A 72,089-nucleotide genomic window follows, 5' to 3' on the forward strand; every position below is an offset into this window, starting at 1 on the left:
TATATATATATATATATATATATATATATATATATATATGTATGTATTGTATTTCAACGCGTTGGAGTGGGTTACCAGCATCTCTTGCTGAACAGATATATTTGGCTTTCAGGCACAGAAGAGTAAGTCACCGGAGCGCGCTAGAACTTGGAGCGTAGAAGTAGATAGTTTCCCTTTCGGCCTGCGTGCCATGTTTATGCGGTTACATTATTGAGGATATTAGTTAGTTAGCCTGTGCACCTGAGTTCTCTAGCTCAGGTGTGGCATAGCACCCCGTACTCTTGTATTATGTTTTGGGATTTCACCTTTATTTTATAAAGTTTTAAAATGTTATGAAATTTCGTGGTGTTACAATCGGGGGTAGCCATAAGGTTGGAACCGGGTATAAGGAAGGCATATAAATTCGTGATGGGTGATGTCATGAAGGCTAGTGTAGCCGTTGTTGTATATTTCTCTATTTGTGACATGTGTTGTCACAAAGGCAAGTGTTGTCATTGCTTGTGTCTTTATTCTCTTGTGTTATGTATGTCGAGTGTTAATCTACTGTGTGATGGTAGATTATACCTTGAGCCGTCCTTGTGAGTCGTTATTGTTTCTTGGTGTCTTGGGATGTGTTCCCTTATCGTTATTGTGAGTCATAGAGCCTTGTGTTGATCTCTATCTCGGCTTTTGAAATTGATATATACTATATCACATTTCGCAAATGATTTTGTATATATATAAACTATCTACATAAGATACTTCACATGTATTGGTGGGTTACAGCATCATTCGCTGACCGGGCGTCAATGTTGAAAAAATCGCTAGGCGCCCTCTAGGCGTCGGGGGACCGCCTAGAGCGCCTAGGCGGGCGCCTAGAACGCCTAGGCGGGCGCCTAGAGCGCCTAGGCGGGCGCCTAGAGCGCGATTTTTGCAACAGTGCCGGGCGTCGTCCCATATTTTATGTGTTCCTTACAGGTGCTGAGTAGACGAGAGCGCGGTCTAGAGACTGTTAGATTAGACCCCTTGAACTTTGTTATGTTTTGGCCTGTGCGCCGATGTTAGACTTTAGTCCTTTCGTCCTTGACTTTATTTTGGATAGTGGATTTTGTGCAGTTGTTTACGCCTGTGCGTTCACTGTTGAGTGAGCATGGCATAACACTCTACGTTTTCCATATATTTCATATTTAGTCTTCCGCTGTGTATGTTTTTATAGCTAGTAATCTGCATGATTAAGCTTTAATTTAGTATGGAAATCGGGGATGTTACACCCCCCCCCCCTTACAAGAAGCTTCCTCCCCGAAGCTTAGAAATTATTTTGGGTAAAGAGCCCGAATTAGTATAATGGTACATAAGGAAAGTATTATACGGGAGATATACACATATGCACATATAAATTTACTGGGTTTAAGCCTAACTATTGTGCTAGCAAAATGCACCAAATAACAAGGTTATGAATATGCAACTCACATTATGTTAATTTTACGGATGACTAATAACATAACATAGACGACATGCTTCATTGCTTAATTATTTCATAATGATTTAGCATATAGGATCACAAGTTGCACCGAACATATAATTATTTATGTACCTAAATGAGAGGAAAATACCATGCGGGTGCAGATTCGGATAGCCACATAATTATTATAAAGCACATATGCACATATATCAACACAGGCGAACCTCATTTACGAATGGATGCAAATATTTAATATGTAGTGTAGCATGTCAGGAGCCAAAATGCCATATATGTAGGATCTATGCCTAATCATTGTGCTAAGCAGACTATACCAAATACTCACAGTTACAAAATAACAAGCCTAACACGTATGATAATTAACTATTATGTTATATGCGGAACCTGCAAGTTGTCATGCCTATATGTATATAGTCGTAATCATGCTAAATATGCAATTTCTTAGGTCTATAGGCATAGAGTATGAGATCATGTGAACCTATTTCGAGTCTTGAATAATAACTAGTCCTATGGGATCATAAAGTACATATACATACTATTCAACGTGTTAAATTAGTGCATGATTAACAATTTCACGTACTCAACATCGTCGTATAACCAAATATTTGTCATATAAATTTAGGAAGGTCATAAATCATACAACAATTATTCAAATAGCGAAAATCAGATTTTGAGGAAAAGATTGTAAGTAATTAGGAGGAAGGTTCTTGCTTCTTATGGGGTAAATAGATTCTGGGGAGACAATAGAATTAGGATCTTTATTTTGCATATCATGGATAATGGTGGGTGATCACATAACAAGTATTCGCACTTATATGCAGGTTGCTTGTAATTAATAATATTGTATATATGCATAGTGGAATGCCTTATAACATACAGTTTTGTCTATCATGCTTTGTATATATACATGAATACTGTAAGTGTGTGTTTTGACATAAACATGCCAGCTATGTGCATTACATATGAAAATATAAATTTCCACCTATAATTAGAAAATTCAATTCGCATACAAATATTCTTTAATAATTACGAGTAAAATAGCATAGGTGCTCAAATACTAAAAGGTTTATCTTGAGAAATCTTGACAGAGTTTGATCACACAAGTACTTAGGAAAATTAGTTTTATCTCGGTGGTAAATAAATTTTAGGTAGGCATAAATCTTACCTCTAGAAGCCCAGAATACCTAAACAATTTAGAATTGAAGACCCATGATTGCTAATTCTTAAATCAATTGGTGACCTGATGATGAGGCTAAAGTTTTTAATTGCTTAGGGAAGGTAGGGGTGGTAACAGGGAGGTCATGCGAGGGGGAAATGTAGAATTAGGGCTATCTCAGGATATGTGTATATAAGAGTGATGTAATTTGTACGGAGTGATATTTCAGGGTTAGGACATGCTAAGTGCAAACTCATAGATGCATATAAGATTATCATAGCTAGGGTACATGTGTATGGTTTGGGGCTAGGGATATTATTGTATATAATATGACTGTGACAATTTATATGAATACGTATGAATAAGGGAGGATGTTCTATAGGCTCACAAGTTTTATATATATGAATCAACTAGATTTAGGTTTAGGCAAGGTGATTAGGGTTCGAGTGTAATAATAATAATAATAAAATTAATAATAATAATAATAATAATAATAATTTGCGTGTAAGTGTAGCATACAAATGTAATTGGGATTTACTACATACTTTAGGAACGTATGTATATATATATATATATATATATATATATATATATATATATATATATATATATATATGTTCGAGTGTAATAATAATAATAATAAAATTAATAATAATAATAATAATAATAATTTGCGTGTAAGTGTAGCATACAAATGTAATTGGGATTTACTGCATACTTTAGGAACGTATGTATATATATATATATATATATATATATATATATATATATATATATATATATATATATAATATATATATATATATATATATTATATATATATATATATATATATATAGGGTTGAGTTCAAATGAGGACAACAATATATAGAGGACTGTGAGGACAAATAATGGGCACACAATAAATTTATACCAGACAAACAACTTAATACATAATGGCACACAAGAATAAATGTAAACATCAGTTTTCGAAACCAGACTCTATAAATTAACAAATCTAGCGCGCGACATACAAACTGTGGCACACGACTACATTCGGTCATGCACACGACATACCTGCTAATGGCACACACTAAATCTGTCCTCACAGTCCTCTATAATATACTTGTCCTCATTTGAATACACACACACACACACACACACACACACACACACACACACACACACACACACACACACACACACACACACACACACACATATATATATATATATATATATATATATATATATATATATATATATATATATATATATATATATATATATATAATAGAAGTTTAGGGGAATATATTCAGAATAGTAGTGATATACCTATTTATGTATAAATGTCTGTTTAGGAGGTCCTTATCTTAGTGGTCGAGGGTTCTAAACAAGGCATTGGAGGCTTGTGGTCTATTATGCAACATGGACCAAAGTCTAGAGGGATAGTTTTAAGATAGTTTGGGGGCGTAATATATTTTTCCAAGGATAATTTCTAGATGACCACTTGGTTTAGGTTCCTCGAATTTCTTCCGGTCTCAATCAGGTTGCCTTTCGGGTCAAAACTTAATACGCAATGTACCCGAGGATTTAGATTTCTAGAAAGAGAATTAGTCCCTATAATTTCTATGTAACTTATAAACAAATCAATTAGGAAGATAATTCGTCTTTCATGTTCAAGCATTAGATTGTTATTTACATGTTAAACACATAAGAAGTATCAAGGAAGACACAAATGCACAATGGATCAATAAAACGAGAAGTCAAGAAAACATACCGTACCAGTGGGCGCGAGGTGGGCGGTCGACCGCCTGTCAGGTCCCCACTGGAACGTGGCAGTGGGCACGTGGTGGGTGGTCGACCTCCTGCCAAGGCCCCACTGGAACGTGACGGTGAAGAAGGAATCACTTCGGGAAAGTCCCGAGAATGCACAGATTTAAGTCCAAACAATTCCATACTCATATGAACAATAAAAGGGACTTAAATGCATGGGAAATTTTAAGAAATCACATTATTATGACACTAACAAGGAATACGGGAGACATTCAATGAGATATCATAAGGATCACACACCCCATTCTCCCCCTTCTTAACTAAAGCTACGTTCCCACAATTTTCCTCCATGTAAACTTATGTAAGTACTTATCGAGCTATTAGCAAGTTAATTATCAAAGTAATTGGTCAATTATGATTAGGAAAAGTGAGCTATTATATGCCGAATAAAATCACCAATTACAAGTTCCAAAATACTTTATCAAATAACAGATACCCAAATGACGCACGTTTGATCAAATAGTTAAGCAACAATATGCAATTCCTGACTCGGTCTATAAACAAATCAATTAGGAACATAATCTAACTTTCATGTTCAAGCAAATAAACAAGTATGGTATTTAAACAAAAATCGATAGTTTATCAAGTTTTAGTATGTCAAAGTAAATTGTTAGTAATCAAAGAGTGATATGCGACAAGGCAGGTAATAGTATGCAAGGATGTCACAACTTTTAGGGCAAGCATAAGGAATGAAGAACAAGTATGTGAGAAAAAGCGAAAAACTCACAATCTCACAGCGCGTCCTAAGATCCCAATATCCTAAGTTCCTAAACACCTGAAGTTTAAGCTTAACATTCTAAAGTTCAAGCCTAATGTCTTAAAGTCTTATCCTAAAGGCATTGTCTTAGGGTCGAACTTAGGCTCTGATACCAACTGTAACACCCCAGATTTTCGAAACTTTTAAAATTTATATAATAAAGGTAATCTCTTATTAATTCCCAAACAGAGCACGAACTAAACATAATTGTCGGGGTGCTATGCCACATCTGAGTTGGAGAACTCAGATGCACAGGCTAAACTATCTAAACATAAGAAATCCTCAATTAGTATCTAGTACAACCTCAAGGCACGCAGGCCGATAATAGAACTAATCTAACTAGGTCCACGGGTCCGACTAGCGCGCTCCGGAGCTACTCATCTGTGTCTGAAAGCCAAATATATCTGTTCAGCGAATAATGCTAGTAACCCACTCCAACGCGTTAAAATACAATATAGGTATATATATATATATATATATATATATATATATATATCTAAAAACATAATAAGTCTCAATCAAAGTTATACCCCTCATTTATGTCCATGTTTTTAATGCTAACCATTTTGTACATTGTGCTTTTAGAGTTGTACTATACAATTTTTTAGACAAAAATACCCTTACCCCGTTATAACTTCCGTTATCTTTTCCATTACTTTTACCATGCACATGCATCTACCATATCTTTTCTTATATTCTTTAATTATAACAATATTTGTAAAACATTATATATTCATTATATATTAGATTAATATAATAAATAAATTTTATTTCACTTAGATTTTAATTAGTAAAAATTTGTTAGCTATTTTTAAAAATATAAATATTGGGCATATGTTTTTGCGCATCGCGCATAGAAAAAACTAGTATATATATATATATATATATATATATATATATATATATATATATATATATATATATATATATATATATATATATATATATATCACTACAAAAAAACACGAAAATAGCGACGGACCATTTCCGTCGCTAAATAGGTGAAATCCGTCGCTAAAGTGTTTTGCGACGGATTAGTGATGGATTTCGTCCGTCGCTAAAATGAGCGTCGCTAGAATTTAGCGACGCAGTTTATTTCCATCGTTAACGTTAGCGACGGACATTTCCGTCGCGACACAAAAATAATCCGTCGCTATATTCCTCTCGGCGATAATTTTGACGTCGAAATTTGCGAGGGAATAACGACGGACATTTCTGTCACTAAATCTAGCGATGGAATATTCGTCACTAAACCAACAAAATATCCATCGCTAGATTCCTACCACGACGATTTGGTGACGAACTTTACAAGAGAGTAGCGACGGATTATTCCGTCGCTTCTTCTAGTGTCGGAAATTTCCGTCGCTTCATGTAGCGACGAAAATTGGCGTCGCTAATTTATTTTTATTATTTGAATTTGATGCCATTTAGCTACAGTTTAGAGATAAATATTTCTGTCACTATTATTTCGTTGTCATTCTTTATTATTAAAAGGTATTCTGCCGACTAATTAATATCGCATACCTGTATTAAAACTATAATATAATATTTCAATAATATAATTGCAAATATAGTATATTAAAAAAAAGTCAAACTTAATAACAAAAAGTGTTACATTGTTAGAAACAGTATCAAATATAATAATACACATAACCTAATCGTCTCCTAGGTTTTCAGCATTCGAATTAACAGCAAACTATAATTGGATGCCGTGCCATAGAAGTAGGTAGAATGCCGCAACTTGTCAATCGAACTTGTAATTTGAGCTTGCATTTGGCCTATCCCTTTTTTTGATAACCGTAGCATCAACAAATATTTTTTTCCCATCCTTTTCTGCCACCGTCACATATAAATCTGCAATTTTCTTGTTCCAACTTAAATAAACAAATTCTTTTTTTTTTTTATAATTTGTTGTCTCCCCAGATTTGTACTGCATGATGAGAGAGGGTTAACACATTTAACAATTGAAAGAAGATGAAAATTCAATGCAATAACAGACAAAATAACTAATACATTTGTAGTAAGGAGGCTTTGATATCAACATAACCTGTTCTTGTTGGCAGTAGAGCCAAGAAGTCACGACCATCCATATAATGTAAACGGGGAAATCAATTTAGAAGCAGCAACTGCAATATAAAATCTCAATCTGAACATAATCTACCAGTCTACCACCAATGTATGAATGAATCCTTCGTCATCTGTGGGGTCTAGTGTGCAACTTACTATTACCAAACAAAAGGAATAGCCCCCTGCTCGACTAACTATGATTGGGAGAGTGTGCCGTAAAACCAGAAAAATCATAACTGCAAACAATGAAATGGTAAATGTACTTGCTGCAGTTAGGTAAAAATCGAATCAATAAAATTTGTGTTGGTTTTTGCATGAAAGAGAGAATTACTATAATGGCAGCTGACCGGCAACATGTTATGTTTCTTGATGCAGAGACTGCATAATCAGCATAGGTAGAATTGAAGAAATTGTAATTACTTGGTGCCATTGCAAGTAGGTCAGTTCCCAATACTTAGTATTCAACATGTTAGCACTTGTCACCATAAATTTTAAGACGCAAATAATTAGAAAGGAAGACATAATCCTACTAACACCATGCGAAAAATGGACATTCTTTGTTATCCATGATCAAAATAATAAATAAATAGAAATAAGACATTATGCTGCTTAATATATTCTCACTAACAAACATCTTCAACCAAGAAAAATCTTTGTAGTACAGTTATTAGAATATGTGGCTTTCTAATAAAGTCTAGATGTTGATAGGTTGTCGCTATTTCGTCGCTAATTTAGCAACGAAATATGTCCATCGCTAAATCCGTCGCAATATAAGCATTTTTTTGTAGTGGGGATGTGTATATATATATATATATATACATATATATATATATATATATACATATATATATATATATATATACATATATATATATATATACATATATATATATATATATATATATATATATATATATATATATATATATATATATATATATATATATATATATATATGAAAACCATTTTGAAGCAGGAAGATATAACTTAGGAGACTCTAGCTTTAAAACCAGGAATATACTCGACAAATAGGGATAAGCACATTCAACAGTTATAAACAAGCATATAATGACATTATCATGTATCTTAAGGTCACAGGTTCATTTCACATCATTCATGTCATCTTTCAATCAACCATCTTTATCATATAAGCACACTTTGGTGGCACCACAGGACCAATCGCATGCCCATACACGAGGGTTAGCGCATATAGCGCTAACACGGCCCCGCAACACCCTGCCTCATACCGCAGCATGAAGGGGTTGACCGCAGCCAATCGATGAACCGTAGCTCATCAAACCGTTGACGAGCTCAACGGTGGACCACAACCCTACACACCGTTGGCAAGCCAAATCGGTGGGTGGTGGCCCAAAAAGAGTGTCACTGACCGCAGCTCATGTAAAACCGTTGACGAGCTCAACGGTGGACCGTAGCCCTACACACCGTTGGCGAGCCCAATCGGTGGACCACGACCCCTTTGGTGGACTGCAGCCCTACACACCGTTGGCGAGCCCAATAGGTGGACCGCAGCTCGTGTAAGACCAATTTGACCGCAGCTAATATTGGGGAGTCATGCACATATAACACATAGCAAGCACATGCAACCCACATTAACACATTGGGAAAGGGGAGAAAACGTATAATGAAACCTATGCGTGGTCATCCACATACTAGGAATAATCCTAAGGGGTTCATGCATCTTTCACCTAGGTCAACGGGGCACCAATTCAACTAGCATATAATACACAAGACTCTTTTATCTTACGAACGGTACCCGAAACAACAAACTAGACTTAGGCACGATAAACGAATTCCGTTGGGACACCATGAGGGTCGGGGAAACATCAAACGGGGAAGCCAATGTCCCAAGATGGGAAAAAACCAGCGGGTGGTCCCGCCAGCGGGTGCTGACTGCCCGCTGCCGGTGACGCCAAAATGGGCAGCGGGTAGGTGGCGGGTTCCCCTACCCCCACCTACCCCCCACTGATTCCTTTTCAATATTTGGGTCCCGGGATCTTTTGTGGAACCCGAAACCATGCTTAGACACTTTTAAACACGAACGATGACACCATGTAGTCAAATAATGGATCAAAACCAAGAATTATATTGAACATATCGTAACATGACTTTTAAACATAATCAACACCCGAACATGTGAAATCCCACCCGAATATATCAAGAACATCACAATACGAAATTCACAATTTAACCTAGGGCTCTAATCATATAAAATCATACTTTATCTTTAAAATCAAGAACATCAATATTCATCAAGAACAACACACAATTATCAAGAATCTCTTAAAATCATCAAGATTATTAAGATCAACACATAAGATCATCTCATCAATATCAAGATCATATCATAATCATCATAAACGATTTATCAAGACACAAGCATAGAGAAGGAGCCAAAGAAGGAGATTATAGCAAGGAAAATAGGTTTTGTTGAGACATGGGTTACCTCTTAGCCTTAATCAGAATCCTTGGATACTAAGGTTCTTCTCTAAGATTTCCATCAGATTGATCTCCCTAGGCTTGGTGGTGGGGGAATCTTCCGGGAGTATTTTAGTGTAATATAACTATGGGTGGTGTGGGTTCTAAATGCTTTGTAATCCTCTATTTATAGAATCAGGAATCCTAATCATAATCTGAATAGTAAAGGCCTACTTTCTTTATTCCCAATTAGATATATAGGTCTAGGATTCCTAATTAGAATCTGACTAGTAAAAGGTTTACTTTCTTTATTCCTAGACTCTAGTTCAGGCAGGGGTCCACGATCCATGGTGGACCACATTAATTAATTAAAGGGAATCCTAACCAAATTAAGTCCTTTTTAATTATTATTAACGGAGTTAATTAAATAAATAATTCGGGATTAAAAGCCGTAACACGGGGTGTTACAAAAACTCCTCATCTTCTAGGGTATTCGGCCCTATGGTTGTAGCAAGGTTATTGTGATCACTAAATCTCCAATTCCTCCAACTTTTTACTCTGTTGAACTCCTCAGTCAACTCACTATTAATACCATCAGTCGACATATCCTCAACACTACCAACATCATCCCTATCAATCGGCAAAAGGTGCGGTTGCGGGGTTTGAGGAATTTCGGATATGTACGGTTTGGATGGCTAATGGTTGACTGCAATCCTCATCACTATTCCTTCCAAGTGTATTAGAACCTTCATTACTTGGTTCTCTAATGATGGGTCTTTTGGGTAGGGGTGGCTTGGGTGGGTTTGAAATTTTTCTTTTTCTGGAGCTCTTTTTGGTAGGTTCGGGTGGGTTGGAATTTTTGGTTTCGGTGGAGGTAAGGGTTCTAAAGAGGTAGTTATGGTTTTGAATGGGTTTTGGTTTGGATAGGTTTAGGTTTTTGTTTTTTAAGATCCCTCCAATGGCTAGACCATATCCAACATCAGCTTTAAAACAATCATCCACCAAAGGCTTAGCATTGACCACCTGAGCACACATATTTTTGAACACAAATGCTCCCCAATCCACAACAATATCATTCACAGCAATATTCATCAACTTCAAATTTTCAGAAGAAAAATAATCTCTACTTGCATACTTAGATTCCACACATTTATGCAATATGTCATGTAGCATTCCATACTCATGTTTGAGTTAGATTTTTCAGCCGTGTCCTTTGGTAGTCTCCGGGCCATTGGGATGACGAATTTCTCTCCAAAAATCATATAATAAAAATTCGTGATCCTCAACTCTCAAATTATTCTCAACTAGATTGAATGTTCTCCTAACATCATTGACATCAATCCTCACTTCAACACCTCCCACATTGGAGTTTATTGCACCATTCTCAACTACAACATTCTTGAAAAATTCTACAACTTCTTTTTTATAAAAGCTGTCATATTTGTAGGTGCAAAAATTTAACAAACCGCAAGTTTCAAGGGAATTTTGAATTTTTACCCCCAATTCACGAGGTTGAACTTGAGTGTTGTAGTCGGCTATGTCCAAGATCACTCCAAGCACTCTTGTTGACTTCCCTGAACTTTCCGTGGTTGTCTCTCGGGTTGTGTTGGATCTTCCACCATTGACAAATTTTAGAAATTTTTGAGCTTTAATTCCGGTGGGGAATTTGGCAATTTCGAAGGTTGAGGTTTGTGGGTGTTTTTAAGGCTAAAAATTGGGATGAGTTAGGGGTATTTATAGAGAGATTGAGTTTGTGTAGAAGATTTAGGACGGGTAGGATTGTAGAATGAAGATTATAGGATTTATCTTGTCTCTATGTGTAACACCCCACTTTTCTAACTCTTAATCACAAATCTAAACCACAATTATCATAAACTAAGCAGCAGAATTAAAAGCTAAAAAGATAACTAGTGGGAATATCACCGCCACAACCACCACTCCGTGGTGATTGCACAGGCTGGGGGGGGGGGGGGGGTAGAACTAGAAATAAAATAAAAATCTAAAATCCATACTAATTACTGAAAGTCATAAGGGGGAAAAAGTCACCCCAAAAGTCTACATCATCAATGTCAACAAAACATCACAAGTCTAACATCCGATGGATAACGACAAAAATAAGTCAATAAGAGTTTAGACATCTCAATCTAAAAGACTAGTCTAACTCGATCACTTCTCACTGCTAGGCCCACCTGAAAGGGGTTTTACAAGCAATACATAGACAAATAGGAAAACACCCGTTAGCACGAAGCTAAGTATAACCACACTCAACCCTGTACAGTACTATAGAATATACTTTGAAAACATTTGATTTCACTCGTATACAACAAACTCATCTCATAGACAGCTTTAGTCATATCACATAACTTTCTAGATGCTTGCAACCTATAATATCAACAGGCATGCTTCGATATATAAGACTTAACAACTTAGATACTTCAACATGTAAACTTCACAATAAACTTAACAAGCAACTCATGCTTACAAGTAGTATCATGCTAATAAACCATACAACAGGTATTCTCATGCTCTCAAATTCTCATCACATAAACTGGAGATACAAGGCTTCAAATGTAACTAAACTATCATGCTCGATAAACAATCTTACATCGACATTCTCATTGTACAATCTCATACGATACTCTACTCAAGTGCAATCTTATGGAATATTATACTCATATGCAATCACATGCAATATTATACTCATGTGCAATACTATACTTGTATGCAGTCACGTGTAATACTATAAACACACCCATATGCAATCATGTGCAATACTATACTCGTATGCAATCTCGTGCAATACTATAAATATACTCATACGCTCATTGTAAAATAGAGTACTTTCTGTGGAGGTCTCATTGAGTCATAAATGACTTGCTTTCTTTCTTTCTTTCTTTAGAGTCACAATGACTCACTTCTTTCTTTCTTAGAGTCGCAATGATTCATTCTTTTTCTTTTAGAGTCTCAAGACTCATACTTTCTCTTTAAATGGACGAGGTAGGAACTTCATCATAGTGTGAATGAACCTATCTGGGCACGGCGTCTTGGCGACATAATACTCTGCTCGTCCACCGAACCACTCTCTTGGTTCTATGCTCTAACTTTGTGGAATCAGGTATCGAACTTTTAGTGTGCACACCCCCTGACCAAGATTCCAAGCCTGGCGGGTAGTTTCCAACCTCGTAAAGTGGGAATATGCCGCGTTACATATAATGGGACCGCAATGTCCATAAAATCATCCGAGAGGACATATTCCAAACGGGATCCTCCAAATACCTCACCGATATAGATAATACATAAATATATCTCTCATGCATCAGTCTCATGCATGCAACAACTCTACTAGTTCTCAATGCATCAAAGAATGATATATCACATGCTTATGACTTTTTGAAAGTAATACTTGGGTTTACGTTGACCCCTTATGCATTTTTGAAATATGAAATATGTGAGATGCAAAATACTCTATAACATGCTTCTAAACCATGTAAAAATCCATAGAAATTCTCAAGGATATCATATTATACTCAGTTTGCAACATAGCAATTTCTATACATTTCTATCAACAAAACATGCTTCAATTCTCTTTGGTCAAATATCACATTTTAGTCATGCTTTCATAATAAGTCATATTCTCAAATTCTCATGCTTCTCTACTCAATACAAAAACAACATCAGATCACTTAGCCAAGCATTTCTCATACACAGTGAACTCAACATATATATACTGCATAGCAATCCATTCAATAAATTCATCATAACATTCTCATTTTTTATCAAAATTCTACGAAATCAAAGCCAAAACGTGCGTCGAGACGATCCCGAGGTACCGAGCCAAAAGAGCCCGTGACACCTGGCCCGAAACGACACGTAGCTGAGCCACAAGGGCCCAACCACTGCAAAAAAACTTCTCAAATAAATACTCAGGGACCTGGGGCGGGACTCCTCATGAGCCGCCCCATGAGTCCCGTTACATTGTCGGGCCTAGGCAACAACCCTCTCCTAGGGCCGTGCCCTAGGCCCGGGTAACCCGGCGGCCCTCCTGATGGGCCGCGGCTAGGGCCGCTGGTCTGATCTGGTGCACACTATGTGTGCACCAGATGGGCATTTCATCTGCAAAATTAATCCAAACATGTCCAAAACATTCTCAACAACTCAATGGCAAATACTACATCACTTCCAAGCATAAACACAACAAAATCTCATAATTTCTACTCATTTCTACTCAATATCAAAGGCTTCACAAAGCCAAAATCAAAGAGGGAGTCCATGGGGTTATACCGCTTGAAGCTTCTTCTTCTTGTATGGATCTCTACCTCCTCTCTACTCAAACACCACCTCCTTCACCACCTAAACATCTCAAACACAAGCCAAGACTAAGAAACCTCAGAGATTGAAGGCTAAGAGAAGAGAAAACCTTAAGATGGATGGAAAATGAATGGAGGAAACTTACTGCAATGTTTTCTTGCTTCTATCAGACAAAAACTTGGGAGAGGCAAGAAGGGACAGAGAGACATGTCACTTGCAGGGGGTCCAAGCAATTGGGGGCCTTGGTGGCTCCCCCCCCCCCTCCCCCCCCCCCCCTCCCACCTAAAAAAATTATTATTATTAGTGTGAAAGTCAATTGTGGCCCCTCACTAGTCACCAAAACATTTTCCCTCCTCAAACAAGCTTCTTGTGTAAGTTTTCACTCAAATTAACCCATTCTAAACCAAACCAGATACTGCAACCCGCATACGCAAATCACGAATCAAAGCAATACATACAAGCTATTTCTCTTCCATTTTCAAGCAGCAAATGTATAGGTAATTTTACATTTCTTTTTTATTATTTAAATCTTTGAATTTTTTTTTATGAATTATTATTTATTGGAGATAAATTCATCATTCTTCACTACAATAAAAAGTCTAGATATTGTAGTTAAATGGTAGCTAAATGCCTAAATTCTCTCTTTCGTTTCTTCAGTTGACGACGACAACCGCGGTGAACTCGGGCTACTGGCTACGAGTAGTGCAGGCTGGATCCTGTTTGGAGTGTCGGCGTTCTCCTTTTGTTGGTGTATGTTTATACTTTTAAGAGTTCTATAAGATTTGCTAGAATATAAATACCAGTGCATAATGAAATGGGTCATTTGATGAGTTTTGAAAATGACAGTATTAGTTGAGGAATATATGTCATTATTGTGGATTTGAGATGATGTTATAATTATAGAAAGGGTTAGTGTTATATATGATGATATTAGCTAGGAGAAAGAGATCGGAAGCTAGCATATTCAATTCATGCAGACAAAAAATTAGATTATTAGAATGCCAAATCAAGTTAAATTAATATTTAGTTAAGAAGAAGTTAGAACCATTGATGTTACTACTCTATATTTTCATAAACAACATAATATATAATTTATATAGTATATGTAGTTTATGCATGAGGAGTAGTTAGGAAGTCATCCCTGTCCATCAGTTTTTCACTAAGTTAAACTCCACTATTAATGTTGTTGGGGCTTCATGTAAGCGCAATGACCAGTTAAAAGCTGCTCATGCCTCAAATATTTCTCATTTGCTTAGTATTGATGAGCTAGAAAGTGGGAGGGGTCTTAACCAAATTGGTTCTTTACAAAGGCCAGGTGATACTCGCTGGAGTTCTCATTTGAAATCTATATCAAGTTTGATGAGAATGTTTAGTGCAACATGTGAAGTTTTACATAATATTATTGAAGATGGAACTACACATGCTCACCGTGGAGATGCCGATGCAGCTTATGAGGTACTCACTTCTTTTGAATTTGTATTCATTATGCATCTCATGAAAAAAGTTTTGGAGATTTCTAATATGCTTTGCCAAGCTTTGCAACTTCAATCTCAAGATATATTGAATGCAATGCATCTTGTATCATCTACTAAACTGCTTATTCAAACCTTAAGAGATAGTGGATGGGATGAATTAGTTGCAAGTGTGAAGTATTTTTGTGAAACTGTCAATATAACTGTGCCGGATTTTGATGCTTAATATATTGCAAGAAGAGGAAGGGCTAGACATCAACAAGATGAATTAACAATTGGGCATCATTACAAAGTTGATATTTTTCATGCGGTGATTGATTCTCAGTTGCAAGAGTTGAGCAATAGGTTTGCTCATAAAGCAATAGAGTTAATTGTTCTCAATTCATCGTTAGATCTAAAAGAGATGCATATATCATTCAGAATTGATGATGTTTGCAAGTTGGTAGAGAAGTTTTACCCACAAGACTTTGAAGATTATGAGACTTTGCAATTGAGAGTGCAACTTGAACATTTTGAACATGTGCAACAACTTCCTGATTTTAGAACACTAGAAAGTATTTCTAATCTATGCCAATGGTTGGTAAAAACTAGAAAATCGAATATTTATCCTCTTGTGTTCAGAGTAGTAACTCTCATTCTCACACTTCCAGTATCTACAGCTACTACAGAACGATCTTTTTTCTGCCATGAATATAGTCAATACTACACTTCGTAACAAGATGGAAGATGAATTTCTTAGTGATTGTTTGTTAGTATACATTGAAAAGCAAATTGCAAAACAATTTAGTATAGATTCAATTATAGATGATTTTCGTGACATGCAAGAGAGACGGTCTAAATTTTAGTAGATTTGTAATATAATGATGTATTTTGGAACATGTTAAATGAATATTATTATATTTCATTATTCTCTCTTAAATCGTGATTGACCCCCCCCCCCCCCCCCCTCTTTGCATTGGTTAATCCTGGCTCCGCCCCTGGAGGCAAGGTTGGAGATCAAGGAATAACAAATGGATATTGTTGTTTATATAGGGTGCAAAACCCTATGTAGAAAGCAAATGATTGGGTGAGGGCAAAATGGTAAAAGCTTGGCTAAAATGAGTTCTCAGGCAATGCTTCTTGGAGTGGTGTGGTTCACCTAGCATCATGAACCAAGGGCTAGAAATGCTATTTTAAATACTTTGGGGTTGAAAATGAATTTTCTCAAAAAATTTTCTAGATGAACCCTTGTTTAAAGTCTTTTTGAACTCTCCCGGTTTCATTCAGATTGATTTCTCGATTTAAAACTTGGTACGGGAAGTACCCAAAAATTTAGGATTTTGGAATAAAATAAGTTTTGGTGTCGAATTAATTTAAAATGCGACGAAAATACTTTCTTCCAACACCAATTGATTGCAAAAATTTTTAATGGAGTGAAAATGACTATTTTGGAATTTCTTAATATTGGATTTATAAAATAAAATTTTGGGTTGTTACACTATGTGTTCGGCCGGCGGTGGGAATGGAGGAGAGGAAGAAGATGACTCCTTTTGGGTATTCCTTTTGCTTCTACCCGTTAGAAAGGGTATTAAATGTCCTTGGAAATTACTCTTTTGCCCCTTAGTGGGTGGAAAGAGAATTTGTATCACTTGAGGATAATTTCAAACTTTCCATGATTTAAATTTTCCAGATCACAATTGAACACTCCATTTGTAGATATATGGCGCCAAAAATTAAGCTTCAAATAACCGCCACATGTAGAAGACTAAGGGTCCGTTTGGAAAGCAGGAAAATGACTTCTGGAAAATGTTTTGTGGAAAATGGAGTTATTTTCCGGAAAACATTTTACTTTCTCGTGTTTGGCTACAAAACGGAAAACTGTCTTTTGTGTGTTTGGTTCATTTTCTAGAAAATGAGATAGAATTATATAATTAAACAGTTTATATAATTAATTATTTTGTTTAAAATATAAAAAAAAAATTATGTTTTTGAAATTAAATAATATTATTATTATTAAAAAGTTATAAAAAAATTTTTTTAAACAAAAGAAGAAAGAGATGGCGGAAACCAGAGAGTAATACTCTCTGGTTTCCGACCGTATTCTCTGGTTTCCAGTCGGAAACCAGAGAGTAGGTGCTCTCTGGTTTCGGCCGGAAACCAGAGAGAATCTCTCTCTGGTTTCCGGCTGGAAACCAGAGAGCATTGCTCTCTGGTTTCCGGCCGAAACTAGAGAGCACCTGCTCTCTGGGTTCCGACCGGAAACCAGAGAGCACGCTCTCCGGTCAGACACCAGTGCTTGCCGAAAAATGTACGGTTACAAATCCGAGAACTAAATCCGAAGAGGAGAGAATTGTGCACAATAAGTGTTGGTGAAGTTGTGGAAATTTTCTGGCCAAAAGATGAGAGAACAAAGAATGGAAAATGACTTCCCCAAAAAAAAGGGGAAGTCATTTTCCGGAAAAATTGCATCATTTTCCATTGACTATGTGACATTTTCCTTTGACTTCCATTTTCCTTGCACAACCAAACACTAAAAACCCGGAAAATGATTTCCAAAAATCATTTTCCGGGTTTCCAAACACACCCTAAAGCAAAAACTTCTACAATAAGTAACAGTTAGTGCGAAAAATAAATTCTAACTGTAAATTTATTTCGAACTCAAGTTACGATAAAACTGAAAATTCCATCTGTCAGATAATCATTCCGATTGTCATTAATGAACACAACTTTTTATTTTTCTAACAAAGAATTCACAATTTCCAAATAAATGTCAAAAGAAAATTTTGACTTAAACAGGTAAAAATTAAATTCTAACTAGGCATAATGATCACACTATTTACTTTATATCTAATCAATTAAGCAATTTGGTAGGGAATACCCCGACCGACATGCCTTCGTCCTTTTATTCTTATTTGTGCAGGTTGCAGGTCGGATTTCTTAGAAGAACCCTGTCGATTCCCGACCGGCGTCGTCGACCACCGAGCGGTAGCCCTTAGGCGAGAAAGCTGAGAAGAGACACGTGGCAACGCTATGTGCTGACAGGCAGGGCAACCGGGAGGACGACACGTGGTTTCTACGTGGGCGACATGCCGGACGGCCGGACTTGTGTCTCCGGCCTCGCGGCTATAAATACCCGCGGTGGCAACAGTGTGGGGGACTTTTGGACGATCTATAGGTTGTTATCAGAGCATCCCAACCGCAGTCAGTCGGTACTCGGAACAGCCATTTAGATTGTACTTAGGGCCTTCACCTTGATCAATAAAAGACATTTATTTACTTTAATTGGTCTTGTGTTAATTTATTTTCCGCTTACGTGGCAATTAACACTATCATTTTGGCGCCGTCTGTGGGGACCCGTGCACGAAAGTTAACGTCTTGACGAGTACCCGTCCTTTCTATCACAATGTATCCCTTCGCATACAACCTGTTCGGTGACGATCAAGCGGATGCGGCGAGCTCATCCGATCATCAGCCGACCCAGTATCAAGGTCAGACAATCGACCTTAATCTCAACCTCTCACCACCCTATCGAGCAGGTCAGTATCCGGCCGCCCAACAGCCGGTCAACTACATTCAGCCGGGATATCCAACACCCGGTCAGCAGCCCCAGTTCCCCGGGCAGTATCCATACCCGGTCCCACCACCTCCATACGGGTACTAGCCTAGTCAGCCGATGTTCTACACACCACCGGCCGGTTATCCCCCTTACACGGCTGCGTACACGGCTCCAGCCACCGCCCCTCCGATTTACCAGACTGCTCAAGTAGAGCCGGAGCATCAGCCCACTTCCCGGGCTCGACGCTCGGCTCGTTCGCGGTTGGGGTCGGTGGGTGCTGAAGCGATGGAGGTACCACGGCAGGCTCCACAAGTACAACCGGAGGTTCAGGCCCAAGCGGAGGACCCCGAAGAAATCAACCGGGCTACGACTTTTCAGCGCCTCCGACCGGCGATGCGACAACGGTTGGGACCACAGGACCCGAGCCGGCGCTCGGGAGATGTACAGATGCAGGAGGCCAGCCAGGAGGCTTCATCCGGGCACAGTGGGTCGAGATCTCACCGTCGACGACGCGCTCGGGAAACAACCCAGGCCCAGGCGGCTGAGCTCAACGAGACCCGAGGACTGCTCCACAATCTCCAGGCGGAATTCGCTCGATTCCAGAACGATCATGCAGTGAGGCCTCCAGTCGACCAGTCGTCCTTATTGAGGACGCCCTTTACAGCGGAGATAATGGCCCAGCCATACCCGCTCGACCTGCAGGTCCCGAGAAACAAAGGTTACGATGGCCGAATGGACCCTAAGGTCCATGTCAATGACTATTACGGCAATATGATGATGATGGGCGTGTCAGACGCCGTGATGTGTAGGGCTTTCTACTCCACGCTTTCTGGTCGGGCGGCGGAGTGGTTCCGAACGTTGCAGCCGGCTTCTATTTCTGATTTTCCCACCTTGGCTATGAAGTTTGTGCGGAAGTTTATCACTTCCAAGACGGTGAGGAAGCCCTACAAGTACTTGGAAAAAGCCAAGCAGCTTGAAGGGGAGAGCTTGATCGATTTCCTTGTTAAGTGGAAGGCCGTGGTTGGGGAAGTTGAGCGAATGGATGATGCCACCGCTACCCACATGCTTCACATTTCTCTCCGGGCGGGTTATCTTTATCAAGATTTCATCCTCCATCCCCCGGCCACATACGAAGAGGCCCTTCGAAGGGTCACAAATTATGCTAACGCCGGCGAGGCAAATGCCGTGAAACGCTCGCAGGAGGTCGGGTCTTCATCCCGTAAACCGGCCGGCCGGGCGGAACACCGATCGGGTGATGACCATCCCCGATCTCGCACCAGGCCTGGTGAGTTTACAGCCTTGAACCGATCCGCAGCGGAGGCCATGCAGTACGCACAGTCCTGCAATCTCATCAAACTCCCCCATCCCGGACAAGACGGACTGGACAAGAGTAAGCACTGCGCTTACCATCGATGTGCCGGGCATGACACTGAAGAGTGTACCCACTTACGCCAGCTATTAGAAGATTTGCTCAGTATTGGAAAGCTGGACAAGTGCGTGGGGAAGAGAGAAGAAACGAAAAAGAATACCGATCGGAGAGATCATTGACGTTCATATCACCGCTCTGATCGCTCCGATCGTGATGAACGTTCAGACCGGTCGGGTCGTGACCGCAGGGATGATCGCAGGGACGACCGCCGAGATGATCGCCAGGACCCTGACCCTCCATCAAGCAGCCGACCGGCTGGTAAGCCGACCATCCACGTAATATTTTGTGGATTGGATGATGCTTCCCGACCGAGGGAGAACTGCCCGGTCGCCATCGTAGATTCCTAGGACACCGGGAAAAGACAAAAAATGGAGCCATAACCTTCTCTCTTGAAGATCAACCTAGCAGCGGTGACCATGGCATGGAAGCTCTCGTGGTCACTATCGACGTCAACGGGACAGACGTCCAGAGGGTTATGGTAGACACTGGGAGCAGTGTCAACGTCCTTTATTTGGACGTGTTTGAGAAACTTGGACACGACAAGAGAGAGCTGATTCCGGTCGGTGTACCATTGTCGGGATTTACCGGGGCTCTTATCCGCCCCGAAGGAAAAATTGTGCTCCCAGTTGACGGCACCCGCCGAAGTCGATCAAAACCGAGATGGAATTTGTTGTGGTCAACCTACACTGCGTCCACAACATCATCTTGGGCCAACCTGCGATTATGAAGATCGGTGGGATTATTTCAATGCCCCACCGGTGCATGAGATTCCCCACCCCCAATGGGGTCGGTGTGGTCCGCGGTGATGTCCAATCCGCCCGGAAGTGTTACACCCGAGCAGTTAACAGACGTGATTCTGGTACGTCTTCTCGGCTGAACACGATCGCCAAGGAGGTTTCCAACGACCGGAAGGAGCAACCTGAGCCTTCCGAGGAAATCGAAGAAGTTCCCCTGTCCGAGGAGCCCTCACCCCCGATCTCCGAGCAGAAATTCTGGCAGTCCTCCGGGAGTTTGCCGATATCTTCGCATGGGGGCCCGAAGACATGCCCGGGATCGACCGAACGGTCATTTGTCATAAGCTGGCCGTTGATCCCACAGCTAAGCCGGTCGTGCAGAAGACCCGGCACCTTTCATCCGATCGCCGCGAGTTCGTTAGGGAGGAGGTCAAGAAAATGGCGGCGATCGAGCACATCCGACCGGTAATCTATCCCGAGTGGGTGGCCAATATTGTCCTTGTTCCTAAGCCCCCAGCTTGGAGGATGTGCATTGATTTCACCGACCTCAACAAGGCCTGCCCGCTCGACCCGTATCCGCTACCGAACATCCACCAGATGGTCGACGAGACGGCCGCGGCCGAGTTGATGAGCTTCATGGATGCATTCAAGGGATATCATCAGATCATGATGCACCATGAAGATGAGAGCAAAACAGCTTTTGTCACCCCGGACGGGTTGTATTGCTACCGAGTGTGTTAATAAATGTTATAGTATATAGTTTTATATTTCTTTATTTGTGTGGTTTCGATTTAATTGACCTGAGCTCTCTATTAGATAGGAGAGTTTCACGTTAAGTTATCGTTTATCTCTGATGTATTCTCGTTCAGTTGTAACTGTTCAGATAATTCAATTCTCATTTGGTATCAGATAGGATTACGATCCTTTTCTCTCTCCACCCCACAAACACCACCGTTCGATCACCATGTCATCGCACTCCTCCGAGCGTATAGTGACCGCCGGTGGCTCCCCATCGCCGGCGACCGGCGTCTCCCTCTCCGGCACACACCACCACGTCTCCATGAAGCTCAACAGCCGCAATTTCCTCTTCTGGCGAACTCAGGTCATCCCCTTCCTTCGGGGGCAGGATCTACTGGGATACGTAGACGGCTCGACGTCGTATCCTCCACCGACGATCGCCGCTGCCTCCTCCGGCGAGTCGGGCTCCGATGCGACGACGATCACGGCTGTCGTTCACAACCCCGCATACAAGGCCTGGGTCTTGCAGGACCAGTCCATCTTATCCATGTTGATCTCCTCCATGTCCGATGAAGTGCTGCACCTAGCAGTCGGACGGGAGACAGCTGCGGCGGTTTGGCAGTCGATCACCTCCTCGCTTGGATCCTCCACCGAAGCTTGCTGTCTCAGCCTCTTAGGCCAATTTCAGACGTTGAGACAAGGAAATCAGACGACGGCCGAGTACCTGGGACGTGCCGGGGTTCTCGTGGAAGAATTGGCGCCAGCCGGACGGCCTCTATCATCCACCCAGCAGAACCTATATGTCCTGCGGGGTTAAATGTTATAGTATATAGTTTTATATTTCTTTATTTGTGTGGTTTAGATTTAATTGACCTGAGCTCTCTATTAGATAGGAGAGTTTCACGTTAAGTTATCTTTTATCTCTGATGTATTCTCGTTCAGTTGTAACTGTTCAGATAATTCAATTCTCATTGAGTGATGCAGTTCGGCCTACGCAACGCAGGGGCCACTTATCAGCGGATGGTCAACATGCTATTTGCTAATCTTTTAGCCCGAACGATGGAGGCGTATATTGATGACATGCTGGTCAAGAGTCGGGACCGATCCGACCACACTCGGGACCTCCGGGAATGCTTTCAGATCATGAGGAGGTACGAGCTGCGTTTGAACCCGACCAAGTGTACATTTGCGGTTCAGACTGGGAAGTTCCTCGGCTACATGATGACTAAAAGAGGAATCGAGCCCAACCCGGCCAAGGTTAAGGCAATTCTGGACATGCAACCGTTCGGGAAGTCCAGCAATTGACCGGTCGGTTAGACGCACTCAGCCGGTTCCTCTCCAAATTAGCCGAGCGCGCTCTACCATTCTTCAAGGTATTGTGTAAAGTCAATGGTTTCATCTAGGACGACGAGTGCCGAGCGGCCTTCGACGAGCTAAAAGAGTATCTCATGTCACCAATTGTGCTCTCGAAGCCCGAGCTCGGGGAAGAGCTAGACGTGTACCTCGCCGTATCCGATCGAGCAGTAAGCGCAGTATTGTGCCGAACTGATCCGGAAGGGGTCCAGCGACTGGTATACTATGTAAGCCACGTGCTACATGGTCCCGAGCTCCGGTACTCCCGGCTTGAGAAGGTCGTATATGCTTTATACATTGCCGCGAAGAAGTTGGCTCCCTATTTCCATGGTCGAGTAATTCGCGTGTTGACTGATCAGCCGATCGGGCCAGTCCTCCGCACTACTTCATCATCCGGTCCCCTAGTCAAGTGGGCGTTAATGCTGACCCAATACGCGATCGAATACCGACCAAGACCAGCCATCAAAGGTCAAGCCCTTGCAGATTTCTTGGTCGGGTGCACCGCTCGGGACACCCGACCTCCGAAGGTCGCCGACCCCGAGGCCGAGTAGTGGTCGCTGGCTACTGATGGGTCTAGCAGCAAGAAAGGGGCAGGAGGAGGAGTGGTAGTTACGAGCCCGGAGGGATTCAAAGTCTATTTCGCTCTCATGTACCAGTTCCATCCGACCAACAATGAAGCCGAGTACGAAGCCTTTGTCAACGACTTGCAATGTGCTCGGGACTTGGGGGCTGAGTATATCCGGGCTCAAACAGATTCTGCGCTCGTGGTTGGGCAGGTCCTCGGCGACTACGAAGTGAACGGTGAATGATTACAATCGTACCGGGACCTTGCAATGGAGAAGCTTGCCCTGTTCCAGGGGTACACCGTCCGGCACGTACCCCGATTGGATAATGCCGATGCGGACATCTTGTCCAAATTGGCCCAAGACGCCCCGGAACATATGTCAAAGATCGCTCGGATTTTGGTGATCCCAAGACACAACATCCACCGATTGCCGGTTGCACCTATCCAACCGGTAGAAGATAACTGGACCACCGATCTAATGGAATTCCTTGAGCACGGTCGGCTCCCAGACGACCTCCAGTGTGCTCAGAAGGCCAAGCTTAGGGCACCCAGGTTTCAGATTCAAGACGGTCGTCTATATAGGCGGTCGTCTAGTGATGAAGGAATTGCATTCGGGCATCTGCTCGTCACATCAAGGAGGCCGATCGTTAGCTCGTCGTATCATGTTGATCGGATATTATTGGTCGTCCCTCCAGTTTGATTGTGAAAAGCTCGCTCGGGATTGTGAGACGTGCCAATTATTTGCCCGAATGCCCGGACGACTGTAACACCCCGTGTTACGATCCCTCAACCCGGAATTAATTATGAAATTAATTCCGCCAAAAACAATTAAAAAGGGATTTAATCCCCATTAGTTGATTGATATGACCCACGGTGGATCATGGACCCTTGTCCAAATCCAAAGCCAAATATATATACCCTATAGGTCCAATAAGTATAGTGTAGCCCAAGCCCAAACATACTTAACCTTGACCCACCTAAACCAAGAAACCTAATCCTAATAATAATAATAATAATAATAATAATAATAATAATAATAATAATAATAATAATAATATATATTATTATTATTATTATTATTATTATTATTATTATTATTATACAAAGATGAAGTAGGATACGTATATACGTATGAGAATATGTATATATATATATATATATATATATATATATATATATATATATATATATATATATATATATATATATACAGTACATACATATACACCCAATCCTATACGAACAAACATACGTATATGTATACAATTATATATATATATATATATATATATATATATATATATATATATATATATATATATATATATATATATATATATATATATATATATATACGTACGTAACCCCCCCTCCCTTCGCATCTCTCTCTCTCTCTCTCTCTCGACGTAAGAAGAAACAAACCATACAACCACAATCCAGATCCCTTGTCCCTCTCTCCCTCCCGGCGGCGAACTTCTCCGACCAAAGCTACGGCGATCCCGGGGAGCACTCCGAACACCCTTTGTCCTGGCAAAGTAGTAAAGCAACGAAGGCGGACATCGACGGCGGGATTGGCAGAAGAAAACGACGAGAGGAGGGCAGGCGATGCACTTCCCAGAAACCACCCGCTGTCGCCTTTGTCAGGAAGCAAAGGCAAACGTCGCTCCTTCGACGGTAGCAACGGCAATCCATGATGATGGAGGTAAGGTGTCGATACTGCCATAATAGTGGATATCTGGGATGGGGAGCGTAAGGCGTGCGTAGCGACCATCACGTACTGTAATGGTGATGAGAACGGATGAAGATGATGGCGTGGCGGCACACTAAAAGAATAATAAATCTGGCCTTAGTATTAAGAAGTTACGGTGGTGAGATGGTAGGGGCGTTAGTAGCGTGAGAGGAATGTCTAGCGTTTGAACCCTACCCTTAGCATGTTAATTATATAATCTTTTGGTAAGCCATGAACGTTGTCACTGTAATTGGTGATAATAATGGGATAATACGGCCACGGATTTCCAATATGGGTTACTTGAAATAGATTAGGTTAGAATTAAGTAATAATGCCATTGGTTAACAAAAGGGGTTTAGCCTAGATGGATAGGATACCTTTAGCGTTGGGAGAATATTAGGGTTTGAATCCCCTAGGGTTTAATTATTCTATTAGTTTGATTATTTAGTGAAAGTCTGATTTGATTTACAGGTTTTGCTAACGGTATTTTTGGGATTGATAAGCGAATGAGGTAACCCATGTCTCAACAAAACCTATTTTCATAGCTATGATTTCCCCTTAGGGTTTCCCCCATATTATTGTGAATGGCGAAATTATGGTGATTATTATTGATGTTGATTTGACGATTCCATGGGGAATCTTGATAATCTTGATAATTGGGAGTTTCTTGATAATGATGATATTCTTGATGATTAATTCGGGATCCTTGATGATTATGTGTTGTTCTTGATGATTATGATGTTCTTGATGATTAATTGGCATCCTTGATGTTTATGTGTTATTCTTACCGAATCTTGCAATTAGAAGGTGAATCGTATTCTTGTTGATATAAAAGTAATTAGAACCCTAGGTTGTATCGTATGTTATTATTCTTGGGTTATCGGGTGGGGAAATCGCATGTTTGGGTGTTGATTACGTTTAGAAAAGCATGATAGGTTAGGTGCCGTTCGTTTCTCGTATTTGATCCGTTAATTGTCTACGTGTTGTCGTTAATTGCGTTGTAAAGTGTCTAAGCATGGTTTCGGGTTCCACAACGGTTCCCGAGGTGAAAAGTGATGAAAAGAGTCAGTGGGGGGTAGGTGGGGGTAGGGGACCCGCCACCTACCCGTGGCAACTTCGGGCAGTTCCGGCAGCGGGCAGCCGGCGGGCGGGCAGCTGCCCGCCGGGCACCCGCTGCCCGAAACAGTGTTGGCCGGCGGGCAGCCGGCGGGTGGACCCCCCACCCACCGGCTACCCGCTGGAATTTTCCCCCCCTCGGGACCCCGGCTTCCCCGTTTGATGTTTCCCCGATCCCCGTGGTGTCCCAACGGACCCCGTTTGTCGTGCCTATGTTTAGTTTGATGTTTCGGGTACCGTTCGTAGGTTTATGAGTCTATTATATTGTATGCTAGTTGAATTGGTATCCCGTTGACCTAGGTGAAAGAAATATGAACCCCTTAGGACTATCCTTAGTATGTGATGGATCACGCATAGGTTTGTTATACGCTTTATCCCCCTTCCCAATGTGTAATGTGGGTTGCATGTGCTTGCTATGTGTTATGTGTGCGTGTTGCCCCAATTCGGTTGCGATCGGATTGGTTATCCTGAGCTGCGGTTCAGAAGCCGGCTACAGTCAGATGGGAATTCCTGGCTGCAGTCGGATGACGGTATCCTGGGCTGCGGTCCAGAAGCTGGTTGTAGTCAGATGGGAATTCCTGGCTGCAATCAGATGACATTTTCCTGAGCTGCGGTTCAGAGGCTGGCTGTAGTCAGATGGGAATTCCTGGCTACAGTCAGATGACACACTCTCTTGGGCTGCGGTCCACTGTTTGGTTGCGATCAAACATTATGGTGAGCTGCGGTTCATCGGTCGGTTGCGATCGACCTCCCCGTCTTGCGATACGGGGCATGGTGCTGCGGGGCTGTGTCAGAGCTATATGCGCTGACCCTCATGTATGGGCATGCGATCGGTCCCGTGGCGCCAACAATGTGCGTTATGTGTGTGATATGGACGAATTGTGACTATGAGCGCCTTGGGGGATGTGACTATGGGATTTATATTGGGAATTGTTTATGATGGGTTGTGATTATTGTTTATGCTTTGCCTTATCTGCCTTATCTATTGTGAACTGCATATACTCATCATAACTATTGCTTGTGTCTGACCTTATCTGTCGAGTCATTCCCGGTTTTAAAGCTAGAGTTCGTAGGATATATCTTCATGCTCAAAACGGTTTTCATATATCTATATATATCTCTATATGTATTGTATTTCAACGCGTTGGAGTGGGTTACCAGCATCTCTCGCTGAACAGATATATTTGGCTTTCAGGCACAGAGGACTAGAGCACTGGAGCGCGCTAGAATTGGAGCGTAGAAATAGATTAGTTTCTCTTTCGGCCTGCGTGCCATATTATGCATTGTGTTTCAATGGATATTAGTTAGACAGCCTGTGCACCTGGGTTCTCTAGCCCAGGTGTGGCATAGCACCCCGTACACTTATGATACACTTTGGGATGTAATGAGATATTACCTTTATTATATAAGCTTAAAATGTCTTGAAAATCTAGGGTGTTACAACGACCGGCCACCTTTTATCAGCCGGTACCAACTGCAATTCCTTTCGCAAGGTGGGGGTGGACATTTTGAGACCATTTCCTCAACTTGCCAGTCGAAGAAAGTTTGTCATTGTCGCCATCCATTACTTCTCCAAGTGGATCGAGGCCGAGCCGTTAGCCACGATCACCTCTCAACAATGTGCTCGGTTCTTTTGGCGCAATGTGATTTCCCGCTTTGGTGTGCCCATGCAGCTCATCAGCGACAACGGCCGCCAATTCATAAGCCAATATTTTCAGAATTTTTTGGCTACGATCGGGACGACCCATGTCCGGTCGTCGGTGGCTTACCCGCAGGGAAATGGAAAAGTGGAGAATGCCAATCGGACAATCCTAGAAGGTCTGAGAAAGAAGCTACACTCGGCTGGTCGTAGTTGGGCTGATGAGTTGCCCTATGTTTTGTGGACTTATCGGACGACCTCGAGAGAAGTGACTTTAGAGACGCCGTTTGCCCTTGTTTACGGAGCTGAAGCCTGACTCCCGATCGAGGCATGGATCCCGACCGCTCGAGAACGGACTTACAACGCGGAGGAGAATGAACATTCGATGGTCGTGGATCTCGACGGGGTCGAGGAGAAGAGAGAGCTAGCGGCTTGGCGAATGCCTGGGTATCAGAGGAGAGTTAAGAGTTCAAAGGATGTCCGGGTCAACCCTCGGTATTTTCAAGTTGGAGATTACGTCCTACGCCGACGGGAAGCCAATCAACCTTTAGAAGGCGGAAAGCTAGCTCAAAATTGGGAAGGGCCGAACGTCATCAACGCTGTAGTACGGCCGGGGACATACCGACTGGAGACGACGACCGGTCGGGTAATCGAGGGGACTTGGAATTCCGAGCACCTCGTTATGTTTAGGCATTAGCCTATTTTTTGTAATTTTAGGCGAAGTGGGGGCTCGACCTGCGAGTGGGCTCTATTCGTCGATTAAATGTTTGTACATTATTTGTTGTAAATATTCCTAACCGTCTGCGAACGGGATTTCCTTAATGTAAATACGATCGGTGATTGCTCGACCGTTTGCACACGGCGGCCCGATCGGTTTTCTCATTATCTTGATTAAAAGTAGAGTAATCCTAGCCTCGCTCATAACCTACCCGATCGAGCTTCAACATCAACATAGAAGAGGGGCTCTACGCTCCACGAACACCTCTCCCTCGGTTCTTATCGATAGGTGTGTGCAATTAGGCTCTAATAGCCGTCAATATTTTGGCTCTAATAGCTAATCTTAACTCAACCGGGCTAATATATCGACCAGTTAAATGCGCTCCTCTTCAACGGATATCAGGGTCACGCCACCGATCAGGAAAGCCAGAGCTACAGTAGAATTCTCCGATCCGTCCAACTTCTTTTCGCTATTGCACCCACTCGTGCCTCAAGCGCACAATAGTGTGGGGGCTAGGATGAAGGAAGTGAATTCTAGGCCTAGTGATCGGGAACATCCCGAGCAAAGAGGCCAAACAGATTTCGAGTGAATTCTAGGCCTAGTGATCGGGAACATCCCGAGCAAAGAGGCCAAACAGTTTTCGAATTTTCGACAAGGCCAAAAGGTCGGGAAAATCCCGAGCGGGCAGGCCATTAGATGTCGATATTTCGTCGGGCCAGCTGGCCGTTCGGGCGGAATGTGCACGACCAGGCCATAAGGCCGCGGGGTCGGGTATTAGGCGCTCGACATACATGCAATCAAAAGTAAGAACGTAGGAAGTACGAGCCACATAAGTTGGACAAAAAACGGATTTCATTATGTTAGTGTTTTAATTGTTCAAAAACCCCAACTTATAATTGGCAATATTATTATGGCATACTAAGATAGGATTAGTTTAGTGTCTGTTTTGTTCCACAGAGGACTGATCAACCAGATTCAACAATAGAAGGACTTACACTAAAGATCTGTTTTAGGAAGCTGTTTTCCTAAATACTGTACGCGATTTTACAGAAGTCAGATTTGGAAACAAGATCAGCGTATCTGCTTTGGAAAGGTATGGACCGAATCCTTAAGATTACATTCTTCAAATATCGTCCTACCATCTACAATCAAAGACATCTATGGAAGGAGTGTTCTTTTGACGGAACTATAAGTATCCACATTCGAAGAGAATTAGGGTTACGCCTTTGAGAAAGAAGAAAACACTTCACATCAGTTTGACGAGATCAGATCTTTGATTATCATGCCTCTTCTCAATACAACATGTTCATGGTGATTAAGATGACGAACTTGAGAAGAATCACTGCTGCTTAAACGAAAGGACACTGTGATCACATTGTTGTGGGAACAACTGTAAAGAGCGTCATTGAAGTGGAATGCATCAGAGTGGGCTCTCCAAATGAAGGGATTTCATTGGACTTCTGTATGCATAGCTCTCCATCTTCAACAATCCACTAAACCTATATAGACTGGGTATGTACCTTGTGTGGGGCACTTGGGTAAGATTATTGTATATCTACCTTTGTACATCGGATTATGATTTAGTGGATTGGACACCTATGTGATCGTCCCCCAGACGTAGATACACACTGTATCGAACTGGGTAAACATTCTGTGTCATTGGCTTTGTGGTGTTATCTTTTCTTTAATCTTCACTATGACTAGTTATTACTGATTGAATTCATCGCTGAATCAGTCAGTCCATTTAGTTAGTTGATTAATCCATTTAATCTGTTTAAAAAGAGAAAATGCAAAATTACATGTGGTATCAGAGCTTTTAAGTCTACATAGTGACTTGATCCGTACGGGCTGTTTTGTTTAGTTTTGCATTGTTCTCTGTCTTTTGGAAGTGCCTCTGTGTGTTTGTTGGCTGGTTGTTTGTATTCAAGATGGATGCATGTATGAAACCACCGGAACTAGATGGTCACAACTACTCTTTCTGGAAGGCTCGCATGGATATATATCTCCAAGCACAAGGTACCAGGGTTTACCGTACTGTCCTAACTAGGTGGAGCCGTCCAACTGTTCAGAATGCAGATGGAACCACTGGAGATAAGCCCATGGAGACGTGGACAGACGATGAAATGAATGCCTCTGATCTAAACAACAAAGCTTTGAACTCGATTGTAGGATCTCTGCATGAATCTGTTTTTACTCTTGTCTCCGGGGTAAAAGAAGCTAAACGTGTATGGGAAATTCTTGAAACCGGATTTGAGGGAACTAGTGATGTCAAGCAGTCAAAGCTACAAATGGTACTATCAGAATTCGAAGCCCTTAGAATGAATGAAGAGGAAACCATTTCGACCTTTCATAGTCGGGTTCAGAATTTGATGAATAGAGCCTCAATTCTTGGTGAACCTTTCACTGATGAGAGAGTAGTCAAAAAGATCCTTCGATCTTTGCCTAAACGCTTCCGGATGAAAGTAACTGCTATTCAGGAACACACAGGTTGGGAAAAGAAGACTGTCGGAGAACTTATGGGAAGCTTACACACATATGAACTAGAAGTGCTTGCGGATGACGATCTTGCAAGCAACAGAAAAGGAAAGTCAGTGGCTTTTGTGGCTGAGGTTGATCGAGAATCTGACACAGACGACATAGATGATGAAACCTTGGCTCTTCTAACCAAGAATTTCAAGAAAATATTAAAAGGTTTCAACAGAGAGAGTCAAGGTCAGCCCACCAGGACACAATACAAAGGCAATAACTCCTCATATCAGAAAGCCGAAACAACTCCCTTTTCACAGAACAATCAATCTCAGACTGGTCGAACAAGACAGAACAGAAACAGTTCCACAGACACAGGGAAGCCCCTCAACCGGTCAGTGCAGTGTAGAGAATGTGAAGGGTATGATCACATACAGGCTGAATGTGCAACGTATCTCAAGAGGAAAAAGGTTATGTCAGTAGCTACATTAAGCGATGATGAGGAGGAAACATCCAATGATCAGTCAGATGATAATGTGGGAAACTTTGTAGCCTTCTTTACAGCTACATACATTCAGTCAGACGGAAACCAATCAGATGAAGAATCTTACATATCAACTGATGATTTTGAAGAGAGACATACTCAACTTGAAATAGAATTTGCTAAACTTGTTGCAAGCTGGGAACAACTAGTGAAAGTCAATAAAAATCTGAATGACGAGCTGAAGCAAAGGGATGAGCTTCTAAGAAAACTGAATACAGACCTTGTCATAAAAGAAGATCTCATCACTCAGATAAGAACTAGAGAAGGAAAACTGATAAAAGAATTGGAGGGTCTGAAGAAAAATATCCAGATGATGGACACCACATCAACCTTAGACAAGATTCTAGACTCTGGCAGAAATTCTAATGATAAAAAAGGTATAGGATTTGAACGAGGTGAATCTTCGAATAATGCACCTATGTTTGTCAAAGAGGGTATGTTTAAGACCACAACAGTTCACAACTTTGAACAAGGATAGTCATCTCGGTCAGGGCAAAAAATTGACAAGAGAAGGAGATATGACCAGACTGCAGATACTGACCTTGCCAAAGTAACTCATCAATCTCATTATTCAAGGTTCAAGAATAAGCTTGTCAAAGTTAGACATTACACTCCCATTTGTCACTACTGTCAAACAAAAGGTCATACTCGGCCAGAATGTTATTTTTTCTACAGAGATCAAAGGAAGGAGAAATATCAGAACAAGACTATTACACCGTTTACTAGACAGGTTTGGGTCAGAAAGTCAGAAGTTATTTGCTACCCCACTATAGTTCTGACTGCGTCTACAACTGAAGCTAGATGGTATTTCGACAGTGGCTGTTCCAGACATATGACTGGAAATGTATAGTGTCTGATGGCTGTTCAACCAAGCAGTGGAGCTGTAACATATGGAGATGGACAAAAAGGGAAAATAGTTGGGAAAGGTAGCCTGAATGTACCAGGTTTGCCTCAATTAGAAGAAGTTCTGTTAGTTAGTGGGTTGAAAGCTAATCTGATTAGCATCAGTCAGTTGTGTGATCAAAATAGGAATGTGTGCTTCGATCGTAACTGTTGCAGAGTTAGTGACAAAGCAAATCAACTTGTCATGGAAGGAACCCGGTCCTCAGACAATTGTTATGTTTTGGCAAATGAAACTGCATATCACCTATCCAAATCTGATGAATCAAAACTCTGGCATAGACGACTGGGTCACGTAAACTTCAGAGATATGGATAAACTGATAAAACTGGAAGCTGTGAAAGGTGTACCTAAGATCAGAATAGATCTGGAAAAAGTTTGTGGTGCATGTGCCATTGGGAAACAAATCAGAACTCCGCACAAAGCAGTAAAAGGTATCACCACTGAGAAATGTCTAGATCTTATTCACATAGACCTCATGGGGCCAACACAGACTGAAAGCATTGGGGGAAAGAAATACATATTTGTGTGGAGCAAATTACACTTTTGGTCCTATGACTATAAGGGGCATGTTAATTTCAGTCTGTGACTTTTAAAACTAACAATTTAGTCCTTTAACTATATTTTTTTTAACAGATTTGGTCCTCCGGGCCAAATTACCGGCCAAAATTCGCCGGAAAAACGTAACCCATTTTAAAGTATTTATAATTGGGGGTAAAATGGTCCTTTCACGTCCGTTCTTCTTCTTCCTTGCTGCGCCTTCCGCCATCAATTACCCAAGATTCCAGTGCATCCTACGCGCGTAGCAGCCTGCGGCGTTTTCCGGTCATCAAATAATAATTCCTCCCGGCCTATAATCTGGAGCACCAAATGAATAGCGTTTGCATATTTCTTGCAATTAAGTCAGAAGCAATAAAAACTTCTTGATGCCTGGCCTATAATTTTCTTCCAAATATGAAGAGCAATTAAACAACATAATAACTTGATTTTCCACCTCAATTTCAAGCTTCCACAGAAAGAAAATATCACACAATAATATTAAACAAAAACCTTTGCCATTAAATTCGTTGAATTTCCATTAACATTGACAAATAAATCTTCAACTGCATTGGTCCCTACGTGTAAAAGCAATAGAAAAGTAATTGATTTGAAGTGACCTGAAATTAAATTGAAAAGATCATTGGCCGGGCTTTGTGGGCTTCCGATACTTCTCCTCGACGTCCTTGGCCGTGAAAAGGGCGGAGTCGATGACCTTCTTAGTATTGGGAATGCTGTAGTTCTGAGCTATGTAGATTCCACACACTGTCCCAGCTATGAATGAGAAGCTGCTCTTGATTATCCACATCTCTCTTCGATTTTTCGATCTTTGAGCCTTACTCTGCGATTGAGGGTAAAATTCAAGCCTTGATAATGTTAGGGAGGTCTAAAGACGGCGGCGTATACGACAACGGAGGCTGTTCATACTTGGAAGAAATTTATAGGCCGGGAGGAATTATTGTTTGATGACCGGAAAACGTGGCAGCTTGGGTAATCGACGGCGGAAGGCACAGCAAGGAAGAAGAAGAACGGACGTGAAAGGACCATTTTACCCCCAATTATAAATACTTTAAAATGGGTTACGTTTTTCCGGCGAATTTTGGCCGGTAATTTGGCCCGGAGGACCAAATTTGCTAAAAAAAACATAGTTAAAGGACTAAATTGTTAGTTTTAAAAGTCACGGACTGAAATTAACACGCCCCTTATAGTCATAGGACCAAAAGTGTAATTTGCTCTATTTGTGTGTGTAGATGATTTCTCTCGATACAGCTGGGTATACTTTCTAAGAGAAAAATCAGAAGCATTCAAGGCTTTTAAAACTTTGTGCATAAGGATTCAAAAGGAAAAGAATGAGTCTATAATAAAAGTTCAGAGACTGAGAAGTGATCATGGAAAAGAATTTGAGAATTCACTATATTCAGATTTCTGCTCCGAGCATGGTATATCACATGAGTTCTCAGCTCCTAGAACTGCTCAACAGAATGGTGTAGTGGAAAGAAAGAATCGAACTTTACAAGAAATGGCTAGAGTTATGCTACATGCCTCTCATATGCCGCAGCGCTTCTGGGCTGAAGCAGTACACATAGCCTGTCATACTGTAAATAGGGTCTATCTTAGACCAGGAATGACCAAAACACCATATGAGATCTGGAAGGGAAAGAAGCCAAACCTGAAGTATTTTCATGTGTTCGGGACAAAGTGTTATGTGCTGGCTGATAGAGAACAAAGAGGGAAGTTTGAACCTAAGAGTGATGAGAGCATCTTCCTTGGATACTCTCCAAACAGTCGTGCCTACAGAGTCTACAACAAGAGAACTCAATCTGTGATGGAATCAGTAAATGTGGTTATAGATGATAGTCCAGAAGAATCAGTAGACACATCAGTGACATATTCAATGACAAAGCTTCCTCTCAATGAATCAAATACCACTGATAGCAACAGTCAGCCCAAATCACAAGAATCCTCAGATGAAGATCAAGAAAGTTCGGAACAGGAGACAAATCTCATAAATGGTACAGGTAAAGACAAACCCACCAGAACTCAGAAAAATCATCCGTCAGACAACATCATTGGAGATCCAACGGATGGGATGAAGACCAAGAGCAGAATAAGAAATAATCTGACAGAAATATCTGGGTCTGCTTGCTATACCTCAAAGATAGAACCCAGGAATGTTAAAGAAGCTTTACAGGATGATCTGTGGATCAAGGCAATGCAGGAGGAGCTACATCAGTTTGAGCGAAATCATGTCTGGGATTTAGTTTCAAGACTTGATGGTGTTAACATAATTGGAACAAAATGGATCTTTAAAAATAAAACTGATGAAGCTGGAAATATAGCAAGGAACAAAGCCCAGTTAGTGGCCCAAGGGTACACTCAGATTGAAGGGATTGACTATGATGAGACATTTGCTCTTGTAGCTAGACTCGAGTCAATCAGGATTCTGTTGGATGTCGCATGTATTTTGGGATTCACATTGTTTCAGATGGATGTTAAGACAACATTCCTGAATGGCTATTTGCACGAAGATATCTATGTTGCTCAACCTAAAGGTTTCAAAGATCCAGACCATCCATCATATGTCTACAAGCTTCGAAAAGCTCTCTATGGCTTCAAACAAGCCCCACGGCATGGTATGAGCGACTGACACAGTATCTGCTTCAGCATGGGTATAAACGGGGAACTGTCGACAAAACCTTGTTTGTAAAGACTACTGGAAGTCATGTAACCATTGCCCAAATCTATGTTGACGACATTGTATTTGGATCAACCTTACAGAGATACACTGACGAGTTAGTAAAAGTCATGAAGGAAGAATTTGAAATGTCCATGGTTGGTCAACTGACATAATTTCTAGGACTACAGGTCAAGCAAAGCTCTGAAGGATACTTTATCTCACAAGAAAAGTATGCCAAGAATCTAGTCAAGAAGTTTGATCTGGAATCATGTGAACCATCCAGGACACCAATATCTACCTCCACAAAAGTATCAAAAGATGAAACCGGTGTATCAGTGGATAACACAGTCTATCGAAGCCTGATAGGCAGTTCGTTGTATCTAACCGCCAATCGACCAGACATAATGTTCAGTGTTGGAAACTGTGCAAGGTATCAATTAGATCCAAAGGAATCACACCTGATAGCTGCAAAACACATTCTGAAATATGTAAAGGGAACGATGCAGTATGGACTCTGGTACTCCAAGGACAGTGAACTGAGTCTTGTCGCGTACTGTGATGCTGATTGGGCAGGAAACATTGATGATCGAAAAAGTACATCTGGAGGATGCTTCTTTATTGGTAAGAACTTGGTTTCGTGGTTAAGTAAGAAACAGAACTCAATTTCATTAAGCACGGCAGAGGCAGAATACATAGCTGCTGGTGGATGTTGTACTCAGTTGGTATGGATGAAACAGATTTTGCTAGATTATAGTCTTACTCAAGGGATTATGACACTCTATTGTGACAATGTCAGTGCTTTTAATATTTCAAAGAATCCAGTTCAACATTCCAGAACGAAGCATATTGATATCAGGCATCATTACATCAGAGACCTGGTTGAATCCAAGGAGATTGAATTGGAATATATTCAAACTGACAAACAACTGGCGGATATTCTGACTAAGCCTCTAGATGCAAATCGTTTTGAAATTCTCAGGTCTGCTCTGGGAATTTGCAGAATTGACTGATAAAGCAGTTGCTCAGTCAGAGAGGAGTGGAGGTTTCCGTATATGGGTTAGAATTTTGATTTGTCTTCCTTTTTAAGACTCCTCTCTATTATGTTAAGTGGATTCTATAACCTAATATATCTTAAAGATATCTTAAAGATTCTATTTTTTTTTAAAATTCAAATTTCCTTGGGTTCCGTTTCCTTCCTGAAAAGAAGCTGTATCGTTGGGTCAAATCAATCGCGTCTGCATTCTATTTGACAAGCCACATTAATTAGTGTTCATCACCCTTAAGTCTATTTGTTATCGGGCCAAGAAGAAAAATATCTACGAGTACCTCAGCACTCAGTCTTCCTCTCTCTCTGCATCCTTGCCTCCCTTGATTTGTTCTTCTCCTCTCACAAAAATCTCCAATGGCGGATCCAGTAAGAAATATCATCATCAAACTCGGAAGCAAGACACATTCTCCAGAAGTGGCTTTTAAGTATATCCAGACGCTATTACAGTTTGCCATGAAGAAGAAACTCAAGCTTGATCCTCTGCTTCGTGATGAGATATTGGTGACTGTTATGACAAACTACCCAGAGTTTTATGCTAATTGGTCTGAAGAAGATGCAACTGAACTGCTAATGATGGTTTCTGAAGCTAGTGATGAGGTTTTTCCAATATCTATTCCAGAACCCTCGGATGGAAATCGGGCCGGGGCATTTCTTCGACACTTTGCACAACGAGTCCTAGAATCTGCTGAGGTCTCTCGACGGCAAGCAGAGTCGCAGCCCCTGTATCTCGAAGCTGCTGAAAAAAAAGACAAGACATAGACTTGAGATCCTTCGAAACAGGTCAAACAATTCTGATTCTCCTATTGAAATTTCACCGGATAAACCTGATGATTCTGCTACTCCATCTTGTGTGCCTGTTAATACTGAAAGCTTATCTACTTTAATCTCTGAGAAACCCCCTGTGAATGCTGATCCTTCATCCCTGCCGTTAAGTGAGTCTGATTGTGTGAAAAATGATGTCTTGCATGTGTCTGATGAAAAAGAAAAATCATCTGATGAGCCCAATAATATGAGTCTAATTGTATTCTCTTCTGATAATATTGTTCTGCCATCTGCTGAGATTGCTGTTGATCCCAAAGAAATTTGCCCTGCTGATGATCCTTCTGATTTACTTGCTAATGTTGAGTCTGTTGACCTCTCAAGCCCCCATAAGTCTGAGAAAACAGGTGGAATCCCAGTCTACATTGCCACATTGTTAGGTGAAAGTCTGGAGCATGTGCGACATTTTGCTAGATTACCGTCTACTTTGATTCCTCAACCGTATCGAGTGATTCACCCATCTGAATCCTCCAGCGAAGATAATAAGATTCTGGCTGAAGTTTATGGGTCTCAAGCACCTCCATCTTACATTCCAACCATTGAGGCCACTGCTCATCCTGACTCCACAAAATTTAAAATACGAGAGGTTACTAATCTGCTTGATGGCTCTTCTGCTCAAGTATCTGACTCCAGTCATTCTGTGACTCCTGTTCAATCCCCAACCAAAGAAACAAGAAGGTCTAAGAGGAAGAATGTTCATGTAAAAGTTATTGCTGAGACAGGTGATGACAATGCTGACACAGATCAGCCTGAGAAGAAAAAGGAAGTCTAGTGAAACAGTCAAATCTGAATCTAATCCACCTATCCAACAAGTTTTCAAGACTCTACGCTCTTCTGTTAAGCAAAAGGGTTCTGTTGCTACTCAACCACATGTTGTCCCCGCATCTTCCACCAGAAAAGTGAAACCTGCTACCCGTGCCAGAGGTTGGAGCATTACACCTGAGGTTCAAGCTGCTGAAAGCTCTGACACATCCATTTACAGACCTCAATTTGTTTCTCCTTCTGCTCAAGCCAAGTGGTCCACAATGGTCCGAAGAGAGCTGATTGTTCAAAGATCGGTTGATGAAAACCAGATGAATTCCGTCTGTGATGTTCTGCCCTTGCTGAGAGAAGTGGGTCTTCTGAAGACTGTCACTGCCATCTGTCCCTATTCCAAGCTGCTCACATACGAATTTTACTGTAATCTCAATGTGGAGATGAACAATTTGTCTGGAGAGCATCCACTGCAGGTTTTCATTCGAGGGAAATGGTATGTGTTTGGCCCTGACATGATTAACGAATACTATGGCCTGCAAGGAGGCTATCACTGACTAGGATGCAGTGGCCAAAACAGTCACAGGTGGACAAGCTGACAGATGGCCTACTGGTGATAAGGATACTCTACCTAGCTCTCAGCTCACCTCAAAATATGTGATTCTTCATCGTCTTGCTCTGCATAACTGGCTCCCTTCGGCACATTTCCACACTGTAGGCAAGCCACTGGCCAGTCTCTTATTCAAAATTGGAACCAAGATGTCCTTTGACCCTGGGTCATGGATCTATTCTCATATTCTCACTCTGATTCACCCGAGAGAACAAAAGGTACGACTGCCCTTTCCTAATTTGATCTTTGGAATTCTTACATCACAGGGCCTTGAGCCTATGACGAGTGAGGTGATCAGTCCAACCCTTCTCTACACGGTGGACCGGCGTCTGTTGATTGGAGAACATATCTGTGATGTTACACCGGTGACTGCACCCTCCAATCCTGAGACTGATACAGTGGGAAATAACTCGCCGCATGCACGAGATCTTCAACTCTCTATCCAATTGAAGGCAAGAGTCTCTGAGCTCGAGACCATTCATGGCATAATCGCTAAACAGCTGACAAGGGCTCGTACAGAATTAGCCACTGTTCTTCTTCGTTTAAGCCTGACTGAGGCCTCGGCTGCTGCTCCTGTGAAGTCTGACAGTGAGACTCCCTCCAACGCTTGACCTGGCTTTGGCTCTCTTTTGGCAAAAAGGGGGAGTTGTTTGTGTTTTTGTGTACCTTCTGGTCCTGGCTGGGCGATTGTTTGTGATGGCACCTCCTTTTGAAGAATGTTTTTCTTGACTTTGTTTTGATCCAGCATGACTTGTATGCTGTGTTTCTATTTCTGCAATGTAATCAAATGTTGGGTGGCTTTATGATAGCCTATCTAAGTTATCTCAGTTCTTATGTCTTTCTATATAGTCGAGTTGTTTTGCCAAATAATAGCCAAAGGGGGAGTTTGTTAGTGTTTTAATTGTTCAAAAACCCCAACTTATAATTGGCAATATTATTATGGCATACTAAGAAAGGATTAGTTCAGTGTCTGTTTTGTTCCACAGAGGACTGATCAACCAGATTCAACAACAGAAGGACTGACACTGAAGATCTGTTTTAGGAAGCTGTTTTCCTAAATACTATACGCGGTTTTACAGAAGTCAGATTTGGAAAGAAGATCAGCGTATCTGCTTTGGAAAGGTATGGACCGAATCCTTAAGATTACATTCTTCAAATACGTCCTACCATCTACAATCAAAGACATCTATGGAAGGAGTGTTCTTTTGACGGAACTATAAGTATCCTCATTCGAAGAGAATTAGGGTTACGCCTTTGAGAAAGAAGAAAACACTTCACATCAGTTTGACGAGATCAGATCTTTGATTATCATGCCTCTTCTCAATACAACATGTTCATGGTGATTAAGATGACGAACTTGAGAAGAATCACTGCTGCTTAAACGAAAGGACACTGTGATCACATTGTTGTGGGAACAACTGTAAAGAGCGTCATTGAAGTGGAATGCATCAGAGTGGGCTCTCCAAGTGAAGGGATTTCATTGGGCTTCTGTATGCATAGCTCTCCATCTTCAACAATCCACTAAACCTGTGTAGACTGGGTATGTACCTTATGTGGGGCACTTGGGTAAGATTATTGTATATCTACCTTTGTACATCGGATTATGATTTAGTGGATTGGACGCCTATGTGATCGTCCCCCAGACGTAGATACACACTGTATCGAACTGGGTAAACATTCTGTGTCGTTGGCTTTGTGGTGTTATCTTTTTTTTAATCTTCACTATGACTAGTTATTACTGATTGAATTCATCGCTGAATCAGTCAATCCATTTAGTCAGTTGATTAATCCAGTTAATCTGTTTAAAAAGAGAAAATGCAAAATTACACATTAATTTCGAAATGTGCCCGGTACAAAAGTGGGACCGGGCTCCCGATCGAGTTCACTTACAAAAATGAAGAAGAAACTAATCTACTTCTTCGTAGTCTCCACATCGCTCAGTGTGGCAGCACTAGCCCCACTTGGCTCAGCAATCACCCCCTCTTCGCGGCCGAACGGGGCTTCACCGGGGTCGGGGACAGCGGCGGAAGAGTTGTTAAGACGAGTCGGAGGTCTTCGCCTTCGAGTGCCTCGTCCATATTCTTTTGAGTCTTCTCTCTCATTTTCCGTTGCCCGGCCTTAAAACCCCAACGGCCGAACTCCCACATCAGCTCGTCCCCGACCAGATTCTTCCGCATCTCCCGGACGAACTTGATGCCGGTCTCGACGTCTCGGAAGAAAAACTTGGCCATCTCGGCCGGATCCGCCATCCGGGCCTTCAGATCGGCGGCTTCCTTGAGCGCTTTCTGCGCCGCCTTGTCCGCCGAAGCCCGGTCCGCTTTAGTCTTTTTCAGCTCGGCTGACAGATCGCCTACTTCCTTTAGCCGCCGCTCGGCCACCTTCTTCAATGCCGTGGCCTCGTTGGCCAATAATGCTTGGCGTTGAAGGGCTAGACCCACTTGCGAAGCCTGCAAAACCGAGTGACTTAGCTCGAGCAACAGCAGTTAAGCAATTAAAGCAAGATAACAACTTTTGAGTACCTCGACCAAGTCGCGGCTGAGCTTCTCGGCCAGTTGGGTCGAGGTCATCTTCGACACATCAGCTGGGAGCGGTATGAGGTTGCCGGTATGAGCTGGGGGGGGGGACTTCGCGCCTTCATCATCGAGTCCTCTTGCGGCCATTCCTGCAAATAAAGAAGTTGGTTAGGCTGGGAATAAAGAATGTTCGGGGTGTTAGGGTCGGGGATAATTGGTTAGTGTTAGACCTTTATCCTTTCGCTTGACCCGAGCGGGTGCCCTTGCAATCGTTACGCCCATCGGCTCGGGCTTGTATTTTTTGGTCAGGTCGTAGATCGGCGCGGGCAATTGGGCTGCCTTGTAACTCTCGGCCATCCGGAAGATCTTGTATTCGTAGATCTCGCCCGAGATCTTTTGTGACCGCATCCCGGAGAGCTTTCCGGAAATGGGTGCTCCAAGTCCTCTCGACCGGGAGGATGCATGGGTCATACTTGACCGAGAAAATCCTGTTTTTCCATCCCCGGTTGTTCCCGGGTAGGCTCTCGATCGAGCACATTTCGGCCCGGGATTGGGTCATCAAAAACCTGCCCCCGTGTGAGGCCGAGAGGACCTTCACTTGGTACACAAAGTTAAACAGCTCCATTGTGCAGGCCACGTCGTGCCGAGCGCATATCTGAGGGAAGCAGGCAATCATCCTATGCGCGTTCGGGCAAATTTGGGCCTGGACGACTTGATAGTAGCCTAGGAACGCCGTCAGGAGAGCTGTGAAGGGGAAAGTGATCGGGGCCATCAGTGAATTGTAGTGCATCCCGATCCACTTTCCTCGATGACGTTCCCAAGCTGACGACTGGTGTCGAACTCGACCCGACCGCTGAGTGTTGCGGCGATCTTGGCCGCTTCTCCTTTCGTCAGTTTACTCATCTGACGTTCGACGTTCTCGTTGTTCAAGAACTCGAATCCGCCTGCGGCCGGTACTGCCGGGTCGGCTGGTTCCTCCTCGACCGGCTCTGCAGCGTTTTCCCGGTCGTCTTCTTGAGGCTCGGCTTAGGGGTAATCACCGATAACCCCAGTCGGCGTATCCCGAACGCCTCTGGTTGGGAGATCTTGCCCGCTCATGGACGTCTCCACGCTATCTCTGCTCGAGCTCCCTGATCCGCTCGAGCTGGACCCTGACGTCTCAGATGAGCTTGACGACCTTCGTCGCTCGGGGGCTTTTTGTGGTCGTTGATCGACCTCTGGTGAGTAGGACATTATGTTCACCTCTTCGCTAATCTGTTCAACCTCATCATCATAGTCCGCGATCGATACGTTCTGGCTGTCTGAGTCTGACATTTGGTCTACCTAAAGGCCGGTCGGGGTTAGTTTGGAACTCGGGATGTTGGGTCGAAGTTAGTTGTCGCCTACAATTGGCTATGCGAAAGCGTAAAGCAAGAAATAAATGCTAAGGACTAGAGAACTTACCGAGTGAATAGACTTTAGAGCTTGAAAGCTAGTTGCTCGACCGATCTGCTGAGATGCTTCGCTCGGGACGCTCTGAGGGTACCGATCGATTCAGGAAGATTGGGAAAAGTTCAAATGAGGGCCTCAAAGGCCTATTTATAGGAGAACATTTGGGCGGGAAACCAATCCACTTGCGTGATGCGACCGCTCCAAATTCTGAGGTGACCGTTGTGGTCGCAGAGGCCGGCAGTCATCGACACGTGGCGCGAGGGAATGACAGCTCGACGGTCGGTTTGGCGGCGGGCGGTTTGGCTTCTTCATCCCGTCCCGTTTTTTCCCGGACGATCAAAAAGGCACGAGCTGGGGGGCTCTTGGTAGGGAATACCCCGACCGACATGCCTTCGTCCTTTTGTTCTTATTTGTGCAGGTTGCAGGTCGGATTTCTTAGAAGAACCCGGTCGATTCCCGACCAGGCATCACCCGACCGGCGTCGTCGACCACCGAGCGGTAGCCCTTAGGCGAGAAAGCTTAGAAGAGATACGTGGCAACGCTACGTGCTGACAGGCAGGGCACCCGGGAGGACGACACGTGGTTGCTACGTGGGCGACATGCCGGACGGCCGGACTTGTGTCTCCTGCCTCGCGACTATAAATACCCGCGGTGGCAACAGTGTGGGTGACTTTTGGATGATCGATAGGTTGTTATCAGAGCATCCCGACCGCAGTCAATCGGTACTCGGAACAGCCATTTAGATTGTACTTAGGGCCTTCACCTTGATCAATAAAAGACATTTATTTGCTTTAATTGGTCTTGTGTTAATTTATTTTCCGCTTACGTGGCAATTAACACTATCACAATTCTTCCCCCTGAATCATATATTCCTACCAAACTCCAATTAATTCATGCAAGTTCTACGTACCTAATTTCGTAAGATAAAACTCATTTTGCACATAACAAAATAAATCAAATTTAAATCACATAAAGCATATAAGTAACAAAATTTCATGCAATTTCACATGCAAACACATACACAACTTCGAAATTAAGGGTTTCGAAATACTTAGCTGATTTCGATCATTCCCATTTCATACCTTAGAGTCGCAAAACGAGATTCACAAAACGTTTTTGTGAGAATTTTGACTATCTGATTTTCTGTGGGAATGTGATCGATTGTTAATCCTTCTTTTCAACATGGTCTCGTATGAAATGATGTCAAACATCGATATACTTGGCTCGCAAGTGAAGTACGGGATTTTGAGTTATTGCAATCGTGCTAGTATTGTCACATAAAATACTAACATTTTTGCATTTAACACCGTAATCCAATAATTGTTGCTTCATCCACAAGATTTGCGCGCAACAACTCCCAGCGGCAATATATTCGGCTTTGGCAGTGCTCGTAGCTATAGAGTTTAGCTTTTTGCTGAACCATGAGACCAATCTTCCCCCTAGGAACTGGCATGTCCCTGAGGTACTTTTACGATTGATTTTACACCCTGCAAAATCTGCATTTGAATAGCCTGTTAGTGTAAAATCACCTTCTTTGGGATACCATAATCCCACATTTATCGTTCATTTTATGTAACAAATGATCTTCTTTGTTGCGATTAGATGGCTTTCTTTCGGCTTTGATTGAAATCTTACGCATACACCAACCGAGTAAGATATGTCTGGTCTACTCGCGGTTAGGTATAATAATGATCCAATCATTACTCGATGCATCATTTGATCCACGTCTTTTCCTTCGTTATCTTTGTCCAACCGTTTGACGCCCTCATTGGAATTTTAACTGATGATTTTCTGTCTAAGCCAAACTTCTTGATAAGATCTCTTGTATAATTGGCTTGATTTATAAAAATTCATTCTTTGAGCTGTCTGACTTGAAGTCCCAAAAAGTAGTTCAACTCACCCATCATACTCATTTCGAACCTGTTCTGCATGAGCTTAGAAAACTTTTCACACAAGGATTTATTAATACTTCCAAAAATAATATCATCAACATAAATTTGTACTAATAAAATGTGATTATTTTCTTGGATTCTAAAGAGGGTTTTATCGACTAGGCCCTTGGTGAATCCACAACTAATTAGGAACATTGATAAGGTGTCGTACCAAGCTCGTCGAGCCTGTTTTAACCCATACAATGCCTTCTTTAGTTTGTAGACCTGATCACCAGTGCCTTTTACCTCAAATCCGGGTGGTTTCTCAACGTAGACTTCTTCTTCATGTAAGCCATTTAGAAATGCGCTTTTTACGTCCATTCGGTATACGGTGAAATTCTTGTGGGCTGCGTATGCTAGGAATATTCTGATTGTTTCGAGTCTTGCGATGGGGGAAAATGTCTCATCAAAATCTATGCCTTCTTCTTGCGAGTACCCCTTTGCGACTAATCTTGCTTTATTCCTAACAATAACGCCATCTTTGTTTGCTTTGTTCCTAAAGACCCATTTGGTGCCGATTACATTTTGGTGCGTTGGTCTTGGAACAAGTTCTCATACATTGTTGCATTTGAATTGATCCAATTCTTCTTGCATTACATCTATCCAACTTGGATCGGCTAGAGCATCATCGATTTCTTTCGGTTCTAGTTACGATAGGAAGCACGAGAACATTGCATCCCTCGTAGATGATCGTGTTCTAACTCCGTCTCTTGGATTTCCAATGACTAACTCATGTGGATGATTTCTGAGCCATTTTCAATCAGGTTGAAAACTTATTGCATTCTCAGAGTTTTCTACTCGTTGTAATACCACTTGTTGTGAATTGTTCACGGATATTCCTTCGGGTGCAACTTCGGCTGTGGTTGTTGGTGGCTCTTCTGGTGTCACGTTAGGTATTGTTTCAAATTGATAATTATCCGTGTCACCTACTTCTTCGAAATCCTGCAACATATTATCTTCAAAAATCTCGTTAGGATTATTTAATTCACACTTACCTCCATTTTCATTGTCTTTCTTGTCGTGGTTTTCATTGAGCACGACGTGAATTGATTCTTCCATCACCATCATTGATTTGTTGAATATTCTGCACGCCTTGCTAGTGGATGAATATCTTAAGAATTTTCTTCGTTCGCACGCTCGTCAAAAGTCTTTAAATGAGACGTTCCATTAACAAGTACGAAGCATTTACAACCAAATGTATGAAAATAGGTGAGGTTGGGTTTCCTCCCTTTCCATAACTCATATGGTGTTTTGTTATAGGACTTATGGATTAGACTGTGATTTTGAGTGTAGCATGCCGTATTGATAGCTTCTGTCCAAAATCTTTTTGGTAGCTCGGCGGCTGATATCATGAGTCGTGCAGCTTCTTTGAGTGTCATATTTCTTCTTTCTGCTACGCCATTTTGTTGCGGCGTTCGTGCGGCAAATAATTGGCGAAAAATCCCTTGTGAGTTGCAATAAGATTGAATGATATTGTTCACGAACTCAGTTCCTCGATCGGTTCGAATTGTTGCAATCTTCATGTCTTTCTCGACTTGTAGTTGCTTTAGTAGCTCTGACAACTTTGATTCAACTTCGTTTTTCTTCTTGATGAATATCATCCATGTGTACCTCGAAAAATCGTCAACAATAACCAAAGTATATTTCTTACCACTTAAACTTACTGGGTCTACTGGACCAAATAAATCCATGTACAGTAGACTTAGGGATCTTGATGTTGACTATTGAGCTTTGGATTTGAATGACGCGCTTTGGATTTGAATGACGCTTTGATTTGTTTTCCTTTCTGGCATGCGTCGCAAAATTGATTTTTCTTGAACACAATGTTGGGTAAACTGTCGACTAGCTTGCTTCGCGCAAATTTATTAATGGTTTTGAAATTCAAATGATTTGGTTTTGAAATTCAAATGATTTAGCTTTCTGTGCCATTCCCAGCTTGCTTCGTTTGAATTGCTTGTTTCGTATCGATCATTTCCTCTGAAAACTACTTTTGGTCCTTCGACACTTTTGAACTCAACTAGACTAGGTCATATGTCGAGAGCATCCGCTATCGAAATACCAAATTTCCTGCAATAATTTGAACTTTGAACTATGGAACATATGGGTTGATTAACAAAGCACTTTCCAAATCAACTAGTAACACCTTTGATATAAGGTGTGTTCACACATGTACTTGACTTAGTGCTTCCACTTGTTCTACTTCGATACTGAGTTGCTTCTTTACCACTTGCCTCGTCACAAAAAGGCTTGCACTAGTATTTGAACTTGGGATCATTTAGATAACTCATCATGTCATTTTCCATCTCAATTAGTAATAGCTTTGGTGTAAAATGTGTTTCCAAATATATTTTTCTCTTACTTCATCAACCATCTTCTACTTAGTCATCAACATCTTCAGCTTAGCTAAGCTACCTCGTCACAGGCTTAAAAATATTTACTCAAGATGGGATTTGAACATAAGATCATTTAGCTTACTCAACTAGTAACAAGGCACTTTCCAACTCAATTAATAACACCTTTGATGTACTTTGTGTTCACACATGTATTTGACTTAGTGCTTCCACTTGTTCTATTTCGTTACTGAGTTGCTTCGAACCAATAACGCCCCCACTGAGACTTGAATTCGCAAGCTTCCAAATGGAAGTCCAACCCGGGTACCATTAGACCATATAGTCTTGGTAAAGAAAGAGTACCTGTCAAAAGGTAATAAATACTTTTTGAAAGAATACACCACCTTGATAAAAGTGTTAGCATTATTTTCTCTTTCAAATGAACAATACTTAGATAATCACATTGTTTATACTACATGTTCAAATTTCATTTTCAAAGAAAATTCAAAAACTACATGAATTTAGACTTTAGATTCCTCTCAGAATAAGTTTAAAAAAAAATACTTGTCACCTAAATAAGAGTGTTAGCATTTTCCCCTTCACATGAACAATACTTTTTTTTTTCATGAACAATACTTAATCACTAAGAAGTAATGCTTGATGTACAAAAGAACTTTACCAGAAGTTCTGCCGAATAACAATACTCACGTCAACAATATTATTGAAACTTTTGATGAAATAACGTGTGTACTCATTCATTCATCAAAGCATTCTAAACAAGATTTCCGTGCCGTTTTGTAAATCATATTTGGTGCATACACAAGTGTTGGTTGGTTGGCTGCGCGATGGCATTACAAGAACACCACTTGGCTCTGCCTGCACGAACATTAGCACATATACACACAAAGCATGCACGCATATATAGAGAGAGAAAAGAAAAACACAGCTTTAGAGAGAAAGAATGGAAAAAAGGGGTCGTCTTTGTTGATGTCCGGCGTGACCTCTCCATTGCCAGTCTGTGTTTCGTACCCAACTCTCCCAAGCAAGATATATAGCTGGCTCTTCCTCATAATTGAACTCAAGAAAATCACCCCAGCGCTCTGTGCTCTCAACCATGAGTCTCTTTGGCATTGGGAGCAGCAGGTACATTCATATATGGGGAGTACTAAAACTTAAAAAAAAATAATCTTTTTCCCTTTTGCCAGTTTGGGTTTCTATTGTTTTTCTTTAGCTGTGGGGCTTGATTACATTCTCGGTGTTTCTTGCTAGCTTGTTAGTTATATGTATGTTTAGGGCAATGTTGATATATATAAAGCTTTTTGCTGTATTTCTTATTGTGTTTGCAGAAACCAGAAGACATTTGGTCCCAAAAAGGGTGCCCCATCAGGAAGCAAGGTTGGCAATGGATTTTGGAATTTATGTTCTGTCAATAAATATTTTTTCATTTCTAGAAAAAAAAAAATGGTTGGTTATGGTTTTATGTCCTTTCATTCTCATTGTTTTTCCTTAGTTTCTGAGTTTAATCTCTGTATTTTGGTTTAATTCAGGGTGCAGAACTTGAGAAACATATTCATGAAACCTTGGGGAGTGGAAACTTGAGGGAAGTGGTGCGTCTTCCGCCCGGGGAAGATCTTAATGAATGGCTGGCTGTTAACAGTAATATATTACTTTCTTCCTATGAAACTTCTTGTCTATTGACTTATAGTGTCAATTTGCATATTGGAATTCAAATTTTGTTTGTTGTTCTAGTTGGTATATCTATTGTATAAGATGTTGTTGAAGTGAGCATCTCATAATCCATATAACTTGTAGAATGTGCATTTATTTCCCGTTGAGTCCCACATATAAGTTTATAAGGCTATGAGTTAGACTAGCTAATTGATTGGATTCAGTCTTTTAGTGTGGTCTAGAAAAGCACTTTTAGTGGAGCTTAATAGTCTGTATTGTATACAGCTGTGGATTTCTTTAACCAAGTGAATATATTGTATGGCACTCTCACTGAATTCTGCACTCCAACAACCTGTCCAACAATGAATGCAGGCCCGAGGTATGCTTCTTAGCTTACACTCTCGTGATACAATATAATGGCATGTTCTCAAATTAATTTGTTTTTGGGAAGGTATGAGTATCGATGGGCTGATGGAGTTGCTATAAAGAGACCCATCGAGGTTTCTGCTCCTAAATATGTTGATTATTTGATGGATTGGGTTGAAAAACAGCTAGACGACGAGTCAATCTTTCCTCAAAAGTTAGGTGTGTACACTCTATCGATATGTCAGGGCTGAAACGAGCTTTTCATGATTATACAGTATTTGATTGCTCGTTTCCTTGTGTGCAACAGGTGCTCCGTTTCCAGCCAATTTCCAGGATATTGTGAAGACGGTGCTTAAAAGGCTGTTTCGCGTATATGCTCATATCTACCATTCACATTTCAAGAAGATTGTGAGTTTGAAAGAAGAAGCTCACCTTAACACCTGCTTCAAGCATTTTGTTCTCTTCACATGGGTGAGTTTTCTTGAATAAAACGCCTCGAGTTTCTTCACGTGCTTTTCTGTCATCCTGACGCCTTGCCTACTTGGGTTGATCGAATGTAGGAGTTCCAGTTAATCGACAAGGGCGAGCTTGCACCTCTCTATGAGCTCGTCGAATCCATTTTGCAAGCTTTGGATCATCTTAATTGTTGTTTGTCATTCCATTCATTAGTTTGTTTTAGCTGCAGAATGATACAAGGAATTTTGGTTTCAGTTCATTGTTTCGTTTGTGTTTTCGAGCAAATGTTGATTGTTTTCTGGCGTTTTATTTTTTCTTTTGAAGTTTTCAAAGATTTCTGTGCAGTTGCTGTGCAGAATTGTTGATTCTGTGTACATGTACAAAGACTAAGTCAGCACCTGTACATGAGCTGCATCAAGTTATTATGGATGTTAAAAGTCTCAAGTTGAAAATATAAGAGAGAATATATAGATTTGTAAGGCCATTGGTTAGACTAGCAAATTAATTGTATTCAGTCTTTCAGTGTGTATTATAGCCCAATTGAGTGACATTGGCCTCGGTATATAAAATCCCTCACCACTGGCCTTGGCAATCCAAATGCCCTGTCTACGGGCGATTTGGCTAATGCTATATACCATATCTCAATGTTTTGCTGTCAATGTTGCAGAAACCGGGGGCTTTCACCATTTCTGGGCCACGAATTGCCCAAACTCTAATCTTTTGTCCTGAATGAGCTTTTCAGAGGGAAGCTGCAGATGTGATGGAGAAACTGTTTGCAGTTGATGTGGTTTAAACAATTCTTCTCGATTGCTCGTCGGGGAGGAACTACAATTCATCATCCTTCTAAACACAAAAAAGAACAAATTAAACAACAGTGAATATGAATATTCATTCATGCAAAAGGAGAAACATGGCTGGAAAAGACTCACATTGTGTAAGATGCAGGAAGAATGTGGGTGTGTGTTCTAACACCATAGCTGGAAGGTGTCAAGAAACTGGATCTCTGCAAGGCCATTGTAGACATGACAGATTATGCTCTTTGATTGCCTGCCTTTCAATCATGGGAAGAGTAGAGAGAGATGCAGGCTTTCTGGTTTTCAATATTTGGAATTGCCTGCAAAAACTAGTTGTTTGTATGGTTTAATCTTCTGGAGTCTGGAGAGCACATGGGCAGCTTAAACATCAGATTTTAAACCACTTCTACATCTGTAGTGGGCCATGGATAAAAGACAAAGGGCTTGTTTGGTTATCAGCGGTTAGCGGTAGCGGGTTGTGTTAGCGATTATCCGATAGCGGATTGTATTAGCTGGTTTTGACCAGCAGATTGTATTAGCGGTTTATAAAAAAACGTTTGGTAAAATTAACTGTTTAGATTAGCGGTTAACATTTAAAATGACCTATAAGGATATACATTATAATAATAATTAATAATAATAATAATAATAATAATAATAATAATAATAATAATAATAATTTTTTAAAAAAAAAAACAAAAAAAAAAAAAAAAAGAAGGGAACTGCGCAAGCTGCTCCCTCTTGTATTCCCACTTTTCCAACCGTCCTACATCAGTGGGTAAAGTGGGAAGGAGCCTCAAGGCTCCACTAATTCGTTGCCCATTGAGGAGCCGAAATTCGGCTCCTCATGCATTAGTTTAAGTTAATATATATATATATATATATATATAGGGGCATTTTCTAAGCAGGGTTTGGAGCAAATCGCTGCTAACCAAATGATTTTTTTGACGATTTGACATGGTCAAACCGTCAAAAAATAGCTGATCCGTCAATAACCAAACATGGCCTTTAATCTGTTTTCACTTTTTAGTTACCATAATTCCCAGGTATCTTTGAAATTCCATTCTTGCCATTTTTTTCACCTCTTCTGTTATTGGTTTCTGAGAATGATTTGTCTCAATTTGTAGCTCTTCATATACTAATCCCTGCGACAAATTATACCATGAACCAGGGTCTATCTTGTATTGTAGACTTTGGTTCAAAAATAACATTCAGGTTCTGTATCTATAGTTAACACATTCTGTACCTGCAGTTGATAGTTTCTGTACTTGTAACTATCATATTATGTAACCTCTAGATTCTGTATCTATAATTGATATATTCTGTACCTACATTTGATAGTTTCTTACCTGTAACTATCATATTATGTAACCTTCAGATTCTACATCTATAGTTGACACATTCTGTGTTGGGTTGGGCTTCCCTCCTATGTGAAAATAGTTCATGTTTAGACCAAGCATTTTTGTACTTACTATATAGTTTTATTGAGCTCTAATTATTATTATTATTATTATTATTATTATTATTATTATTATTATATAATATTAGGGATTATGAAGGGTTTGGAAACAAAAGAGACTTTTGGCATCTCGTGACCTTTCATGTATTTCATTCCCTATAAAAATGCTTAGGGATTTTGGATGCAAGATGACCACTAGACACACACACATGATATTGATTCGGCACTAGTGCAAGACAGTAGATATCAGTGAAACAAAGCCAAGTTTCTTTTGCTTCTTTTTGTCTCCTTGGCCGGTCTTGTGAGGACATTCTCAACTACTTTTAGCGGCACGATGGCAACGTGTTCGGCGGGTTTTGTCACACGTTTGATGGATTTGTCGTGAGGTTTGTTGAGGTTCTTGGGTGCTTTATTCATCAATACTTTTTGGAGGTCAGCTTGTTTGTTCTAGACATCTTTTGGATAATCTCGTAGTATTTATATTCTTTTCATCTTGTTCGTGATGGTTGAATATTTTAAGTACGAGTTTGTATACTTTTAAGGTTGTGAAACATTATAGAAGTCTTTGGCCTAGAGTTGTTGTATTTTGATGATTTTTGGATGTTTGGCTCGTGTGGTAGCCATAAACTTTGTACCCAAGAGTTGTTATAGTGGAATATTTGGTTGTGGTGGTCCCGTGGTTTTTCCCGTGATTTTGAGGTTTTCCACGTAAATCTTGTGTCCCTTCCGTTGTTATTTATTTTGGGCTATTGTGTTATCTCGTATTTGTGGACCGTGTCGGGATCTGTGATTTTCATTGTCACAGGAAGTGGGAATTTTTCCAACATTCTGTACATACAATTGATAGTTTCTGTACCTGTAGCTATCATATTATGTGTCAGCAATTATCAGGTTATTTGTTTACATTTACAGAAACCGTTAACTGTAGATAAAAAATGTGTTAACTTTAAAGGTACATAATTTTTGTATCGGGACTCACAATACAATATGAATCCTGGTTTATAGTATAACAATTGATCCCCTACTCTAAAAATCCAAAATGAGTTGGCCGCCACCCTAATTTGCCCAATTGACACGTAAAGTGCACGTATCCCTAATTGGAATGTTCTAACCAAATCTCACTTGGACCTCAACCTTATGTTTTCTTATTTTAAAGCAACTTTCAATCGTTCTATCCAAATAAATAAATCAATATGTACTTTTTATGTGGGAGCATGTTCTCATATATATATATATATATATATATATATATATATATATATATATATATATATATATATATATATTTATTTATTTATTTATTTATTTATTTATTTATTTATTTATAATATGGTGTATTAGTATTAACAACTTATGTTATTCTATTTTTATTTGAATTTATTTTTTTAATATTGAAGTATTACTAACTATATAATATTTCTTTATAAAAATAACATTATTAATAATAAAACAAAAAAATACTAATTAAAATTAATTATTAATAACAATAACGACAACAATAATAAATTGTAAAAGTAATTTAAATGTTATGTAAATAACACAATATACTCATGCAATTATATGTTCTTTTACATGAAATGAACTAAATGTATATAAATACTCCTTCCGTCTCATTTTATGTGTTTGGTTCGGTTAACAATGTTTGATTGAAGTTATTTTTAATTCAATTTTTCATAATATTAAGTTTAGTATTAGTATACAAAAATTTATATATTTAGAAACTACACTAGAAGTACTATTAAACATAAAAATTCAAATTTAAAAATAAGTAAACATACTAAAGAAAATAAATAAAAATGAAAGAGTTGGTTTGGCCAATTAATAGTAAGTGGGACAGATAAAATGGGACAGAGAGAGTAATTTATTAAACACATTTTTATAACCGGTTAATACTACTAATTAGTCAAAATATATAGTTAGCAAAACTGGCTATAATCTATAACTATTGAGATTCTCGAAAATGTGACATTACCTTAAAATATCCACTAAAATAAACACCCTTTTATTGAAAATTCTATTCTATTAATCTGTGATTTATAATTAACATGTATACCTAGTTTTATTAGATAGCCCCAAGAGGTACGTTATAGTGGTGATATATTAAATGAATTGCACACTAATAATGAAACAAAGATGCATGGGAAAATGTTCAATTTTGAACCATGTATTAGGTGTATGGGAGAATAGTTATAATATGTAGTGAGTTAGATTTGGATAAACAAATAGTAGTATGTCAAGTTGAATGAATAACTCTTTGATAATTTCAATTCTAAATAACAAGTAAATAGAGAAGTATTTAATTTGAAGTGCACAGCGGAATAAATATGTGTAAAGAGTTATGCCCAAGTAATAAATTGAATCACATGCACACAGTGACGGAACTATATATGGTGTGCAGGGGGCCTTGGCCGCCGCCCCCCCCCCCCCCCCCCCCCCCCCCTCCCAAAAAAAAAATTTAGTATTTAGTATTATAATATATAAATATATATATATATATATATATATATATTTGGCCCCTCCCTCCAAAATATTTGCCCCTCCTAGCCTAGTAGAGTAGTAATAGCCTAGTAGTAGTGTAGTACCATTGAGCCTCACAAAACTAATATTTTTTTTCTTTTGAAATCCCAAGTACCCAACAAATGTTGTCTTCCTCTCCGGTTTCATCTTCTTGACTTCTTCAATCTACTATTCTTCTTCTCTTCAACAATGAATATGGTAAATTTTTTTTTTTTCATTTGTTTTAAAGCTTTAAATAATTACTTTGTAAATTTGTATTATTATATATTTTGTGGAAGAGTACATTTATTATTAACTCCAATGTTCAAAGTTTCTTTTCTTTAAGTTTATGCTTTTATATTAGTTTTCTTCCATTAATGGCTAACATCAAACTAGTAGAGTAGGAGAAGCACATAGAGAATTCAGATTAAATATCTCAATGCCATAGTCTATATACTTATACAATAGAATAATTTCAAACAATAAAAATGAATTTAATTTGGTTGGCAAAAAAAAAAAAAAAAACCGAAATGTAAAACAGAAGTGAGAAGAAAGAAATAGAAACTAATGTTGTGGAAGACATAATTTAAATAAATGAATTGAATGAATAATACTATACTAATGAATTTAAAACAAAAATGAATTTAAATATTGTATATTTGTATCCTACTAGTCTTAAAGTGCTTTGTCCTCATTTGTTTTATGTCATTACTTATATGTTTAAATGTTTAATTGACTTGGTTAGTTTAAATATTTAATTGACTTACCAAAATATTAATATTGTGATTAATTGTGAACATAGGAAGATTGAGCTACAATGAAGAAGACACAAAAAATTGATACTTTTTTTAAAAGAAAGAATTCTGAAGATTCATCATCGCAAGTAAATCCATCTACAAGTGTTGATCAATTAAATTCTGAAAGTCGTCCTGGAAAATCTCAAAGAATTGAAATAAATGAGAAGTTTGACATTCAAGCATTAGAACGTGATCCGGGATTGCGACTACCAATATGGATGTGCCCCGTTGACAAACGTGATGAAGTTAGGAGAGCCTATATCAAGGCCGGCCCATATCAATGTTTGCTTTCAAAGTATCCAAAATCTGGAGAAAAGCATCCTCGTAGTTTTCAAGCATCTTGGTTTAAATTATTCCCTTCTTGGTTAGAATATTCTCCTAGTAAAGATGCAGCATTTTGTCTACCATGTTATTTATTTCATACTCAAGATGGGCCTTCCGGATTGCATGCTTTTACTACCAATGGTTTTTGTTCATGGAAGAAAGTTAGAGATGGAAAAAATTGCTCATTTTTAGCACCTATTGGAAAAGATCTCACCTCCCCTCATCGAAATGCCGAGAAAGCTTGCTCATATCTCATGAACCAACAATCACACATTGCACAACATATTGAGAAATTCACATCTCAAGAAGTAGTTGAAAATAGACTTCGCTTGAGAACTTCAATTGAGGCAACGAGATGGCTTGCATTTCAAGGATGTTCTTTTAGAGGTGATGATGAGTCAATAACATCAACAAATCGTGGAAACTTTTTAGAGTTATTGAGTTTCATTGCTTCTTTTAATGATGAAGTAACAAAAGTTCTTGATAAAGCTCCACGAAATGCAACATACACATCACCAACAATACAAAAACAAATTCTGCAAGTGTTGGCAACTAAAGTAAAAAGTGCTATCCGAGAAGAAATTGGTGATGCAAAATTTTGTATCATTGTTGATGAAGCTCGAGATGAATCAAAGAAGGAACAAATGTCAATTGTCTTGAGATTTGTTGATAGAGATGGCTTTATACAAGAGCGATTCTTTGGTGTTGTTCATGTTAAGGACACTATTGCATCAACATTGAAAGAAGGTATCTTTTCTATCTTATCTCGTCATAATCTTGATGTTCAAAATATTCGAGGACAAGGTTATGATGGTGCAAGTAACATGCGTGGAGAGTGGAATGGATTGAAAGCTTTAATCTTGGATAAATGTCCTTATGCTTATTATGTTCATTGTTTTGCACATCGATTGCAATTGGCATTAGTAGCTTCATCAAAAAAAGTCATCCCTGTCCATCACTTTTTCACTAAGTTGAACTCCATTATTAATGTTGTTGGGGCTTCATGTAAGCGCAATGACCAGTTGAAAGCTGCTCATGCCTCAAATATTGCTCATTTGCTTAGTATCGATGAGCTTAAAAGTGGGAGGGGTCTTAACCAAATTGGTTCTTTACAAAGGCCCGGTGATACTCGTTGGAGCTCTCATTTGAAATCCATATCAAGTTTGATGAGAATGTTTAGTGCAACATGTGAAGTTTTACTTAATATTATTGAAGATGGAACTACACCTACTCACCGTGGAGATGCCGATGCAGCTTATGAGGTAATGACTTCTTTTGAATTTGTATTCATTATGCACCTCATGAGAAAAGTTCTAGAGATTTCTAATATGCTTTGCCAAGCTTTGCAACTCCAATCTCAAGATATATTGAATGCAATGCATCTTGTGACATCTACTAAATTGCTTATTCAAAAATTAAGAGATAGTGGATGGGATGAATTAGTTTCAAGTGTGAAGTCTTTTTGTGAAAATGTCAATATAAGTGTGCCAGATTTTGATGCTCAATATATTGCAAGAAGAGGAAGGGCTAGGAATCAACAAGATGAATTAACAGTTGGACATCATTACAAAGTTGATATTTTTAATGCGGTGATTGATTCTCAGTTGCAAGAGTTGAACAATAGGTTTGATGATAAAGCAATGGAGTTAATTGTTCTGAGTTCATCCCTAGATCCAAAAGAAATGCGTATATCATTCAGAATTGATGACATTTGCAAGTTGGTAGAGAAGTTTTACCCACAAGACTTTGCAGATTATGAGATTTTGCAATTAAGAATGCAACTTGAACATTTTGAACATGTGCAACAACTTCCTGATTTTAAAGAACTAGAAAGTATTTCTGATCTCTGTCAATGGATGGTGAAAACTAGAAAATTGGACATATATCCTCTTGTGTTCAGAATAGTAACTCTCATTCTCACGCTTCCCGTATCTACAGCTACTACAGAACGATCTTTTTCTGCCATGAAAATAGTCAAGACTACACTTCGTAACAAGATGGATGATCAATTTTTCAATGATTGTTTGTTAGTGTACATTGAAAAGCAAATTGCAAAACAATTTAGTATAGATTCAATTATAGATGATTTCCGTGATATGCAAGAGAGACGTTCTAAATTTTAGTATATTTGTAATGTAATGATCTATTTTGAGTATATTAAATGATTATTAATGTATTTAGTTGTTCACTCTTAAATCGTTATTGGCCCCCCGCATCCTATAATCCTGGCTCCGTCCCTGCATGCACACGTTAAATAAGTTCAGATGATGTGTAAGGATGATAAAAATATCTTGAATATTTAAAGGAGATGGTGCACTCAATATTTAACAATAATATTCAAGATTATAAATAAGATTTTGTGTCACGTCAACCGTATGATGAATGTCACATGCAACACATCAAACTTGCTTAGAATAATTCAAATGTTAAGCATGATAAGTTTGAGTTGCATGCATACGTGAAAACACACTAAACCCGAAAGATTAACATAGACAGTGAATAGTAAACAGGTTAGTTAAATAATAGATAAGTAAAGCGAGTTAAGTAAGTGCGGTATGTAAATGAGAGAGGCAATTTATAGTGGTTCGGAAGTGGCGTAATCTTCCTAGTCCACTTTATTCCATTCACTTCTAGGAGTAATTCACTATTTTCCACACACAGTTACAATAGTGAATAAGCGCTACACAAGCACTTCTTCCGGATGTCTTGCACACGGCTACACCCAACTCCGAGTGTCTCGCACAAAACTTTACTCAACTACGAGTATTTCGCACACAGTTATACTCAACGCCAACTAATAAGTGTTTTGCCCACAGCTACACTTAGCAACTACGAGTGTTTTGCACACAGCTACACTTACTAGAGTCTTGCACACAACTATTCTCTTTTTACAATTACAAATACAAAGGTAATTGTATCTCTCTCCAACTAATTTTGAGACTCTTCCGACTAAGTCTCTTTTCTAGATATTTCAAAGAATATTTGAGCACTGGTATTTCTAGAATTCGCATTTGTTCATCCGTGTTGTGTGTCTTGTGTGTTTTTTTCTTCTTCAAGTCTTCATGGCCTTTTATAGATAATCAAATATATCCGTTGGTGTAACACCCCGTGTTACGGCCTCTAACCCGGACTAATTATTTAATTTATTACCATTAATAATAATTAGAAAGAATTTGATTGGGCCAGGATCCCCTTAATTAATTGAGGTGGCCCACCATGGATCATGGACCCTTATCCTTAAACCAAACCCTTAGTCCTATAGGGAATAGGATAAGTGAATCTCTACTATTCAGACCCTAGTTAGGATACCTAAATATATATAAGGACTCAGGAAGCACTTAGAAATCCCACCACAATTGATTATACCACACAAGATACTCTCAGGATTTTCCCTATCACCAAACGTAGGAGAACCACGGGGAGAAGATCTTAGAGAAAGAACCTTAGTAGCCAAGGATATTGATTAAGGCTAAGAGGTAATCCATGTCTAACAAAACCTATTTTCCTCGCTATATCTTATTCATTGGCTCCTTTGATATATGATTTTGTGCTTGAGTCTTGATAGAGCTTTGCCTAGGATTTATATTGTGTTTATAAGATAATCTTGATGTTTATGTGTTAATATTGATGTTTATGTGATAATCTTGATGTTCTTGATACTATGATAAATTATATAAACGATCTTGTGTTTCGATTATGTCTAGAGCCCTAGGGTAATAAACGTGGATTTCGTATTATGTGGTTTCGATAGGTTTGGGTGGGATTTTGCATGTTCGGGTGTTGAGTCTTAGCATGTTTAGGAGTCATGTTAGGATGTAGTTGGTGTGGTTCTTGGTTTAAATCCGTTACTTGAATACGTGGTGTCGTCGCTTGTGTTTGAATGTGTATGGACATGATTTCGGGTTCCACGAAGGATCCCAGGAACAAAATATTACAAAGGAGTCAGTGGGGGCAGGGGTGCCCGCTACCTACCCGCTGCCCCGTGCCCAATTCCCAGCGGGCAAGCGACTGCCCGCCGGGCACCCGCTGGTTTGTAGTCCGCCGCCGACCGGGTGGTCTTCCACCCGCCGGGCACCTGCTGGAATATTGGTGCAGGTCGTGATGTTTTTCCCCATTTGATGTTTCCCCATGTCCCATTGTACCCCGTTTTTCGTATGTGAGTCTAGTTTGGTGTATCGGGTACCGTTCTTAGGATAAAAGAGTCTTGTGTATTACATGCTAGTTGAATTGGTATCCCATTGGCCTAGGAGGAAGGCGTATGATCCCATAGGAAGTGTCGTGGGTGGGTTAGTGTGGTTTGTTATGAGTTATGTTAGGATAAATGTTCCCCAATGTTTCCCCCTCGTTATCTGTTAATGTGGGTTGCATGTTGTTTGGCTTCTATGTTGATTGTGCATGATACCCCAATTGGTTGCGATCAATTGGCTATAATGACTATCTGATGGGTTGAGAACCATCAGGTATTAACCCGACCGGTTGCGATCGGTCAGCTATACAAGCAGTTGGATTGGTTGAGAACAATCGGCTGTTATCCTTTATATAATAAAGCTATATGGTTTGGGGAATAATTAATGTTACAATTAATGCCACAACATCCTTTATTATATAAAAAAAAAAAAAAAAGCACAATATTTAAAAAATAAAATAGCTATATATTATATAATCATATAAAAAATATACTTTTGAAAAATAAAATAGCTATATATTATATAATCATATAAAAAATATGTTCAATTAGAGTTTAAATTTACACATACAAAATTTAAAATTTGCTTTCCAAATATAATTATCTTAGTTATTATTCGTATTATGAAAATTATAATATAGATGAAATACAATTAAGAATAAATCAATGTAATTATGTAAATTCTCTCTATAAGTTTATTTGAATATGCACATAATTAGAGATTATATTAACCATACAAAATTTTAATTTTAATTGTAATTGTAATGTTGTATTCTATAAAAATAATAAATACTTGACCAATGGAAGCTCAAAAATATTATTATATTAAATAATTTAAAATATTTTAGTTTTTCTATTTTTATTTATATTTATAATAACATAATTTTTTTCCGTGCATCGCGCGGGTGAATTACTAGTGTGTGTGTGTGTGTATATATATATATATATATATATATATATATATATATATATATATATATATATATATCTTGTTAGGGAATACCCCGACCGACATGCCTTTGTCTTTTATTCTTATTTATGCAGGTTACAGGTCGGACTTTCTTAGAAGAACCCGGTCGTACCCGACCGGTAGGACACCCGACCAGCGTCTTCAGTACCGGATTGATAGCCCTTAGGCGTGAGAGTTGAGAGGAGGCACGTGGCAGCGTTAGGCGTTGACAGGCAGGGCTTACGGGGAGAAGACATGTCATTGCTACGTGGGTGACATGCCGAACGACCGGATTTGTGTCTCCGGCCCATCGGCTATAAATACTCGCGGCTGCAACAGTGTGAGGGACTTTTGGACGATCGATAGGTTGTTATTAGAGCATCTCGACCGCAGTCAGTCGGTATTCGGAACAGCCATTTAGATTGTACTTAGGGCCTTCACCTTGATCAGTAAAAGACATTTAATGTCTTTTACTGATCAAGGTGAAGGCCCTAAGTACAATCTAAATGGCTGTTCCGAATACCGACTGACTGCAGTCGGGATGCTCTGATAACAACCTATCCACCGTTTGGTTGCGATCAAACGTTTATAAATGAGCTGCGGTTCATTGATTGGTTGCGATCAATCTCCTTGTGCTGCGGTACAAGTTAAAGTGTTGCAGGGCCATGTCAGGGCTATATGCACTGACTCCTTGGCAATGGAACTCAAGGTTCGGGTCATGTGAATGGTCCTGTGGCACCAACATATGTGCATATGTGTCTTGTTGTTGATTGCGTTCCTTTGCCGAAGATGCAACAAGGACCATAGGGGCAAGGATTGCCTGGGGAACCCCTTTCGGTGCTTCAACTGCGGGAGAGAAGGACACAAGTCCTTCCAGTGCACTCGACCCCCAAGCACAAACCCTACGGTTATGGGCTAACAAGGAGGCGCGAATAACAGAGGGAGTTACGGTGCTCCCTGAAAGGTATTCGTCATTAGCCGCACCCAGGTCGACCTTGAAACCGAAGATAACATCGACGCAGAAAACATGGCCCTAGGGGACGAGGATCCCGCGAATCAATCAGAGGAAAATCAGGAAGAAGAATTCTGCTTAGGATAAACAGTGAACCCCTATAAACTACCCTCTTAGTAGAATTACTTGTTTAGTTCGGTTATTTAGAAATTCTTATAACCTTAAATAAAAGACAAAGTCAATTAATTCGATCAGCTTAAAATTCTCGGCTACCGCCCCTCGGGATAAGTGGAGAACTAAGATCCACACCTCCTATAATCCACGAGTCTCAAACCCAACACACGGTGAAAGCAAAAGTCCGACAAAGGGATCCAGTCAATCCACTTGCCACATCGGACCAAAAGAAGGATAGGAAGCCTAAGGCATGGAATGGATGAACTAAAAGGACTAATGCAACTAGTGGGAATGGAACCTTAAGCCTTTCACTTACAAGACTAAAGCCTTAGCCACTAAACCATAGGTGTTTCTTGAAATCTCAAGGGAACACTCCATTCTTAAACCCTTCTAAATCCCTAAAACCCACAAAATCCTCAAATCAAAAACCCTTCTCCTTCTTATCCCTTCCACATTTTCTCTCTCCCTCTCTCTCTCTCTCTCAACAAAAACCACCGTCGGCACCACCCCAAAGACCACAACCTCTGCCGCCGCATCACCCCAACCGCCCGGTGACCGCCCGTCCCGTACCCGCCGGAGACCCGTTGCCACCGCTCCCCGCCATCACCGAGACGAGGCACCACTGCCGCCTCGGCCCCCGATGCGACGCCTCAACCCCCGACGTAACACCGCCCCCCACCGTAACCGAACTGCATGCCACCACCGATCGGCGCGACCTCCGCGCCCCGCCGTCGACACCCTACCGCGCCATTCCCGTCGCCCAGCTCGCCAGAGTTCCGCCGGAAAAGCCCCGCCAGAATCCTCGCCGGAAAAATCACCGGGAAGTCCCTCCAAACCATAATCAACCCCGAGCAATGCCGAAGAGACCCGTCGGTACCCGAGTCCCGGAGTGAAACGACGCCGACTACACGATGATCGGAGGTAAAGCGCTTGAACCCAACCAATTATCTCCGGAGTTGGTTGAAATGCTTAGATTCCAAGGCCTCTTGGATACCTATTTCACGATCAAAGGAGATAAGTACCCCAAGCTGGTAAAGGAGTTTTATCGTCATTTAGTAGCCACCAAACGGGGGGACAAGTTGGAGATCAGCTCCATGATCCGGGGCAAGGAGATAGTGCTCTCCGAGGGCCGCTTGGCTAAGCTCCTAAAATTGACCACCACGGGTGTGTCAGACTATGACCGGAAAGCGTGGATCTGTACTCGAGACACAGGGTACACGGACTACCTCGGGTATTTATTGGGTAGAGAAGACGGTTTCACTTCGGCCACAAGGCCAAACAGGAAGTGGCTAACCGCCGAGCAGAAATTGCTAGTCATGGTTGTGTCCGGCAGCTTGTTGCCCACTAACAACAAGAGCAAGGACGTGGGGAGCTTGGAATGCACCTTTGCCTATTTCCTTAAGCATAAGGTCAAGTTCAATTTGCCCGCCCCTATGTTGAAACACATGGAATTCTGTAAATCTAGCAACCGGCTCAGCTTACCCTACGGAATGATCCTAAGTTGGATCATGGAAAGAAAGGGGATGGACTTAAGCCATACGGAAGCCAAACCCGTGAGTGGGATGATTTTCAATGCTCAGAACCTCCGGCAAAATGACATCTACCATGTCGGAGAGGGACAGTACATCACCCTCGAGGAGGTTTGCCTGAAATCCACAGAAGAACGATGCGTGTTGGTTGACCAGTTAGAAATCTCTAACAAAAAGCTGAGAGGGGCAATGCAAGAATGTGGAGAGCAGGAGGAACAGGAAGAAGACAGTGAGCCTAACCAGCCTGAACTCGCACATGGAAGAGAAAACACGGAGGGCCAAGATAAAAAGTCCACCAATGAGCGCATTCCGCACAGCTCACCAGGCAGAACCAGATTATGGACAACGGGTTCTCATCTCTGATTCTCGCGAAAAACTCATTGGACCGGAGAGCGGCTGCAATCGAGGCCATGTTGGGCACACGCGGAGCTTCAAACTCAAGAGCAGGAAACCAAGGTAGACCCAAACTTCCCAAACACTACTTGCCGCCGACCTAACCAAACCCCACTCTACCCCCAGCAAACGACACGTGGAATCACATTTCCTAAATCAGGAGGCCGAATGCGTGACGTCCAGGAGTGATAGAATGGATCCATGCCCAGGCTTCGGGGACGAAGCCTCTCATAAGGGGGGGGGGTGTAACATCACGTGTTACGGCCTCTAACCCGGACTAATTATTTAATTTATTACCATTAATAATAATTAGAAAGGATTTGATTGGGCCATGATCCCCTTAATTAATTGAGGTGGCCCACCATGAATCATGGACCCTTATCCTTAAACCAAACCTTTAATCCTATAGGGAATAGGATAAGTGAATCCCTACTATTCAGACCCTAGTTAGGATACCTAAATATATATAAGGACTCAGGAAGCACTTAGAAATCCCACCGCAATTGATTATACCACACAAGATACTCTCAGGATTTCCCCTATCACCAAACGTAGGAGAACCATGGGGAGAAGATCTTAGAGAAAGAACCTTAGTAGGCAAGGATATTGATTAAGGCTAAGAGGTAACCCATTTCTAACAAAACCTATTTTCCTCGCTATATCTTATTCATTGGCTCCTTTGATATATGATTTTGTGCTTGAGTCTTGATAGAGCTTTGCCTAGGATTTATATTGTGTTTATAAGATAATCTTGATGTTTATGTGTTAATCTTGATGCTTATGTGATAATCTTGATATTCTTGATACTATGATAAATTATATAAACGATCTTGTGTTTCGATTATGTCTAGAGCCCTAGGGTAATAAATGTGGATTTCGTATTATGTGGTTTTGATAGGTTTGGGTGGGATTTTGCATGTTCGGGTGTTGAGTCTTGGCATGTTTAGGAGTCGTGTTAGGATGTATTTGGTGTGGTTCTTGGTTTAAATCCGTTACTTGAATACGTGGTGTCGTCGCTTGTGTTTGAATGTGTCTGGACATGGTTTCGGGTTTCACGAAGGATCCCAGGACCAAAATATTACATAGGAGTCAGTGGGGGGTAGGTGGGGGTAGGGGTGCCCGCCACCTACCCGCTGCCCCGTGCCCAATTCCCAGCGGGCAGTCGGCGGGCAAGCGACTGCCCGCCGGGCACCCGCTAGTTTGAAGTCCGCCGCCGGCGGGTGGTCCTCCATCCGCTGGGCACCCGCTGGAATCTTGGTGCAGGTTGTGATGTTTTCCCCCGTTTGATGTTTCCCCGTGTCCCGTTGTGTCACGTTGTACCCCGTTTGTCGTGTGTGAGTCTAGTTTGGTGTATCGGGTACCGTTCTTAGGATAAAAGAGTCTTGTGTATTGCATGCTAGTTGAATTGGTATCCCGTTGGCCTAGTAGGAAGGTGTATGATCCCATAGGAAGTGTCGTGGGTGGGTTAGTGTGGTTTGTTATGAGTTTTGTTAGGACAAGTTGTTTCTAAAAATTATTATCTTCTTCATCATCTTCAAAATATCCAACGTCTCTTAGCAATGAATTCTTCTGACATGATTTAATTTTTAGGATAAGATTCCCTGTTGTTCTGATTATGTCCTCAGGCAATTTGGATTCTTGTGGCATGTGGGATGAATCAAAATAAATTCTTTCGAATTTATCTATTTTCTGATCATCTTGCTTCTTTGCCACATTTTGCTCCTTTGGATACATCTTGCTTGTTAACAACATTGTGCTCCTTTGGATCTTGCTTGTTTGACTTGACACATCGTGCTTTTCTGAGTAGGCCACATTGTGCTCCTTGGGCACATCCTGCTTGTTTAAGACATCGTGCTCCTTAGGCACATCTTGCTTGTTGTCATTGTGATTGTTTAAGACATCGTGCTCCTTGGGCACATCTAGCTTGTCGACATTGTGCTTGTTAAGAATAAATCCTTAATGGGAATCAATCTCAGGTGTAATCGTTATAAGTAAGGGCTTTTACCATTTCACCATTAGGCTCATTCGATTATTTGTTGTAACGCCATTGTTTAATACTTCTTTCCCTGATGAATACTTGTAGAATCAAAATTAATTCTCCATATTAATTTTGTTCTTCATGTGGTAGAGTTTCCTTTGACTTGATATTCTGAATTATGATGCTTGTACTAAAGACCTAAATTCTAAGGGGATCTAAAGTACATTTGGCTCATCAAAACTTTATTACAAAAATATTCCTATCAATTTTCCATCTTTTTGATGACGCGAAAACCTATACTCAGTCATTTGGCTTGTCTTTTAAAAAAAATTATTTTTCAAAAGATTTTATTAAACTTGACATAGCCATGATGAGTTTAACAATTGATTTTGACTCTAGAAAGGTATTTTTAGCAAAAATTTTCCTTTTCGCATTTTTTGGATTTTTAATGTTTAATAAATTTTGCAATTTTTCCAATTATGCGATTTTTACAAGCTAAGCTAAAATTTTACCTTTCAAGACAAAAAGAAGAGAGAGAGAGAGAAAAAAAAATAAAGTACTATTAGCATCATAATCAGATAATTGATCAAAATATCATTGTAAATTGTTTTACGGTCATACTTTAAGTTTGTAGACCAAATAAAACATTGTATCATCAAATACAAATTACTTAATTATCTTGTTCCTTCTTCCTTCCGACATGCGATTAACATGATTTTTAACTTCAAGGAAATTTTCACTGATAGCATAGTCTTTACATACCTGCCCAGTCACGTAGTAATTGAAAGCTTCAATAATGTTGTTTCCGGGCAGTATACTCTCTTCATACCATATTATGCACTCTTCTAGACTTCTGTCTTCTTGAAGTTCTGCATCATTCACTTTGATGTAGTCTCGAAGCACCATGATCATTAGGGACCTTGCATAGCTCTTGATGTGTCTAAAGTTCTCATTTAAAACCCACATATTTTGATCGCTTGGACCACTCTTCTTCATTCCTTTTGGTAGGTCATTCAGATTCACCATCTTTGGCATTTCAACCCTGCCATCTCTTGGTGTGGATTCCGAGTAAAGAGCTACTTTGTTGAACCAATTGATGTGTTCATGACTTCCTCCTGCATAAATAATATCACGAAATGATCTGTTAGTGGTATTAGCACTGCTAGATCCTCCTGGACTATTTGCATTACCACCAAACCAATACTCTAATCCTCATTTTCTGGTTGTGGTATTAATTCTGCTAGCAGCAGATCTGCCTCCTCTTGAGTTGTTTCCACCACCATTGGCTATTTCGGACATTATTGTTTGCATCATGCCTTCCAAATGACTGAACCTTTCTTCCCCTCTTCTTGGCGTAATCAATGAGTGTATGCACAGATTCACGAAGAGAAGAAACTGATTCTGAGATGGTTTCATAGGAACCTCGAAGGCAGCCAACTTTAGTGTTGATGGAGTCAACATCCGTGTCAACATCGTTGATCTGATTTTCTTGTTGATGTACCACATTGAGAATTCCTTTGCTTTGATTCACAGAGATTGCTTCACTGACCTTCCTATCATTCTTGAGAGATTGAGACAGTTGGATAAAGAACTCATTGAGCAAGCCTTTGATGTTTGCATTTAAGCCGCCAACTTGTCTTTCAAGAGATTGGTGTGTATCAATCAAGTGTTGTTGACTCTTCCTGTTTTCATCAAATGAGCCTTCGATTTTTCCTGTTTGTGTATTAATAATATGATCCCCATGTGTAAAAATTCCTTGAATCATGCACTCCATTCGGTTCACTAAACCCAACACAATATTCTCCAGATTCTTCAACTGATCACTTGAAGTAGTGCCATCAAGATTGTGCTCTTCTTGGGTTGCGGGGTTATGTCTTGCTCCTTCTTGAGCAGGATTATCTCCAAGCAAGTGAGATTGTGCTTGATTTTCTTGCACATTCCTTGCTCTTTCCAGCGTGTGCTCCTCCAACACAAGTGTATCATCTTGAACACTTTCTTGATGTTGTGACTGTGCTTCTTCCATGTGATGGCTGGCTTGCATGGCTTGGTCTTCATGCTAATTTCAGTTTGATGCAGTACACTCACATCATAAAGTTCAATATTCATGAAGTTTGGACTAATCACATTGTGATAAAAAATCTGAGCATGTGCACCACCTTCATTTTCTGACTGTGTAACTTGTCTAGATAGCTCAATAGCTCGATCATAATCATCATCCAAGAATTCATTTCCGGTTGGCATGTTCTCTTGCATTGTATTTTCTTGATCATTGCTATCAGCCAACTTAGCTTTAAACTTAGCTATGAATACGCCATCGATAGTTGACATCATTGTTGCATGGGCAATGTCTAGGCATACGACATCATGGTCGGTCGGTTTGTTGGCCGACGTTTGGGCTTCTTCATCCCGTCCCGTTTTTCCCGGACGGTCAAAAAGGCCCGGGCTAGGGGGCTTTTGGTAGGGAATATCCCGACCGCCATAGCTCTACCACGACCGAGGTGCCTTCGTCTTTGTCTTTTTGTCTTTGCAGGTAGCAGGTCGGGCTCTTTGTGAAGAACCCGGTCGGGGTCTGACCGGGAGTTGCCCGAGCAGTAGTGTTAACCACCGAGCGGTAGCCCTTTGGCGAGAGAGCTGACAAAGGACACGTGGCAGCTCTTTACGACGACAGATAGGGCACCCGGGAGGATGACACGTGGTGGCTACGTGGAGAACATGCCGAACGGCCGGATTCTTGTCCCCGGCACAGCGGCTATAAATACCCACAGTAGCTACAGTGTAGAGGACTTTTGGACGATCGATAGGTTGTTACTAGAGAATCCCGACCGCAGTCAGTCGGCACTCAGAGCAACCAAGTAGATTGTACTTAGGGCCTTTACCGTGATCAATAAAGTCTTTTACTTGCTTTAATTGGTCTCGGGTTTATTTTATATTGCTTACGTAGAATTAGCAGTATCATTTTGGCGCCGTCCGTGGGGACCCGTGCAAGAAAGCAACGTCTTGAAGAGCACCCGGTCTCTTTGCAATCATGTATCCGTGGGCTCACAACAACTTCGCCGAGGACCAGGCGGACGCAGCGAGTTCAGGGCACCATGCCACCCAACAGCAAGGTCAGACGGTGGAACTGAATCTTAATCTCTCACCGCCGCATCCGTCTAACACATACCCGGTTGCCCAACAACCGGTGAACTACATTCAACCGGGATACCCAACACCCGGTCAGCCATATCAGCAACAGCCGGTGATGTATCCCGGCCAATATCCATACCCGGTTCCACCTCCGCCGTACGGGTATTGGCCTGGCCAACCGATGTACTACACTCCCCCGGTTGGGTATCCACCATATACGCCTGCTTACACGGCTCCAGCCGCCGCCCCTCCAGTTCACTCGACCGCACAGGTAGAGCCGCAGCGTCGGTCCGCTTCCCGGGCTCGACGCTCGGCTCATTTGCGGTTGGGGTCGGGGGGTGCTGATGCGATGGAGGCACCAGGGCAGGCCCAGCAAGCGGCCGAGGTTCCCGTCCAAGCGGAGGACCCCGAAGAAACTGCCCGAGCGGCAGCTTTTGATCGTGTTCGACCGGAGATACGTCAGCGTTTCGGACCCCAAGACCCGAACCGCCAGCAAGAAGACGTACAGATGCAGGAGGCCAGCCAGGAGGCTTCATCCGGGTATAGCGGGTCGAGATCTCACCGACGGCGACGCGCTCGGGATACAGCCCAAGCTGCTCAAGCCACCGAGCTCAACGAGACCCGAGGATTACTCTATAACCTTCAGGCGGAGTTTGCGCAATTCAGAAACGCGCACCCTGCAGCACCCCCGGTCGACCAACCGACCCTACACCAGACGCCTTTCACAGCGGCGGTGATGGCTCAGCCTTACCCGCTTGATTTAAAGGTCTCCGGAGAGAAAACTTATGATGGCCGGACAGACCCCGAGGCTCACGTCAACGATTTCTACAGCAATATGACGCTGAAGGGTGTGTCAGACACCGTAATGTGCAGGGCTTTCTATTCCACGCTTACCGGTCGGGCGGCGGAATGGTTCCGAACTTTGCAGCCGGGTTTGATCGACAAGTTTGACACCTTGGCTATCAAGTTCGTGAGGAATTTCATTACTTCCAAAGTGGTGAGGAAGTCCTATATGTATCTGGAGAAGGCCAAGCAACTTGAAGGCGAGAGCTTGACCGACTTCCTCATCAAATGGAAAGCGGCGGTCGGGGAGGTCGAGCCCATGGACGATGCGACCGCCACCCACATGCTACACATCTCTCTCCGGGCGGGGTATTTATATCAAGATTTTATTTTACATCCCCCGGCTACTTATGAGGAGGCCCTTCGAAGGGTCACAGATTATGCCAATGCTGGCGAAGCGAACGCCGTAAAGCGCTCGCAGGAGGTCGGGTCTTCGTCCCGTAAACCGGCCGGCCGGGCGGAACACCGATCGGGTGATGACCATCCCCGATCCCGCACCAGGCTGGCGAGTTTACGGCCTTGAACCGATCTGCAGCGGAGGCCATGCAGTATGCCCAGTCTTGCAATCTCATCAAGCTTCCCCATCCCGATCGAGATGGTCCTGACAAGAGTAAGCATTGCGCTTACCATCGATGTGCTGGGCATGACACTGAAGAGTGTACCCACTTGCGCCAACTGTTGGAGGATTTGCTCAATCTTGGGAAGTTGGACAAGTGTGTGGGGAGGAGAGAAGACCCCAAAAGGAATACCGATCGGAGAGATCAGCGGCACTCCCATCACCGCTCCAACCGGTCAGGTCAGGACCGAAGAGATGATCGAAGGGATGATCGTCGCGATGACCGACGGGACCCTGACCCTCCATCTAGCAGCCGACCAGCAGGAAAGCCGACCATCCACGTTATTTTCGGTGGATTGGAAGACGCTTCCCGACCGCGGAGTAATTGCCCGGTCGCCATAGTGGATTCCCGGGATACCGGGAAGAGGCAAAAGATGGAGCCCATAACCTTCACCCTGGAAGATCAACCCAGCAGCGGTGACCACGGCATGGAGGCGCTCGTGGTCACAATTGATGTGAAAGGGACGGATGTCCAGAGGGTTATGGTCGACACTGGCAGCAGTGTGAACGTCCTTTATTTGGACGTGTTTGAAAAGCTTGGACTAGACAGGAAGGAGCTGACTCCGGTCGGTGTACCACTGTCTGGCTTTACCGGGGCTCTTATTTACCCCGAGGGAAAGATAACGCTCCCGGTCGAGATCGGCACAGCCCCGAAGTCGATCAAGACGGAGCTAGAATTCGTTGTGGTCAACCTCCACTGCGTCCACAACATTATCTTGGGCCGACCCGCCATTATGAAGATTGGTGGGATAATTTCAATGCCTCACCTGTGCATGAAATTCCCCACCACCAATGGGGTCGGTGTAGTCCGTGGCGATGTCCAATCCGCCCGGAAGTGTTACACCCGAGCGGTTAACAGACGCGACTCCGGTTCGTCTTCCCGGGTGAACACCATAGCCAAAGAAGAGGCTAAAGATCGGAAGGAATAGCCAGAGCCTTCCGAGGAGATAGAAGAAGTTCCCCTATCCGAGGACCGACCGGATAGGAAGATTAAGATTGGTCGGGCCCTTACCCCCGAGCTCCGAGCAGAAATTTTGGCCATACTCCGGGAGTATGCCGATATCTTCGCCTAGGGGCCCGAAGACATGCCCGGGATCGACCGATCGGTAATTTGCCACAAGCTAGCCGTTGATCCCGCAGCAAAGCCGGTTGTGCAAAAAACCCGGCACCTTTCTTCCGATCGCCGCGAGTTTGTTAGAGAGGAAGTCAAGAAGATGGCGGCGATCGAGCACATCCGACCAGTGATCTATCCCGAGTGGGTGGCTAATATAGTTCTTGTTCCTAAGCCCCCAGCGTGGAGGATGTGCATTGATTTTACCGACCTCAATAAGGCCTGTCCGCTCGACCCGTATCCTCTACCGAGTATCCACCAGATGGTCGACGAGACGGCCGGGGCCG

At 41.3% G+C, this 72,089-nt stretch overlaps 2 protein-coding genes across 2 annotated transcripts; both read left to right on the top strand.

The window, feature by feature from the left end:
* The first annotated feature begins 48,699 nt into the window (after positions 1 to 48,699).
* On the top strand, positions 48,700 to 50,440 carry LOC109178846 (MOB kinase activator-like 1A). The gene is made up of 7 exons (XM_019328397.1): positions 48,700 to 48,728; positions 48,932 to 48,980; positions 49,133 to 49,241; positions 49,539 to 49,632; positions 49,705 to 49,838; positions 49,927 to 50,090; positions 50,180 to 50,440. Exons 1-7 carry the CDS (start codon positions 48,700 to 48,702, stop codon positions 50,438 to 50,440), a joined length of 840 nt encoding a protein of 279 aa, XP_019183942.1.
* A 5,201-nt stretch (positions 50,441 to 55,641) lies between these two features.
* Positions 55,642 to 58,068, top strand: LOC109178847 (zinc finger MYM-type protein 1-like). The gene has a single exon (XM_019328398.1). The coding sequence runs from the start codon at positions 55,642 to 55,644 to the stop codon at positions 58,066 to 58,068; it is 2,427 nt and encodes an 808-aa protein (XP_019183943.1).
* Positions 58,069 to 72,089: the final 14,021 nt, after the last annotated feature.

This window comes from Ipomoea nil, unplaced genomic scaffold (genome assembly GCF_001879475.1).
Source record: "Ipomoea nil cultivar Tokyo-kokei standard unplaced genomic scaffold, Asagao_1.1 scaffold0873, whole genome shotgun sequence".
NCBI lineage: Eukaryota > Viridiplantae > Streptophyta > Magnoliopsida > Solanales > Convolvulaceae > Ipomoea > Ipomoea nil.

Coding starts and splice junctions, on each gene's coding strand:
- LOC109178847 (XM_019328398.1), top strand. CDS start 55,642: ATGAAGAAGACACAAAAAATTGATACTTTTTTTAAAAGAAAGAATTCT.
- LOC109178846 (XM_019328397.1), top strand. CDS start 48,700: ATGAGTCTCTTTGGCATTGGGAGCAGCAG. Junction 49,633..49,704: donor ACAATGAATGCAGGCCCGAG/GTATGCTTCTTA, acceptor GTTTTTGGGAAG/GTATGAGTATCGATGGGCTG. Junction 49,839..49,926: donor AATCTTTCCTCAAAAGTTAG/GTGTGTACACTC, acceptor TGTGTGCAACAG/GTGCTCCGTTTCCAGCCAAT.